Below are 50,989 nucleotides of genomic sequence, written 5' to 3' on the forward strand. Positions count from 1 at the left end.
GGTGGATTCAGGCTGTCTGAGGAGCTGGGCCGAAAAGCAATAAAAAGGACACCAAACCCTGGTTATTCAAACTGTGACTCAGATTTAAAGTATAACAGACAACACTATCATCTGTTTCACTATTTAGCACTAGTGACTATTTAGAGGCACGTAGAGGCCAACTACGTTTGTAACGTTTACCGCACCCTCAGGGCACTCATCATGTGTTATCTACCACAGGAACTTCCAAGAGGGAGCTTTTTCTACCATGGGGCCACCGGGGGGAGGCTGGTTGCCCAACCACTCCGCAGGCAGTAAATCAGGATTAGATCATGAGGCACAGAAATTAGAGTGTGTAGGCAAATGAGAGGTAATTAAACTTGTAGCAGTGGAGCAGAGAATAAAATGGTGGTATGGTTGATATCAGGAGTTCCGGGTTGGCAGAGCGAGTGACAAAGCCTGAGAGAACGAAGGAAACTGAAACATCCTGAGCTGAAGAGATCCTCTCAGGGACAGTGTGCGGGACAGTGTGCAGACGAGGAGCGATTCTTACAGAAGTGGTTAAGATTGGACATAAAAGGTTGGATCGGTGCTTTGAATTCGAATGAAATTCAACGATTTTAAACTGGGCTGGCAGGGAGCTCTTTGTGCTGATGGTGACACATGTGTCGTTGAGTAATGCACACAATTAACGAGGCCCAGCCCTCATTAGCTACCTTCACGTGGCCACACACATGAACCAGATCCAGACGGAAGCACATACATAATCAAACAACAGCACAAGTGTCGGTACTTCATTAGACTGAAGAGGTAATCACATGTTCTACCTTGTTAAAAATGCAATTAGCTTCCTTTGTCTTTTAACAGTCGTTCCCTTTCAGTACCTGACTGTTCCCGTTTAAAGTGTGAATGATTGCTGCTGCTGTCAGAAGCATTTAAAGCTGCAGCACTCAGTGTGTGTGTGTGTGTCAGTTACTTTGTTTTGTTTGCTTTGTTTTTCTGCCCTCTACTGGTCATAATTGTTTAATGCAAGTTTTATAACACTAATATTTCTGAGTGGGGAGTTAAACCCAAACATACAACAGTAATTGTTCTGACATGTTACTGATACCACAGAGGTTAATTCTTGCGTCATGTAAACAGCAGTTTGGGGGTGGTGTTACTCATACGTTGGTTGAGTGATCCCGTACCAGAGGAGGTTCACCTGCTGCTGTTCTGCTTCTTATTTCATTCAGCCGTATTTTTATTCCAGGTATTTGTTGCATTATTTGTTGCCTGTTTGATATTTTGTATTATTCCCAACAAAGAGCTGATTTATTGTGAAACACATCTGTCTTGTGTCAGTAGCAGGTTTTGGTGCCTCGTCAATAGGCGAGGTTGTTGAGCCAGTATTTCCCGGGGTGCAGTCTCCCAGATGGTGCTGTCAGTCTTTTCTCCATTCTTTCCTTATTCCCCTCACCACACAAAGAAGCACAATAAATAAATCTAAGTATATCGAATAAAAATAGCAACAGATTAAACAGAAACTATACAAGAGCGATTCAACTCAAACTCAAACTACAGGCAGCAGTGCACGAGTGCCGGGTGATCACATGGAGGTCCATTGTTTTGGTCACATCAGCGTATGCCATTCTTTGATGTTCTTCATGTTATGGGTAACAATGTAAGCTTCTTGGCATAGGAAGCAGGAACATGGTGTTGGCTTCTTGTATTTGGTGAACATAATGCAGTACAGCCACCTAGTTGTTATCGTACTGTTACTGTACTGTAAATATTCTGAGTAGTTAATATTGAGCTCTGTTGCCATGGCTGTTTCTGTCCTTTAGTTAGTTCCCTTTGTCGTATTTGGCTCTTTCCTCTCCTGAAAGGCTGCCTCAGCAGGCCTCCTTGTTCTTGTTGATTTGCTCTTCATTTCCAAGTGGTGGTCTGATCCTCAGCATGCCCTGCTTGTTGTGAAAGAGGGCTTTTATTTGTTTATTTGTTTATTTATTTATTTGTGTAAACCCACTATTGTAAGGGTAAATAACAAGGGAGTGATTTATATTGCTGTTTTTTGTTTTTTGTTCTTTGTCTTTCAGTGCGAGTGGAGACAACTGTGTGTTGTAGTTCTCACAGTATTGGTGGCAGTGAAGCACTCTGGACCGCTCCCCTAACTACCGATCCCAGGGGTGCCGTCACGGCCACCCTCACCCTATCACTGGCCCCCTACTGGCCCCTCTAAGCGAGCAGGCCCCTCCTCGTCTGTCTTCTCCATCCTCCAGTCCGTTAGGAGGCGCTAATAAAGCTGCACGCTGCTTTTGCAGCTACCAATAATTCCAAAGAGGAAGAAGAAGAGGAAGTCAGGAAGTGAGGAAGTGGTAACACTGGTAACTGGACAGTACAGCTGCTAGTATCTGCTGTCCATAACCCTCGGTTTTGTGTGGAACAGTCTTTACTATCGTGTCCAGAATGTCTAAAAATACAGTTTCCGACCGCTTTAGAAAAGTAGACGTTGACGAATACGACGAGAACAAGTTTGTGGACGAGGAAGACGGAGGAGAGAACCAGAGTGGTCCGGACGAAGCAGAGGTGGACGGTTTGCTCAGGCAATATCCTTTATTAGTAACGTTTAACTAACCGACTCTAGACTAACACGACTTCAGAAGCGGGGGAGCCAGCCGGGGGACGAGCCAGCGGGGGGACGAGCCGGCCGGGGGACGAGCCAGCCGGGGGCAACACAAGCTAATGACGGGGCTCACTGCGCAGCTCACCTAACTTACAGCTGAGGGCTAAAATATGCATTCAAGTCTCGGCTTCGTGGTATATTTTTCCATACTCAGAAGATGTCTGAAGTGTTACATCGTGTTAAACGAGTCTCCGGTGGTAATGTGTGCAGGTGGCGGAACATTTCCGCTGAATAGCTGTCAGAGAGGCGTTTCCGGGGTCCGCTGACAGGAGGGTGCGGTCGCTCACTTTTCAAGCTCTCAGTAAAAACACTCTCTTCATTTGTTGTAGTGATCATCCCGAAAGAATAACGTACAAAGAGTTGCAGTTAAAAAAAATGGTAGCACATACCAATCAGTGAAAAGTGAAACAAATATACATAAAGTGAGTGCAGTAAAAGATATACATTCCAAAAAAACAGTAGTACAAAGTGCATTACTGTATACATTAGAGCTGGAATCAGTGATCATAAGTTGCCAGTTAATTGTCGGACATAAATTAATTGGCAACTATTTTGATGGTTGATTAATCGCTTTTAGTGAGTAATTTAATTTAAAGGGGAAAAAAAGTCAAAATTCTCTGATTCCAGCTTCTTAACTGTGAACACTTTCTGGTTCTTCACTCCTCATTGACAGTAAACTGAATATCTTTAAAATGTGGACAAAACACGACATTTGAGGACGTCATCGTGGGCTTTGAGAAACACCATTTCCTGTCATTTTTTTGACCAAACAATCAGCCCACTAATTGAGAAAATAATCTGAAGACTGATCAACAATGAAAATAATTGCTAGCTGCAGCCCCAGTATAAATAATCAGAGGTGTCTGGAGAAAAGCCTGCTTATTGTTCAGAAGCTTATCGCATGCTCTTAAAAAACTGCTAAAACTGGAGATCTAAATGAAGCAGTAACAGTCCCCTGAAGTACTTGAACCATGACTGTATGTTGACAGGACAGATGTTAGTTTCTGATTTCACCTAAATTTAATAAGGAAGGTTTTCATCTTTAACATAGAAGCTGGCTTTTAACATGCAACATGTACTGCAAGTGTTGAGTTTCCATGTCAGCAGCTTGGAAGTTGAGCATGAACGTGTGAGAAGAATATTTCTGTGAGAAAAGCCCAGCAGCAGAGTGACTCTACGCTGCTGTACTGGTGGAAGCGACACTGTCGAAATGATAATGCAGCTGTTTCTTGTGAAGGTGCAGCTTACACACAGGTCTGATTTACCAGAGATCACCCTTTTTTTAATGATTACTGGTCCCTGCCTCCATTCATGGCCTTACCTTGTTAGACCGAAATCTGGGAGAAACAAAGCTGCTTCCAGGCCTTCAAAACAAATTAATAAGAACACACAAGTATCATAAATATGAAAAATATCATCGACTACATGCATGGAGTAGTGATTCCTCTCAGAGAGAGGCTAAATGAAGAGTACTCCCTCAGTCTGTGGTGGTAGTGCAGTGTTGAAAACAGCTCCTCTAGTTTCTTTGTGTTTAGTTGAAAATACAAATGCACGTGTGTATGTGTTTCCATGTGACTGTGTACTCCTTGACTGTGGTTGTGCAAGGGGAACATGAGTGGAGCTCTCCATGCCGTGCTGAAGAATCCTCCAATCAACACCAAGAATCAGAATGCCAAGGTATCAATGTTTTTCTTTCTATCTTTCTTCTCTCAGAGGGGAAATGCTGCTCCACTTTGAGTCAGGATGTTCTTGTATCTTCATCAGTTCACTTATTTGAAGCTTTAATTAGCAAACTGAAGTTTTCATGCAGGTATTTTTGGCTGGATGTATTGATGCAGTTTTTTTTTACTTTGAATAACTGGATAATATGAATAGGATGTGTCATAATGCATCCATTAGTGATCATTTTGGGTGGAAAAGGAAAGTGAAAGCAAAAGCAGCGGTGGATTTAGAGATGGGAGACCAAAGAAGTCAGACATGAGGCCTGCTGCATGCCTCGTTTCTACCTGTGAATGAAAATGTTGGTATTGGTAGTGGAAAAATAATTACTCAGTAATTCAGCAATGTGTAAAAGTATCATTAATAGTATCAGTGTTAGTAGCACTGTTAAAATGCTGTTTAAAGTCCAGACGTATTGTCAACAAAAGGTACTTTTTTTACTTTTAAGTTTTTTCAAGGTAGAGCTTGCTTGTTCTAATCCAGTTTCTACTATATCAGCAGCATTATGCTGGACAGTGTTTGGACTGTTGTCATTGCAAAGTTTAGAGACTCTGTTTTCCTCTCCAGCTCTTTACATCTTCCAGGAACTTTTGGGATTCTGGTGTATGTCTGTAATTTCAGTTTTCATGCAACAAGGTCCCAATAAAATTAGATGTATAGAGCACGTGCTGACAGAAATGATGCGTCTGCAATGTCTGTGAGTGTGAATTAGTCCTGCAGTTCTAATATGTCGAGATTTAAAGATACAGGGAGGCTTCAGCTGTGATGAAAACCAGGTCATTCATCTACGTGTTGTCCCTGTGTGTGTGTGTGTGTGTGTGTGTGTGTGTGTGTGTGTGTGTGTGTGTGTGTGTGTGTGTGTGTGTGTGTGTGTGTGTGTGTGTGTGTGTGTTTGTGTGTGTGTGTGTGTGTCTAGGAGCGAGCGGAGCAGCTGGTGGTCAAAGTGCTGAGCAGTTTTAAGAGCAGTGACATAGAGAAGGCCGTGGGCTCGCTGGACAAAGCTGGAGTGGACCTGCTGATGAAATACATCTACAGAGGCTTTGAGAAGCCCTCTGACAACAGCAGCGCTGTGCTGCTGCAGTGGCATGAAAAGGTATGTAGGCAGTCAGAGTAAAAAGAGAGTAGGTTCACAAATATAGGCTTCATGATTTCCTAAAACAGTTACTCAGTGCATCTTTTGGGGACTATTTTAAGTGGTGGATTAATCCACATTTGTTGATCTAGTGACTTGTTTGGGGCAGCAGGACAACAGTGTGTGTGTTCACACGTCACCCAATGCAACAGTGTGGCTCACTGATGTGTGTTAATGGTTTGTTAACAACAGTGGAGCTCTACGGCACACACACAATGCCTGTTGGTATAAACATTCATTGTTGAGGATGATGTTATTATGGGATTTGTTGATGAAGAAAAAGATAAAATATCTTAAAACATCATTTTACCAGTGGATGATGTTGGAGCCATTCAAAACATTAAACATTCAGTTTCTCTAAAGTTGCTTCATGGTCAGTAGCTGCCTGAGAACGTCTGTAAATAGACATGTTTTGTGTGTCTGTGTGTGTGTGTGTCTGTGTGTCTGTCTGTGTGTGTGTGTGTGTGTGTGTGTGTGTGTGTGTGTGTGTGTGTGTGTGTGTCCACGTCCACAGGCTCTGGCAGTGGGAGGAGTGGGCTCTATAGTTAGAGTCCTGACTGCCAGGAAGACCGTCTGATCGTCCCAGAACCCAGAACCCACAGAGTCCATCTGTTAAGACGATACAGTCAATAATCTGGCCAAACACGAGACCACCGGAGCTGAGTACAGGGACAAGCCTCTTCTTTTTCTGTTTTTGGACATGACTACCGTTTATTTTTCTACTGAAGCTGAGCATCTCTCTGATGCACTTCTTTCCTCTCTTTCTTTCGGTATTCACCACTTTCAGTCACCCCTCTGGGATTCAGAAGTGCTGGCAGTCAGGCAGGTAGGTGCTGGCACCTCAAAATGACTGTGCCTGCCAGCCATGCAGAGAGAACAGACCCATTTCAGACGCCTCACTTGGACACATTCTCTCCCAAACAGCTCTCCACGCTGCTTTCAAACTGCTTCACAGCTGCTCTGATGCCTCTGCTGGCTCACTGCAACGCCTCTCTCTCTGCTCCACTTCTCTCCTCCTCCTCCGTCTTCTCCGAAGCCTCTGAGTCATCCAGGTTGAGGAAATGGAAAAGATTGCTGGTGGATGGACTGTCATAGACTGATGACCTGTCCAGGCTGTTTCCCTGCCTTTTGCCCAGTGCATGCTGGGATTGGAGTTCTTTTTCCCCTTATCATTCTAACTTTGTGAACATCTTTTGTTCATTTTCTATTTTTTTTCTACTTACACATTGCTGTGTGCAACTTGGCTTTCAGGTTATGCTGCTTATATTGTTTTTTTATATATCTGAGATGAACAACAAAAATAAAGTGCTGAACCTGAACACCGACTGATTACTTTCCTGTGTTATTACTTCAGTAAATCAGTAAATTATAGTTTCATTGTAATGATAATCATTCAATTTAAGCTGCGGTCTACAATTTACTAAAGACCATAAGAAAATGTCACAGCCAAGCTATCAGCTAGGCACATTGATGGAAATAGATTTACTGAAAGCTGAAGTCTGTGCAGAGTCCGACTCAGATGCCGGGAGGATTAGTTGAGCTGCATCATTGTGTGTAGTTGGTGGCAAAACCAAGCACTTCATAGTGTCGTGACCTCAGACACGGATTCATAATGGGTTTTTCAAGAAAAACTACCTAAAACGTGACGGTGCCAGCTCTGCACGATCATTGAACCTGGAGGAGTCTTCTGAGCTGACTCATAACCTGCTGCACTTTGGTACAGAAACATTCATCTGTTTGACATTCAGTGCGACATTGTGCCCTCTCCGAAAAGGTCTGCAGTTCAGCACTGTGTGCCATACGTCTGTGAGAGGAAGAACAGCGGCCACAAACAGCTTCGTGCACTTCTGCTCCATCGGAACATCACTTTTATCGAAGGTCGCTTTTGAATGAAGCACACATTCATATTTCATTCATTTATAGCTGCTTTATTGTCATGACAGGAAAAAAAAACAGTTAAATGCTGAACAGTAAGATAAGAAGACAGCAGTGCTGCCACAATCAGTTATATCCGTGACAAAATCTTCCCTTTAGACCTGAAACCTTATGTGTGTGAATGAGTCCCATCTAGACTTTGTATCATCACATCTTGTGTCTATGTTGAACACTTTGTGCACACATCATCTGTAACCATGGTGTTGGTCCTCGTTGTGCCTCCCTCTGTGATGTTGATGGCTCAGTGCTGCACTGGATGCACACATATATCACACATAACCATAGTTCCACTGCAGTCCAGTACAGTATAATATTGAATCGCAGCACAGTCCTGCACAGGCAGTTCTTGTATTAAGTTCTTAAAGGTTCCTCTCTGGAACACACCTCTGTGCATGTAGTCATTCAAAAACTGCTACACTCACGAGAACTGAGTTCACTTCACATTAGACTGCATGATGTTTGCTTTGAGCACAACCGCAGATAGAAATCTTTTCATCTCCTGCTCTCAACTACTGTTTGTTGTCTATCCAGCTTCATTTCTCGATTAATTACAAATAACATGTATCAGTTTAATACTGAAAGGCAGGAGTGGGACATAAGAACTACAGCCTGACATGATTTTATAGCAATAGGTGATAGTGAGAGTAAGTCTACTGCCCGACTCAAGCTGCTGTGAACTCATTGTTTGTGATGTAGAGACCAGACGGTGAGCTCCATGTTGAACACACAGATTCAGGTTTATTGTCCAAACAGAAAGATGCAGTATACAGGTTCCACACACACACAGACAGCTTATCAGACGCACAGGGACTGAATGAGACACGAGGGAAGCTTCACTGAGCGCTGGCTGACACCTCTGACACACTCCGATCAGGCAGTTTAGTTTGTGTTGCTTTCTCTTTCCTAAAGCCAAACTTTAAATCCAGTCCTTGAATTGTTGATGTCCCTCGTGGGTTAATGGGCCAGCTACAATAAATGTATCAATAGGTTTCACTGAGTTGGCACATTAACAGTTAGAACAAGAACCGGATTCAAATTTCATTCTTGACCAAATAGTAGTTTGACAAAATAACCATTAATCAAAATCCACTGATCTTTTTTTAATATAGACAACTGTGCAACTGTACTCCACCTGCTGAGGCCTCCATCAGCAGGTGGAGTTTGACTCTAACACAAATCATCTGGATCATGAGGAGCAGTGCACAAGTAAGTATAAAGGGTAGTGGCAGTCTCTGGGTTTAGGAAATAGTATATTCTCACAAATATCGACTGAAGTGTCCTGAACTGAATCATAAAATAGGCTGCATCCTTTTTTCATGTAGTGAAATATTAATGTGACAACACTGTGCTCCAAATGTCAGCTCATATTGTGGATGTGAAACCCTTGGATCTTTTTGCTCACCACTGTTAACCATCAGCCCCTGCAAAGCTGCAGGTGCCAGGACTCTTGGATCAATGAATGACTTCCATTAAAACTGCACTGCTAAATATGAGACATGTAAATGACAAGAAGGGAAGACGTCTCCGGCTTTTCGTTAAATGATAAATGCTGCTTTGAACCTAAAATCATCCCGGTTTTGTAGCAGCAGTGGACTGATATGTGACCTAATATGGGCTGACAAGGTCTCACTTCAACCAACACACTCATTAATTGATCCAGTCACTCGTGATTAGTGTATTTGCCCACTAGTGATCGTTAGCAGCAGCCCCGGCAGCGGCTAGACCCCGCTTCTTAACATTAACTTGCACTCTTTGCAATACTGCTCATGACCGTAAGGAGCTTCACACATTTCTCTGCTATGGTTTAAAAAAAAAAAAAAAAAAAAAAGCCTGGTGTTTTCCTTACACAAAAATTGGTGCATGATCTTGCCCACACACAGAAAGGCCAGAAAAAGAGAGCATCATGTTTAAAACGTGTGGATGCTTCGGAGTAACAGCTGTGATTTGTCCAGTGGGGGTTCCTGTGGGCATGACAATGTACCAGATCAGATGTGGCATAACACAAGGCGGTAAAATAACAGGACCTTTATGACACAAACATGTTCGGCTTCACATTCGCTCACTCTTGCTCTCACACCCTTCAATTGTCACAAATGATCTGGGGTTTCTGATCTTCAGTTAGCTACACGGAGACCGAAACTGTATTAAAACACTGAACCCATGTGTCTGTCCTCATACAGACACACAACGAGGACAAACATGGCCTAACGTGCTCTGTGATGTCATGTCTGAGCTGTAGATGAAGACGCGTCGCTGTCCATTCTTTACATCTGAAAAACGTTTCCAGTGACCATCACCTTCCACTGGTGAGTCAGTGGTGATTAAACTGCAAAGGGGGAAGGTTTGAGGAGATGCTGAATAATGGTGTGACTGTCTATGCTGCTGCAAAAATACCCTCCCACCCCACCCGCCTCCAATCACTCACACTCCTTCCTCTCCATGTTACAAAAGACATTTATAAAAGGACAAGCCATAGAGAGCAGCCACAGATATCAGAGAACAGTTTGATCCTACAGGCAACAGATCAGGACAGCAGCCACGACATTCTCACAACGCAGGTTCCCCACGCAGTCCCAGACCAGTTATTCTGCTGTACACAAGACCCAAAGCCTGATGGTGCAGCTGGACCGTGATCATGTGGTCACACTGGAAGCATGTAGAGGGACCGGAGCTCCATCCAGTTATAGAGACCCAGTTTGACAGATTTCAGCCATTCAAACCTTTAACATTCTCTAGTTTTATTTAAAAGACTACAGAGACATGTGGGGGGAAAAGAACACAACTAAACAAAAACTACACAACTAAACAGAAAGCATTCACCTGCTTCAATCTTAGTAGCTTCAAATCACTATATAGGTGCAACTGGACATGCTTCCACTGCCTGCTGCTGGTCAGGGCTGTCAGGTTCCTCAGTGTGGACACACATTTTACAACACATGGTTCAACAGGTGCTTTCTTCAAGGCCCCTCTACACTATGTGATCACAGCATGTCACAATGTACAATCCTGACTGCGATCTGTATCACTTCTGATTCCAGAAACATTCATTGAAATATTTTACTTTGAAAAGCACCAGTCTCATTTTATATGGTTTGAACTTCCTGTCAGGCTTCCACCAGCTCATTTCAAGTACTTGCAATTCCAAAAACATTTTAGGGATCATGAATTCACACAAAAAATTCAAGTGCAAAATATTAAATATGTTCAAGCTGCTCAGTTTGTTTTCACATCCACAAATCAAAGTCGGCTCCAAGCGTAACTCAACATCATAACATCGATTTGCCGAGATTGTCACAATGAGAAATTTTTACTTGAGCATTCGACTATCTACTGAGCTTCAATCTGTCTAATTTCCTTCAATCATGTGGTCCAAGAGAGGCGAGTTCTGGAAACCCCAGACTACAGAATCAGAAAGCAGTCTGGGGTCTCTAGTTTTTTAAATGGCAAAACTTGAAATGATTTGAAATTTAAAGACGGGAATCAAATCAGATAAATTCAGATAGATGGTTTACAAAGTCAAATATTTCAGCATTGAAACTGAAGTATTCAATAGTGACTGAATTTCACTTTTAAGATTTCAGTTGCCTAGAAGATGAGAATTATGGCCTCTCCTTCCTTTACATCACGTAAGTCATATGTCACCTTACATGTGTGTGTGCAGCTGAAAAGCACACATCTGAAATCTGAAAGACTAAGAAACAAAACCTCCGCCTTGGCCATCCACGAGAGGAGAACTGAGAGGTCATCAGGACACCGACAAGGGCTTCCTCTTCTTCTCTTCTCTGAGCAGAAACTGCTGATCAGTCTCAGGAGTTCATGTTCGTGTGTCTATCCCCCGAAAAACTTTTCTTTTCTTGCAAAAATTAGGATCTATTTTCTTTTGCCGTCTATCAACTTTTTTTTGATTTGCGATACTTGAAAATGTGCATAAGAATACGTTAAAGGAAACATCTAGAGCTACTGAGCTCTTTAAGATTTCCCCATGTTTCTCTCCCAGTTGTCAACTTTTGTCAGGTAAAGACCAAAATCACACAGCATGAAGGGGCCTTTGCTGAAGACACATCGGACAATACACTTTGTTTACTTGGAAAGTAGCTCATTGCTGGTTCAGACTGTGCAGGGACCCTGGTTTTCAGAGTGTGAGAGAATCTACAACCACTGTTAGCAGTCCATTATCTCTGATTGACCTGCAGGCTGCTGTACTGATCTGCTACTTTCTACAGAGAGAAAGATAGAAAGAGATACAGAGAAAGAGACAGAGAATATAAAACAAGGGTTTTTCTTTTTACAAGAGTCCTTTAGAGGGTTTCACCAACCCCTCTCATCTCCTTCAGACACACACATTCCTCTCCTCTCGTCTGTGTGTGCGCAGGTGTAGCCAAGTCCATGTGTTCCTACTGGTGTGTGTGTGTGTGTACGTGTTAGTGTGTGTGTATGTGTTGGTGTGTGCGTGTATGTGTGTGTTTTTATGTGTGACTACTTGTGTTCTTTAGTAGGAGCAAAGTAGAGCTCCATGGGTTTGTTCACCTTCCAGTACTTTTCGCTGACCAGCTCCAGGGAGAAGGAACCGTTCAGAACCTGTGGAAAGAGTTGGAGAGATGAAAGATCCACGAGGGTTTCCCGCTCTGACCCTGATCACTGCCTACAATTGACCTCCTCGCTCCTTTCGCCTGCACTAGCAGAGTTCCTCTTTCTTAAAGGATAACATACCTAAAGTGAGACCTTTTATAAATCAAGAAGATGCTGAAACTGATTCATACCTTTATTTCAAGCCGATTAGATGACCATAACTCTCGAAAAAAAAAAAAACACTAAGAGACTTCAGCTGATTCAAACTCTGCAGCTCGACTATTAACTAAGAGCAGAGAGCACATCAGTCCAGTTTTAGCTGCTCTGCACTGGCTTCCTGTAACATTCACAATTGATTTTAAGGTCCTCCTCCTTGTATACAAAGCCCTTAATGGACATTGCTCACTCCCTGGTTCACTATTTGCCTTCAAGAACACTTCCATCATTTGCTGCTGGTTTGTTGAAAGAAAGATCTTACTCCCCAAAGCTCTGGAAACACTGCCTATAGATATCAGGGAGGCAGCTAGCTGAATATTTTTTAAAACAAAGCCAAAAACGTCTCTCTTCACTTCAGCCTTTAGCTCACTGTGACTTCCTGATGCAGACTGAAACTACGTCACTCTGCCTCAGACTGCTGCACTTCTCTTAAAATGCTGCATTTTACTTGATTTTATGCATTCCATGTACTCTATTTTTAACTTCATTTTTTCTATTATTATCAGTGGGTTTTATTCTCCATCTCACTTTTCATTCATTTTCTATCCCTCTTGTCATGTTCACTCTGTCTTTTTTTACATGAAGCACTTGGTGCATGTGATTTCTTTGTTGTAAAGCACTTTGCGCTGCAATTTTTGTATGAAAGTCGCTATACAAATAAAGTTTATTTTTATTATTACTATGTCAGTTCAACACATTTGTATAATACTTTGCAACCAAGAGATGTTAGACAGTGGTGAGGGGAAACACTCGTCTGTACATATAAGTTACTTACACACAAAAGTGGAGTTAGTGTTGAGAAATCACATGAAGTAAGTGCAGCTGTGAGTGCTGTTTTTGGTGTATCGATGATCACTGTGTGTGTGTGTGTACTCACAGTGAACTGGTTCCCAGCAGTAGGTATGTAGATGGTGTACTGTTTCTCTGAAGCTGCCTCCACATTAACAGGACTGGCCTCTGCATTTCTTCTCAGCTCCTCCAGAGCCAGCCTGACAGCCAGGTACTTAGACAGGTGATCCACTGTAGCGTTACCGGACGTCTTGATGTAGCGAGGGACAAACTCCACGCTGCAGACACGTGCATGAACACAAATGTGCATTAATGAGCGAGTGGGCACAGTTGACGAGTACATGCACATGTACATGAGTATGTACATGTGCTTGGGTGCTCAAGACTTTAGTCCAACATGGGCTATGTTTCAAAATTCAGAGGGAGATCAGTGAATGCAACATCCACGGCTAAAGACTTTGGTTCCTTCTTGTCTTACAAAAGTTCAAACACAACAGCATGTGCTTATAATACACAGCAGTTGTAGAATGGCTACTTTCTGTGTACCTTTATCCAAATAAATATTCCCACATTGGCTTTAAAATGTAGCTGCTATCCTTTACTTATCACATTTAGTCTAACCATCATTAAAACAAAGTTTGGCTGTAGTTAGGTTGGTTTATTATATACACAAGTTAATATTTAGTTAGGGTGTATTGTTCAACTGCTTAGCCACTGCAATGACAATGTTCTTTATGTTGGCTGTTTCCAAATGTAGGAACAGTTACAGCACTGGCATATTTTCATTCATTTCACTGTCGACTTTTTATAGGTAATGAAAAAGAAATCTAAACGATACCACGGCTACAAGACAGTGGACAGATTTGGTTTTATGATATTTGAAATGTCCTCTGCACCTTGGCTTCCCCTTAACAACCAAAAGCAGTTTAGTCCTCTCCTGCTTCTTATTGGTAAGAACAGTATGAGGCTCAATTTGAGCTGTATGCGGGTGACACTACCTGTTGTGACTGTCATCCTTCTCCATCAGGGTGGGATGTGGCCTGAACACCAGCTCTATTTCGCTGGCACCACCATCAATCACAGAGTCCCCGCCCCCGTTCTCAGCAGCGTTATCCATGTCCAAGCCGCTGTCATCACTTGTCTTGGTGCGCTTAATACTTGGACCTGCCTCCTGGGGGAAAATGGTCAAACACACAGGATTTGTATGATGACAAAACACGCCTGAAAGAGAAGTGTGCTTTTGAAGATCCTAATTCAAGCAGTGTGCTTCTCTACAATTACTCAATTTCTCATATTACACTGGTTTAGCACAACACAATACTAACTGGGCTCCACAATCAAGCCATGACACCCATATGACTAAATATTTTCACCAGTCACATCATTATACCTGATTCCCAGCAGCATCCCTAAGGTTTGGCATTTCCTTTGCTTGTCGCATTGGAACACAAAACACATTCATGTTTGATAATGTCTTAAGCACCATAACATACCTGGTTGCTGTGGACAGAAGCGTTGCTACAGTGGGAAGAGTCTCCATTGTCCTCCGCTCCGCTACCGTTCTCCACTGTGTGTCTCTTACCGCGCTGCAGTCTGACAAAAACAAAAGCAAATTCAACGTGTTAGAGCAGACAGTGCTTTAAGTGTATTTGCAGTATTTGTGCGTGCTGAGATTGTGTTTACCTGGTCATAGCCTGTATCTTCAGCCCCTCTTCTATGCTGTGGGACAGGGCTTGCTGGTTGTTGTGTTTGCTAATACGGGCCAACACTCTCTCCTGGTGTGCTTCATACTCGTCACGGCTGGGATAAATCTTGCCTGAAATGGGAAAAATGAACATGAAGCAAAAATCTAGGACATTTTACACCTCCCTTAACCCCTGTGTGGTTACTTACTAATCAGAGCATCAAAATTAGGGTCTGGACGCAGCGACCTCTTGGACACCAGCTTTTTACGACAGGTAGGACACTCTTTATTACTGTAAAGACAGGGAGACAGACATTTTCATCATCAAAAGCTAAAATAATTGTGCCAATACAACATCCTATTATTAATGCAACACATTTCAAAACCATAATTCCTGTCTGAACTTCTGAAAAACTAAATACGAGTCAAACCAGAATATTCACTGGTGATTCAGGCTGCATGTGTAACCAGGCCACGGCCCACTGGTTGAGAATGGCTGCTCTAACAGCACTGATGGGCCTAAGAGCGACACTGGTGGTCAGCTACACGGTTATTTATTTTTATATTCTAACATGCTCAAGAATATACATAAATATATAGTGAAGTTCAAATGCATAACTTCAGTGACCAGTAAAATCTGAATATGACCACACCAATCACAACACATCAGGTAGAGACAAACCTGCTTTGCCACTGTTCGCAAGCTGATGTTCCCTCAGACACAGAAAATGGACTTGGTTTTTGAAACCAAAAAGTGAGACAACCATGCGCCACTAAAAGCTCCAAAGTGTGTGGTGAGGTAATATGACCCTGAATATTATCAGGATTAAATCCGGATTCATAATGGCAGGCAGTGATGCTGAGCCGAAAGCACATTGTAGTGAAAGTGGTGAAATCCTGCCACAACCCAGTCCATTGTTTCTCCTTTATTTTAATTGTGTTGGGGGTTTTTTTCTCATTTATTTAGGTAGGCAGTCATCAGAATTTTTAACAATCAGAACAGACCTGAAGTTACAGGGACAGGTCTTATATTTTCAATCACTGGCCATGTGGACCACCGAGCCCGTAAAATTGGGTGGCATTTTTGGTGGCTTAAATGTAAACCTTAGTATAGACAATTCAGAAAAGATAATTTAACAAACACAGTTTCACAATCAGTACTCTGGGGCCCGTTTAATACCGGGTTCAGTGCCATGAGTCTGCCTCCCTCCCAGCATTGTGCCTGAGCCAGTAATGTCAGCAAAAATAAATGGGAAAAAAAAGGACATAACGCAGTACAAAACCTATAATGCATAACTCCAACTATAGCCTTGTTTATCATAATGTTTCCAGTTTCTTCTGTAAGGATCACATTAGGGGTGTGAGTAGGCTTTGTAAATCCATACTTCAGTAGCGCCGACATCAGCAGCTAGCCTTTGACGAGTACTAGTCACAATTTTCGTAGTTTGCTGAATCTCAATAATACACGCAGTCTCACTCTCAAGAGAACTAAATTCATTTAAATGCAAGTGAAGGGGGACAAAATCCACAGTCTTTGTTCTGTGAAAACATCCCTAAACATCCCAGCTACAGCTAGTAATTTGTACATTAACAGGACTTTGGATTTTATCTCACCATTTACAATGAAAGTGCTTTAACTTTGGGGTCGGAATGGACAGGATGAACAATTAAAGGGTCCAACAATGCTTCTAATGTGCATTTGGGCATGGGAGCATTGTTTTAAGACATACATGAAAAAAAAACTATCCTATAAACACTGATGCTGTACCAAACAGGTATTTTTGTACATACTATAAGCTCCAGTACATCACCATCAACTTACAGCTCATATTAGAAAGCTGAATAGCACCGCACGGGCAGAAGGGGCTCTTTTGCTTTCAACTCAGTGGTAAAACTCACCCAGATCTCAAAGCTGTGATGATACAATCAGCGCAGAAGCGGTGCAGACATTCTTTGGTTGTCATTGTGTTCTTCAACATGTCCAGACAGATAGGACACATAAGTTCACTGTGCAAGGACCTTGGCGACACTGCTATCTCCAGTCCATCTGTTATAGCCTCCTGTGCCAGTACGAAACACATCGAGATGACTTTTAGTACACACAAAGATACATCTATTTGTGGAGTGGTACATGACTGACACAGATAGAGCTCACAGGTCTGATTCATGTTTTTATGTCCTAAAAATCTCATAACCACAGCAACAGAATAGTCATCATTTTGGATATTACACATCTTGGTTTTCTATTTTCAGGAGCATGGGGGAGCTGACTTTGTAGCTCATAGCTGTGTGATGAAATGAACTGATGATGATGTGCTTTAGAAATACGTACGTCTACCAGATGCAAATATCGACATGTTCTGTGATTGATAAAACTCTGTTTAGAAACAAACATGTGCAAAATGATTTTGATAAGAGACTTTTCTAAATGAAGTGATGTGGTATGAATTGTTACCTGTGGTGTTCTCTGTAGCTCATACAGACTCAGCTCCCAGGTCTTACTGAGGGGTTGAACCCCATTGGTCTGAACTGTCTGAGTCATCACTGCAACACTGAAACACAAAAACAAAATTACATTTTCTTGGAAATTTGGGATGCCATGATGACTTGGTGATGATTACGAGTGAGAATTGTTGGCTGCAAATAAATGTGCTGCACTGTTAGTGCTTCTCTGCAACGGGCATGCCATGTGGTATCAATCACGATAATATCTGTATAATTTTTGATATGATTTTAAAAACTCATGTTGTGATAATGGCAATATTGATGATGTAATGACATCATACTGTTACGCACAGCAACAACAAGCATGGCTGAAAGAGAAAGTTGCATTGCTATCAGCTGTGAAAGGTGGAGGAGTTCGCTTCAAAAAGGGGAGCAACTTCAGAGGTCTGGAAGTGGTTTGGTTGCAAAGGATCAGATGTACAACAAACCACAGTAACATGTAAGAAGTGCAAGAGGCCTGTAACAACAAAAGGGGCAATACAACAAACTTATTTCACCACTTCAAGCAGAAGCACCCAGTTGAGTACAAGGAGAGCCAAAAATCCCATGAGGAGAGCTCAACCTTTATGGTGAGTTCAAAACCAAGCAGACGAACTATACTGGCTCAGCATAGCATCGCTCAAGCTTTGGCAAGATGTTCTCTGTATTTTATCATACTGTCAAGAATATCATTTTCACAGAAATACTCTAAATATTGTGATGTTATTTTAGGGCATACCTTGAAAGAAAAAAACATTTTTCTTTCAACATTTTTTTCACACAACAAACACACAATTTTCCTCTTGTTCACACACATGTACCATTGGTGGCAGAGCTCCCATGCCAAGGCACTGGCCATCAGCAGGAACTGGGTTTTAGTGTCTCGTTCAAGGACATGTAAACATCTGACTGGAGGAAAAGAACCACCAACCCTGCAATTAATGGGCAACCCCCTCTGCCTTCTGAATTTAGCTGCACCTGAATAACTTGATTAAATGATTATTTGAAAGGTGTGAGCACTGGTTTAATCTAAAAATCCATCTGAATAGTTGCCCTATTTTAATACATCAGACAATTTTTTTCTAAATTTTACTTCAGTCGCTGCTCATTTCAACAATTTTGCTTTGTCTTGTGCATTTCATAGACAAAGAAGCTTAGGAAATTAAACTTGAACAACACAGCAGCTTCCATTCCATAAAATTGTACCAAGCACGTCTTCAATGACAAAGACAAACAAGAGTTCGGCCTGGAGTGACAATTCAATCCATTTCTACAGCTGGTGATATAAGGTCAGAGAGCTTTAGCTGCTACAAACAAATCTAGGACCACACTTGTGTGTGTATTTGTAGCCACAGGCTTACGGCTTTGTCAAACAAGATAATCATAAATCACACACAGACTACAGGCTAGTATTCTCACAAAGTTATCTAAACGTCATTGTGCATCAACAACACTTTGAGTGCAATTAATAGGCATATGCATAAATGAACATGCTGTGACATAAATACAAACTGACAAACTTTTCAAATCAATATAATTCACAACATTATTTTACTTCTCATCCAGATTTGATTTTCAACTGTTCACATATAGTATACCTAAAACTTGGTGGTATTTTGCTTTGAATGAAATAGAAATCACTTCATTTGTTTTTAGAGTAGTAGCATGTATGGATGGGGAGAGAGAAGTTTACACCAAGCTGTTTCAAGAACTTCGTATTTCAGAGATGGACACTACACACAGTGACTGAGAAGACTCTCGAGGTCTGAACACCTTAACTTTACAATGCTGTTCGTCAGCATTTGTGTCCTACACATATTTCATGTCTTGTTGAAAAAGACTACTTTATCACCCAATTAAATTTACCTAGATTTAAACCTTGCATAAAATACTTAATTGTTTTATTGTAATTGTCATGTTTTCAGTAACACATTTGTTTATTAATTGTGGGAAAAGAAAAATAACAATTACATGACCAGAAGAAATATTCTTGCTCCCAAACATTTCCTAGCAGGCTACTCAAAATGTTGGGAAATCCTTGTTAAATGCATGAAGCCTGCACTGGAATACATCATACATGTATGTATTTATGTCACTGTGTCTAACCCCTGTAGGTCTGGAATATTAAAGGTGATTGCTAAAACTAAATAAATGCTAAGAGACAGCACCATTTGAGAGACTGGGGATTTTAATATTGACACTATGCCTACTTATTAAAGACATCAATTTGTAAGTTTGTGTTTCAAAAATCTAATTTTCAACATTTCTTAACAATGTTGCAACATTACACTGTCACAACCCAGGAATAAATACTGATCTTGAGTCCCAACTGACAAAAGAAGAGGAGAGAACATGCATGCATGAAGTTCATTTTCCATATGACAGAGCTGCAGTCTGGGCATGTAGGAATCGCATGTGTCTTCAATAATCCAAATATCTCAAGTTAGTTCAACTGACAATTCAAAGTATTGTGTTTGCATCCTGTCAATGCCTCCTGAGACCTTCGGGTGGTGCATAGATTGAATTCACGACCGAAATATCTTCGGGTCAACCAGGGATAACTGGGCCTGACAGGCTACTTTTGCTACATTCCTGCCTAATAGTCGTTAAAAAAAGAAAAACCCAGAAACCTGAGTGTCAAAATTTCTAATCTATGCTCAGATTCATACTCGAGTTGTGTGGCCATGCTGCCATACATGTGACAGACGTGGTGAAAGTGGGGGTGGTCCAGATCAAACACACTGGGTGGTTGCAGGCAAATTGATCTTTACTCAAAGGCTTTAAAAAAAAACAAAATTAACAACGGAGACACGGAGCTTGGGTCGTCTTAACTACAATTTACACATTCTCTGTATCGTAATCACCAATTCATGTCAATAAACAAAACCCAATAGGTTATAATTACTGACTTAAATTAGATACACGTTCTTAACGGCTGTTGGCTTTTATATAACTTTAATTTTACTAGCTAGCACACGATAAGGTGTAGCTATGCATTTGATTCACTCCATCTTATTGTTACTTACTAATCAATTGCAGTTAATAGACAGACACCGCACACAGATTACAAATCTGTGGGGTTCGGCTAATGCTAACTAGCCACCACCGAAGCTAGCTATTCTTCGTAACGCTAACATTAGAGGCAAATAAGCTTAATATACAGCATGTATGTAGCCGGCAGAAGACAAAGAAGAAACGTCAGGTCCTTCGTTTGAAGTCACATATTACAGCCAACGACAAAAAAAGCTAATATATAAAATATTGCGAGGGAGTCGTGAATGTAATTTGTCGCTGTGACAGAGGGAAAAACAACAACAGAGAAAGAGCCGACGCACCAGTCTCTTGAGGTAAGCTAAATGCTTTAGGAACCTTATTTCAAATATTTAAACCGTAGCAAGCTCGTATGTGGACGGTCGTAATATACGACCACAGAAAAATACAATCAATTTATTCCTAGCCTGCATTAATAATTATTGTTTCTGTACTTACATTTTCAGTTGCGGGTACGAACCGATCCAGCCAGCGCGTTTAGGCGAAGGCAATATGGCGGATGCACAAGAAGCGGTGTAGTCTGGGAAGTTGAGGCGCTATGCCAGGGAGGCCAGGGGTCCCGAATCAAAAAGAAATGGAGGTGCATGGTAAGTGAAAGCAACGGGCAGCATGTCTTTGAAACAACTTTCAGTATATAAATATATTATTTGAGAAAAAAAATGTTAGCCTAACCATGCAATCCCATTGCAAACACAACAGTCAGATCCTGATGTGAAGCCTAACTTCAAATGGGCAAAAGTAGGCTATGCATAGGAAGATGTTTCTGTGACTGAAATGAGCTGATCAAAAAGAAGAGATGGTATCGAGAAGTGCTCGTTGAATAGAATTCCTAACATTTTAGGCTACATATTGAGCCTCCTCCCTCCCTCTCTCTTCTCTTTTACATCCCCCCTTAAGAATCACAGATCAGGGCTTCCCTTCATTCAAGCTCGGTTCATGCTGATCATCTAATATCTACTGTGATGTAGTTTTACATTTTTACCACTAGAAGACGTCAGAGCTTTACTGTTCGAAATCTATTGGAAATGCATCATTATTGTAGGTCCTGAGAACCAATTAGGTAAGCAATTAATTTGTCGATTTGCAGGTCAAAAGACAACTAAACCTGGCAGTGCGGAAGCCCTTTGGAAGTTTACGTTATTTCACTTCACTGTTTAAATGACCATATTTCAGTGTAAAGCAGGCTCTAATTACTGTACAAATTGGCAGTTATTGCAAATACTGTGCAATCAGCGTTAAAGAGCTGTGCATTTAAACAGCATAATATGGTGTCCTCTCTCAGCTGTATGGTGTTACAGTGATGGCCTGAGACAGGGCACCATTCACAGATAAAGGATCAAACGTTCAGATTAAATTGAGCCTTTTGGAGACAGATATTTCTGAGGCTTTAAGGGACACATGCATTGTACAAAGATTTGCACAAGCAGTCGTGGGTTCTGCAAGAATTTGAAAATGATAAAGCTGCAATCATGCTAAGTAATAGAATGACTAAGTTCATAAAGTAATGAGACTGTGTGGACAATGACTAACAATATTGGTGAATGGCTAAACAAAACTGCAAGTTGGAAAAAACATTTTTGGAAACTGACCAGGAGGCTGAAGTTCAGCTGGACTGGAGACTGAGCCGTGTCACAAACTGACACCTGTACCTCCCTCCCTCCTTCCTTCATTCCAGCTATCAGACTGGATCACTCCAGCATCATTTAATGTAGCACTGTGCTGACGTTTTCACATCACAACAACACATACACATACTTTTTGCACTGCTCCATTATTTATGTCATCATTCACTAATATCCATAACTTCTGTGGCACTTATCTTGTGCAATATTGTTTATTTTTACAGTGCTGTACATTTTTATTGTACAATAGCCCGTGTAAGACACTGTATTTCATTATTCATATTTTTCTCATGTGCAACTGAAAAATTGAACCATTCTTCACAAGGCAATATTTTTATACTCTTTTGTATGCAATGCACAGCCTCTATAGTTGTTTTTATTTTAAATGCTTTTATTGTCTATTTGTGCTACTTTTTCTTTTTTCTATCTCTCCTTTTTATTCTTGCTGTTGTGAATTTCCCCAGCGCAGGATCAATAAAGTCTTATCTCATCTTTTCTCATAAATGCTACTGGACTCTTCATTGATAAGATTCTTCTCCTCCATGCGCCAATAGTACATGATGTGGTTGATTTTTTTTATGATAACTGTAGACGTGTATTTCACACTATAAAAATCAATCAGTCAACTTTCAAGAAAACATTTGTAAAATATCAATTAAATTATTTCTTTTCTTTTCTCTTTAGCGGCCTAATTTGTGGTGCAGAATGTTTGCCTTCAGTAGGCTATGTTTCATTAATTGTTGGTGTTCTCATAGCTCAGACTGTCCTAATAGTCCACAGCACAACTTGAATAATTATTTTAATTATATTATTTAAAAAAGCACAATCCCAAAACAACCGTAACAAAAGCGAACAAACAAAGGAAAACCCTAAAACAAAGCCTCGCCTCCACCTCATGCGGATGTGAACAACCAAATGTGAGCGGGGATGATTTGCGTAGCGCGCGTGCACACGCGTGTGAGCGCGAGCGCGACCAGAAGGCGTAGCTGCATCAAAAGGGGGTCGAAGTGGGAGGAGGAAGGAGGGCAGAAGGAGAGGAGTGAGGAGGGGAGCGGAGGTAAGGGGAGGGGAAGTGTTGTCGGTCCGTGACATGAATGAACCATGTTCGGTAACGGAGGCTTCGCTCTCCCGGTCTGCTCCTTCCTCCTGCTGCACCTCCCGGTCCTCCCGCTGCCGAACAACTGGCCCGTTAAGGTAAATAGCTCGCGGAATGGCTGTTAGTTCACCTCTCAAAGCTGTGTGCATTTGCAGAATGGTCAGAAGTTATAAACGGGGACTGGATAGTCTGTCACTTTGATTCTGCCTTGCGTATCGTCAAGCGCACTGTCTAGTTTTCACCTTAAATTAATTCTTGGAGCCGCTTTTCAATTCGGCTAAGATACAATTAACCCTGCAGCGGTACTGTGTGAATTAAAGTTCAGTCCCTAGAGTAGTTCGGGCTTCGAAAAACCATTTAAGCACAGTGTGATAGTGTGTGTGAAGGTAAGCTAGCTGTTACCAAATGCGGGAATGTCACTGTTCCCTTCGGCGAACCTCCGAGAAAAGTTGATCCTTTCTTGACTGAGCGCCAGTGGGATGCTTGACGCACGTTGCGTCAAAGAGTGGACACTAACGGCGGCTGTCTAACATGTGTTTACATGAGGTGATAGACAAGGCAGCAGTGAAATGACAGAAATTGTGTGAATTGTGAATAGTGTTTGGTGGACCCTGTCTCCAAACCAGTTATAACGTTGAAGAACGAGCTTCCCACTACTCTGCTTTTTCCCCAAACAAACCCCACCGACCTGAGCTGATGTCCGGTTTATAACCAGGCTGAAATACTTCAGAGGGGGGGGGGGGGGGTTCAGTGTTTGGACTAACACATTGCTCACCCCCACTCTTCTAGCCTGGCTCTACTAGCAGCTTTGTTGAACTTGACCACCTCGTCCACTGGCTGTAACAGAAGCAGTGCTCGCTGCTTTATTCACATTTTATCACTTAGACAGATGCTTGTAAATGCAAATCATGTGAACAACAGATTAAAGAGCCAGTTAAGAGCCTCGTGTGTTATATTTGTGTGTTCTTCTCACACACACCTTTCACATTATGTGATGGATGTTTTTGCAAAGGCATGTGTCTGTCCCTCCTGTTGTCTTCACTCTCATCACTCTCTTTTAAAAGTGTATAATATCATCTGAACAGCCACACACTGAGGAGACTCCTTGAGCACTTTTCAGCAATCCTGGCCAGCATTTTTATTTTTTTACAGTGATAGTTTTGTTCCACATTCAATACTTCACTGTCTTGTTGACTTTATCCTCACTAATCCCCCCAAAGGCAGCGTTTTAAACTGCACAGCTCTTTGTTGCAGGGAAAATCAATTTGTCATTCTTCTTGTGGCCGAGTGATTCAGTCCTTCAGTCCGTCAAATGAACACTAGCTATCAGGAATCAGCCATGTGGCTCCAGTCTCTGCCTTAACATTGCAGAATTGCATCATTGACTGACCATACTCTGTACGCTGTGGACTAAATGACCAGCTAGCTGACTGACAAACTGAGGGATTGATCTGCTGCCTGACCAAAAGGCTCACACAGTCTGATTGTTCGCCTGAGTAAAGAAGACAACATGGTGACAGCCAGCAGCCAGCCAGCCTATCAGGCTGAAACTCTAAACAGATGCGTTACCAAAGGCTATGCAAACAATTGTTTGCAGACACTTTTTCCTCAGCTGTGGTAACCACCAGCACTCCCAGCTCTTCTAAAGCACAAACACTGCCTGGTTTCTATGCGCATGAATGAGCTGAACATTAATGCCCCAGAGATAGCAGATAAAATGTCCCATTTTTGTCTGGTTAGCACTCGTTTATCATTCACTCCACTCATTCCTGCCAGTTAAAAAAAAAAAAAAAAAACTAGCGAATTTAAAAGAGGTCTGGGTTTCTGGATGTAAAGATGAGTTTTGTGGATGAACTTGATTGCACATAAAATTGATGGCAACAGTAAAAAAAGGAAGATTGTGTAGAGCACACAACAACTGGCATGACATCTGAAATGCTTTTTTGGCAAGGGCTTTTGAAAGACATTGTCTTCCAACAGTGCCTTTAGCGCTCTTTGCACATTATTACACACAAACGTAATGCACCATAGCAACAGTGAGGTAATGCTTACTATTTAAAGGTTTGAATTTATGGTGGTAACATTGCTTAGTTTGACAGCGCAGACATTATTTTTCCTATCAAGGAGTGGAGGGATGAATGGTTAATTCAGCTGCATGGACACTTTATGCAGGTGTGCACTGAATAGAGCTTTTGAGGCATATTGGGCACGAGACCAGGCATGCTATGTAATAATGTATGCTCATATTCAAATGTGTTCATATTTGTGAAAAATCAGTCTATAATAAGCCCAGTGTCTACAATCAAAGAATATAGCTTCTAAAGGACATTGAACATATCCTCTCAGTATTTCTACACGTATATGCAACAATATCCACGTATCTGTTGTGAGATAATATTGACTTACGGACCATGCTGATATTGGCTTGGCTGTACTCCATACCCCCCCTCTTGTTCTGAAGCCTGCTGCTGGATTTAAAGTCAAATCTTGTGTTTGAACTTTGCAACATTGGTGATAATTGATTCATAAACAATGTGATCATTATGTTGATTTCTATTATAAATGCAGACAGAGTGGATAGGCTGCCCAACAGCTGTTGTGAAATTTCATAGAAATTGTTTCTATGATAGACTAACAGGTTTTCTTATGAGAGGTTCCTTTGCCATACCATCTCATATCATCATACTTCAATCTCAAACCCCAAAACCTCTCTGAGGGAAGAGGTGTAAGCATGCTTTTTGCACATAGACCTCTTTTGCATGGGATGTTTCCACTCCAACAGCCTATTCACACAGGTAATCTCCAGGCTTTATTTGGTCACTGAACCATGAGTATTTGCTGGCACTTTTGCAATGTGTCATCCCGCCAAACATTAATTCTGTCTTTTATTTTCTACGTCTGACAAATTTGATTTGTGTGGTAAAGTAATGTGATTACTGTCCATTTGAGATCACAAATCACACAAATATCCAAACACACACACAAACACACTCGCTATAGCGGTGTGTGTGTGTCTGTTTATGTTTTGAATTAGCCAGAGGGTAATCTGACAGAGTAAGGAGCCTGTGTGGGCTTGTTAAGGACCCTGTTGAGACAACACAGTAGTGGGACTTTGAGTCTTGATATGTGTGTGTGCGTGTGTGTGTGAGTGTGTGTGTGCGTGTGTCGGTTGAGGGATTAAAAAAATACCACCTAACTGAATGTTGACTTGAAGCAAATCACATCCTTCTGATACATGATGAACTAAATTTCCACCTCTCGCTCAATGTAAGGCAGCTTTGTCAATGATCGTTTTTATGTTAGCGTACTTTCATGTCCAAATAGTGTCTAAAACATAGTTTCTTGCTTAAGATTTACACCTGGATATACAAATATGCTTCCAAAAAATGCTAATGCTTGCTGTTGTTAAATTTCAGCACAGATTCTAGTGATTAACCTTCTGTACATACTCACACTGAGGAAGATAGAGATGTTTAACTGATGACACAAGCTTTACAGTCAGGAACACATTTTTGTGACCAACACCTTAGTGAACTAATTTATATTGATCGCCAAATGTGTTGGGCAAGTCTAGATTTTTCTTGTTTTTCACTAAACAAACTAAAAAAAGAAATAATTAATGTCATTGTTCTCCTTATTAAAATGGAAAAAACAACAGAGTACATCAAACAATCTACTGTGTGCAATAACAGTTGTTCATAATTGTGCTTTTTAAATGTTTTTTTTACATATAAATATATATATATATGAATCCAATACATGATAGTATTGTAAATTATCTAACTGAGCTTGTTTTTGGTGAAATGCTCTGAGTGTATTAATTCCTTTCTAATGAGCAAATATACAACCACAACACACCTCAAAACCAAGAGGACTGGGCCTTGTGTTACAGAGTGCGTCATTTTAAAATGTAAACTGGATTTAATGGATTTATTGCCTAGCTCTGCAGATGGGTAGTTACATACAGGTGAAATAGTGCACCTATGTTATTTAGTTGTTAGTTAATCACATTTTCTTCTTACCATGCTGAAAAGAAATAGATGTGGTTTCTGTCAACCCCAGTCTTAGACTGTTCCAGAACTTAACTGACATAGAAATGGAATATTTATTTGACCTCATGTGCAGGTTCAGTAGAATGTGTTACTGCTGAACTCACATGTGGTCACTAATCACTACACCTGTGACACAAGCTAACTCCAAAGTTTTTAGTTCATTAGTTTGTATGTGCCAGTGAATTAAAGGTTCAACTAGTGTTTGATTTTGAGATATCCAACAGTGCGTCCAGCCCATCTCATGGGTGCTCACACAGTAAATGTGTCCTATGTTCATGTGTATGTGTCTGTGTGTGTGGTGTGTGTCTGCCAGGACAGAAGTGAAGGGAGGGTGGAGCAGCGTAACATCCATCTACAATCACAGAGCTTTGGAAGTCAGAATGTCAAAGAGACGAGCAACAAGGTACTGTAGTCACACGCTGCAGACTTGAAGATTGTCATTCAGCCAGGCCATGATAAGTGCTTTATAAAGGCAACTGTAGCAGCTATTAAGACAAGCTGCAGTCCCTTTATGTTACACACAAAACAAAAATCTGTTCTTTATGGTGGCTTGCACAGGATGTGTTGAGGAGTCTCACGGCCTGAGGGACAAGGCTGACTAGTTTAATTTGTGTCCTACAAGTGCCTATAAGACCTACAAGCACCACCAATTACATGCTTCTGCATAGGTTTAGGTGATAGTTGGTTAACATTTAAGACAACACACAGCGGCTACATATCTATTGCTCTCAATTTAAGCCCACACATTGGTGCTTACAAGATCTTATCATTGCACGTTTTTTATCACCCGACTCATGATGGCTGATTAGTATTCAGCATGATTTTGATATTTTGATATTTCTTTCTAACTCTAGCTCCCAAACCGACCCAATGGAAATTACATTCTTGATTGGCTTGTCTTTTTCTGACTGCTGTACTATGTGTATTTTCTCCCAGGAGGAGGTGTTTCAGTGGTGGGGGGAGTGGTCCAGTTGGTCGTCTTGTTCCAGGAGCTGTGGAGGAGGAGTGAGGAGTCAGGAGAGACACTGTCTCATACAGAGGTAGTGTGTTAAAATTATAATAATTGAATATTATGTATGTGTTTATTATAATATTTTGGAGGGCTACATTGAAACTGGGTGCAAGCTTAGATGCAAATGCATTCTCAGGGTACAAGTGCATGTGAATGTGACCAACTAATTGAAGCACCAGTGGTAGTTCAAACCAGGCACAGCTGATATCATTATAAGTAAGAGGAGTGAAGAATCAGCAGGTGGAGATAGGACGAACCGCAACAATGATTAATCACAGGAGCTTCATTCATCCCCTCAAAAAGCAGCAGGAGTGGACCAGGAGGTGTGAGGCTGAGAAATAAAAGCACTGTGAAGACTCAAAACTCAAATATACACCATGCCAGATAATAAATCACCCCAAATACCCTGTCAGTTGTAGACAATGCTCTTTTCTGAGCTGAATTTATGTTTCATTTAAGTTTAGTTTGTGAGCATAGTGGTAGGCCTGCCTGTGTATTGAGCAACATTTCCTTACTATCTGCCTTTTTATTTTAATTTTTTTTATTCATGCGATTAAAAAGGCTATGTTATGGTTATGTTTTCCTGTACAGTGCCACCTCTGAAAACACTGCAAGATGTGACTGGATGTGGGTTTTGGACTTTTGCTTAAAATAGAAATGCCATCCTGAGCTCCATCAAAGCTGTCAGGACAGCTGCTATCCTAAATGATTTCATTGTTGAACTTGGAATCTGTGTGTAGCAGCTTATTTGTCTGGTGTGTAGAAGAGCGCTGGACCTCCATTCCTGGTAGATCCTGACCAAGCCTGTCACCATGTAGATTTAAATAATTGAAGTTACTGCTGCATGACATCATTAATAAGACTCTGACTTATGTGGTTGTTACAGACTGCCTGAACCACATTAAAATGTGTGTTTTCAGGAGTAAAACTGTACAACCAACCGAAACAGACAACCCTGACTGACAGTACATGTTATTATCTTGTTATTTAACTTTATTTGCCACTAACAACAGCTCACGTTTGTAATAGGAGGTGGTCAAAGGTGGAATTTTATGTCAAAATGAGCACCAACGAAGCATTGTGCCATCTTTTCTGAATAAACTGGTCCTCAGTTCCACCCACCTCAGCGTAGGTGGGTTTGTTTGGAGCCAGGAAATTACTAAACACGCGCAAGTGGACTATCCGCCCATTGCACTGCACTGCAGTGGAGTTTGTGCAACTGCTGGCTTTGTGCTGGCAGGAAAACAGGGCCCCGAGCTTTCTCCAGAATGCAAGATGCAATTTGATGCTTAAAAGAAAAACCAGCTCGGGTATTTGATGCATTGTCATGTCTTGTGCTCATAGTCTATGTATAGACACAAAGGAAGCATAAGTAAAGCTATGGACGCAGCAGTAACACACTGTGAGTGGAGACAGTGGGAAGTTAGGGAGAGCGTTGACAGAATGTGTGTGTTCGTAGCCAATAGCCATCTTGTTACCTTTGACCTCCCCCTGTCAGACTTGCGGAAGTTTCTGTCAACAAAGATTAACGCCACTCTGCCCTCACTGTTGGCCTTCTCTCTCCCCCTCCTCCCCCCTTTCTTTCTCCTGTCTTTGTTCCTCTCCTTCCCATTTTCTCCTCCTATATCTGCCCCCTTTACTCTTCTTTCCATTTTCTACCCCTTTACACTATTCTCCACTGCTTTTTTCTACACCCTTCTCCTCCTCTTTCTCCCTACCCATTCACCTCCTCCCCCTTTGCCTCTCCTCCTGCTTTTTCTCTTTCTCTCTCCCCTTCCTCTCTTGTCCTTCCCTCATCACCTTCTACCAATTAGATGTGACACTCTCACATAGTGACCTCCCGCTCACCTCTTCCTGCTGTCTCTCCTACTTTACCGTCTAAACAGTGTAGGAGGATGGGCTGGAGAAAGAGAGACAGAGATAGACAGAGGAGGTGTGTGTGTGGTGGTTGGGGGTGGGGGTGGGGGGTGGGGGGGGGGGGGGGGGGGGGGGTGCAGTTAACATGGTAATGAAAGACAGATGCATTAACTCCATGTTGAACTTCTGTAGGTTCTTCCCAACACACACTCTTACTCTTCTGTTGAAAAACACATTCAAATTGGTACAGCCAGCCAGCGGTGATCACATTTCATGTTTCCTCTCAATACATCAACGTATGTGCATACTAGTTTTCTTAATAACCAAAGTAGAAAACTTAACACAGGAGCAATAGCAGGTATACGTTTTTACCGCGGCGAATGTGAATTTTACGATTCAGCAGACTGATGGTACCACACCTGCATCATCACATCCACTGCTGTTTATCATTCATTTTGCTCATTTTGTAAGGTGAGTGAACACAAACTGTGTTCTGGAAAACCATCTTTGACTTTTCTGTCCAGCTGAAAAATATGCAAAAAAACAAACTTTAATAATAATGATAGTTTTTCTGTACCAAAACAATGAGCTTGAAGAGCTTAATAATGCCATAAACTTCATTTGCGGTGGGTTCTTCATTGCAAGTGATACCTTTCATGTTGCATATTTCCATTTGACCCATTGTCAAAAAAAAATTGATTAGTGCATCTTAAAGTATGTATTTGTGTTCAACCTTGTGAGGATATGTACGTTGGAGCTGTGGAGTCTACAGGATGCTGTATGGTGTGCGTGATGTAGACATAACAGTAAACTTCTGAAGGTCTGAGTGGCAGCATCTTTTTTTACATGAAGCTAACTCGAGGAGGTACTTAACAGTGGCAAAAAGCAGCCGTTAGTGAAAGAGGTGCCTCTCATTTGGAAAAATGAACTGCTCTCTGAAGTGGAGGAACGTTCACCTCAACAAAAAGAGGGCGGAGTTAAGAGCTGAAATGGCAAAACATTGAGCAAGTTAGTTTGTTAGCAAGTCGACAGTATATAAGATGAGAGTCAGTAATGGGGATAACATTAGCATTACTCAGTATGAAGCACTTTGACTGTGTTGTGTGAATTTGTGCCAAGTGTCTGAGAAGTGTATAAGTACTGTTTGCTCACAGTGGCAGCTGCTCCAGCTACTCATTACGGAAACAAGCTCACTTTTCATTATGAGCACGAAACGTTGTGGATGGAAACATTTCTCCCTGTTCTTTTCTTCACCCCGCTGAGCTCTGGCTCTTCCACTGATTTGCAGTGAAATTATTGCTATGATGGATTAATTTACAGCTTGACAAAGTTTCCTGTGGACCGCACCTTACAGGACAAAATATCAATCCTGTCATTGCCTACTCATGCTACGCCAGATGGAGTTGACAGTCCATGTAATACACTGCATTAACCATATTATGTTCTCTGTCCTGTATTGTATCCTGTCTCTGTCTCAGGCTGTCCACCACACAGAATGTAAACAGCTCATATTGTGTCGGCTCTCCTAAACAGTACCAGCTCTGTCCAAACCAGGTATGATACTACACCGATACTGATACTGGACTAATTAATTCTCTATTGAATCCTCAACTTTAGAATACAGAGGTTAACTGGAAGAAATCTGTAACACACTAAAACCATCTTTAAGCTGCAAGTATCCTTTCCTGTGTGTGTTGTGTTTTTCAGTCCTGTCCCAGCCCCAGTGTTAGCTTCAAGCAGCACCAGTGTTCCCAGTTCAACTCTAAAGCCTTTGGAAGAAGATACTACCAGTGGATACCTCTTTACCCAGGTACTGTATAATCAATTCATCAGTCGTTCGTCTGCATGTCTGCCTGTTTGTCTGCTCAGACACCCATCTTTGACACAGTCAAATGAAACCACAATGCCCTGGTGTGACCCCTCTCCACACTCTCCCAGCTGTCTAAACTGAGCATTAATATTCACAACTATTTTGAATAAATGAACATAAGTTGTTGCAAAAGTGTCAATGGGGTGTCCTCTGATAATTGTTGAGTGTGGTTGCTTATGTGAAGTATTTAAGTCTTACTGAGTCCAACAAATGTGAAAGCTTGAGTCCTCCACCTTCAGTTAAAGCTGCACTACAATTTAAATACCAAATGATAACCACATGTAATTCATTGAATTTTGTACACCTTATTACATAGAAATCTTATATTGTTATGTCAATAAAGTAAACATTTTTTTAAATATATAATTTCCTGTGTAGCTGATTACATCAGCATCTCCAATAAGCCATGTGACCTGCAGTGTACAACCATCAGTGGTGAACGACAGCTGCTAGTTCCTGCCCATGATGGCACCTTCTGCCGCGACACCAAATACCATGGAGTCTGTATAGAGGGATTATGTCAGGTACCCCAACAAGAAAATTGTGATTTCTTCATTTTCTTCTCTAGAAATTACAAATATGTATTAAATGTCATTTAAAGCAAATGTTTTTTGTTAAAGATAACAATTTACTAAGAGTTTTCATGTCTCTTCTCCTGCAGCCTGTAGGCTGTGATGGGGAACTGTACAGCAGCAAGACAGTAGACAGATGTGGAGTATGTGGAGGCAATGGGACGTCCTGCCAGCGCATCTCTGGATCATACAGGAAGGCACTCACACAGTTAGGTAACACACACACAAACACACATGTAGACAGATGTGCATGCAAGTATAATTTATGTACGATCAAATCTTTTATCATCAAATCTTATCAGCTGTTGAATTTGATTTCACTTATACAGCTATACTACATATGTTGGATCTATGTTCTTTATTAAAGGAAACAGATATAGAGGCCTTTAGGAGCTCTCTCTCCAAATTTCACTGTAATTAATTAATAATTAGTTTATGACATGTTTCTTGCAGACTGCCTTGTCTCATAACCCTGAAACTGGTGGGAAGACTATGTTATAGTTTTACAATTACAACTGCAAATTACACTTTTACTGTTGTGTGTAAATGCAGTTCTTTTGGCTGACTCTTAAAGCATCAGTTCACTGAAATAGTCTTAATTTTGTCAGCTATTTTTAGATTTACTCTTTTTTTTTTATCTTTTTAGACATTTTAGTCTCATCTTAGTCAAAAGAAACTATGAACTTTCTAGTTTAAGATGGAGAATGACCATTTTAATTAAAGTGTTAATTGTTTTAAATTAGTGCAACGCCTGTTCAAAACATGCAGGCCTGCATGGTCGCAGAGCCCCCACTGTTCTAGATGCAGCAGTTCCAGACACACAGTTTTAGACATATGCATACACCACCATTTTTTTTTTTTTACATTTAAAATTTTATTTTTTCCCAAAACATGTACCACACCTTAATTTGTGATAGTAATAATCATTATTGTTTATTCTGTTTCTTTGTCTGATACAATTTAAATGACTGAATACTGGCCAAAGACACAAAAGGTTATGTAGAAGATTTTATGTATTAAAAATGTCAAAATATTCAATTAAAAAAAATTATGTTAGACTAACTTTAGCATTACATGTGGATACTGAAAGAGAAGCTTTACACGGGCAATACTGACAACAAGGTCATACAGTAGGAGTGGAGAAGCTAGCCTACTTGTGCAGCCATCAAGGTGTGGAAAATCTGTAAAAAGTGATGTGAATCTAGCTGGACTAACAAGCAATGTTTTGGTCCTGTTTGCATTCAGATGTTGGACATCTTTGCACATCCAGTGACTTCTGACAAGCATGTCTCTAATTTAACAAGCTCGGAGGAATCGTTGACTGTGGAAGATAGATTTGTGTATCATCAACATAACTGATACATTATGTTTTTTGAAGATTTGAGGGGCAGCAAGTAAACACAAACTAAGAGTGTCCCAAATAATGATTCCTGTGGAACATCGTATTTGACCTTAGAGCTGGAAGACATCATGTTATTGTATGCAGCACGTTGTGTTCTGTCACTCAGGTAGAAAGTGCCAGGCCCTTGAGACCAGTAAGGTTCTCAAGACATTGTAGGAGGATTCATGATCCACAGTGTCAAAGCGGTACTTAAATCTAACAGCTTGACAGAAAAAGATCAGAGTCTATTGATAGTATTAGGCCATGGGTTGCCTTCGTTAGTGCAGTTTCGGTCAAGTGTTTGGGTCTGAAACCAGACTGAAACTCACCAAGAAGGTCATTACTGGGTAGATGGACAGAGAGTTGGCTGGCGACCACCCTTTCTAACAGTTTGGACATGAAGGGGAGATTTGAGATCAGTCTATAATTGCTGGTAGTTTGTGGGTCTTTTTAATGAGGTTGTAACCACAGCTGTTTTAAAAGCAGTGGGAACGATACCAGAACTGAGGGATTTCTTGATGATGTTGAGAGGAGGGTTTCCTATTACAGTGCACAGGTCTTTATGAGGTTTCCAGGATCAAGGACACACGTGGTTGGTTTGAAACTAGTGACAATTTGGGAGAGAGTGTCTGAATTAACTTAATTAAACTAGAAAAGGTGGCTGGTATGAGAAAGAAGGAGAGGGTGGGAGGCATCAGAGGAGAGAAACACTGCCTTACCAGTAATATTGTTCCCGATTAGCTCAATCTTTTCAGTGAAATGGTTAAAAACCTCAGCTGTAAACCTGGAAACTGGTGTGGATGAGGATGTTTTCTTGAACTTATTTATGGAATGAAATAAAAATCTATGATAATGCCATTTCTTTTTGACCAAGTGCTGCTGTTGCAATCATGTGGTTTTCACATCACCTTCTGGCTGTGGCTGAACTCAAACAGCCATATTCTGATAAGACACTGCAGTACAGATATGTACTTCACAGGAAAAGAAATGTGCAACCATCCAATGACAAGAAGCAGATGTGGATTATTTTTAAATTCAGATTTTCACCTTGTACCTTATTGTTGTGTCAGCAATATTCTATGAAGATTTAGTCAGTACTTTTATTGTATTTCAACCCATGTAGAACACTTTGGTTTGATTTGTCCAGGTTTTGACTTTCATGTCAGTTGTGAATACAATTTATCAAAAGAAGACATTTGACTTTTTTAGAAAATAGTTTCAGTTGAACTGTCACACTAAAATCTATTTTTTGTTTAATTCAGTATACAGTTGTATTACAATGCCTCCTGATGAGAGTTCACAACGGCAGCCATGCCAGTGTTTAAAGTAGGTGTTTTCTTCATCAGGCTATGTGTTCATCACCAACATCCCAGCTGGAGCCTCCGACATTCAGATCATAGAGAGGCATAAGACTGAGAACATCCTGGGTGAGAACCTACATCTTTTTAAGGTCAATAAATTGAATATGAAATCAACACGTAATTTGGTCATTGGTCTTTCTAAAGCTAGAACCAATAACTATATTGTAGTTACCACTATCTTAAAAATTATTAATATTATGTTTTTTGGGTTCCTGCCCTGTTTTGAATTTCACTGCCTTAGTCCCTCCCCCTGATGTTTCCCCTCCTATCTAGCCCTATCCGATGAAGCTGGTCATTTCTTCTTCAATGGAAACACTGTCTTTGACAATCCCCAAAACTTCCGTGTGGCAGGAACAGTGTTTAAATACAGACGTCCAAGCAATGTTTTCTCTGATGGGCTGGAGTATATCATTGCCCAGGGGCCCACACTGCAGGGCCTCAATGTTATGGTAGTACACACACACACACACACACACACACACACACAGAATGGAACACATTATTTGTGTCTCATTTTACTGTGATAAAGGGTAGTAGTTAATCTGTGATTTTCTCTTTGGACATGAAGTACTACAACCTGAACGGGAAGCTCCCACACATCACCTACGAGTACACCATCCCCTCCCCATCTCATGACAGCACGCCTGCAGAGGGCATCACCACAGGACCCAACCACTCACATGTTAACCTCACCTATAACGAGGTAAATGAGGATGTCAGAGGGGATCGTCTTAGAGCGACGAATCACAGCAGAGGGAGTGTGACATCTGTCCATCACTACAGCGCCCAGCTGGGAGCTGATGACCAGTCAGATGTCCAGCTGCAAGAAGAAGAAGAAGAGGAGGAGGAGGAGGTAGTAGTGTGGGAGATCAGGACACCCAGTCCTCCACCACCAGCTGCCATGTTGGTCTACAGACCGGCTGATGTCACCAGTCATGTATTCAGCCATAATGATGTTGAGGAGCAGGGACCTCCAGTGCCATCTGGCTACCGTGAGTCAGAGATTGATCTGTCTTCTAATAATTCAGATTTTTGCTTTTTTCAATTGATAAAATGGTTGTGCATAGAACCTGCCAGCGTTTCAGTGCTTAAATGATTAGTCAGTTAATTAGTCAGCTGACAGGCGTTGCTGTTAACTACTTTCTATAATTACATGAAACAGGCAGCAGGTAGATGTCTGTTTGTCAGTCTTTCCATCTGTACAACACTTCCAGAGCTCTCTCTAGACAATGGAGACACTGTTTCCAAATAACCTCAAACATATCTGTACTGCAGTTTCTTATTACTTATTGGCTAATATATAAGCCAACATGATATATCTATGATAAGCTTATATGGCCCCTGTATCATCAAGCTGATTTATCAGTTTGACCCCTGGCTGTTTACACTGGAAACTGACCTTTAAATGAGCAAAATTGTTCTGTCTGGCCTCGTAGTGTTGAGGGCTTATCTGTTATTAAAGTACTGTGTCAGTCAGTGCCTCTATTTGTTTTTCTGTTTATTAAGGAAGTTCCTCCAACTCCATTGACGAGCCTTCCACTGCTGATGACAACGCTCTCCTGCTCTCTTTCCCAGGTACGAAAGACAAGTGAAGCTTTTTCCCCAGTTGAGTGTTAAATACTTTTAGGAAAATAATACATAGACCTAAAACGCTTGTGGTTTTGTTTGTTATTCTGTGATAACCAGGGCAAATGAGATGAGACATTTTACCAGTTATCTAGATTCTAACTTCTCACTAACTGTGTCAGACTTCTCACTGCTAACTGGTGGAGGATAAGCCTCATTATGGCAAATCCTCCACACAGAGGGACTGGATAGGATGGGAAGAGGCTGAAAGGACACCATCCAAGCATATAGACTCAGCAGATCGTAGCAACTCCTGTGTGCTGCTCTGTAGCTGTACCCTGACTCCTGACCTCCATGTGAAGAAAAGAAACTATAAAAATTATATTTACAGTTTTTCTCAATCGCTTTGGTGCTTTTCTCACATCACTCTTAAAATTTGCACAACAGTTAGTGACAAGACAGCACTATACAGTTTAATATCACTTTTATTATATTGTGGTTGTAACTTGAGTTGGCAACCTGGAACCCATTTATCTTATTTTGTTTACTTGAATTACCTTTTACAATTTACCACATGTGGAGCCTGAGTGTCAAATTTATTCATCTGACTCCTGATGACCCTGTCTGTTGTCTGTTGTCTGTTGTCTTTTCCACTGTGTGCAAGTTGTTAATACAAGAAAAAGAAATCTTATAAAAAAAAGACAGCACTATACAGTACTTGTACTGTAACCATTGAAAACAACAGATAAGTTACACATTGCTGTAGTTTGGAGTGAATACGTATGTTTCACATTTTTACTGTATATGTGCTTTGCAATTCTACAGCATTGTGCTGAAGAAGAAAGAAAGAAGAAAAATTCACTGAAGTCACTTATTTAGAGCAAACAGAAGAAACACTGTTTTGGTAGAGCTGTGCACAAATGTGAACAATATAACAGTACATATTGTAACTGAACATGGTTAAATCATTCTGGCACATCCAGACGTTCCTGTCTGTCTGGACACAGAATTGTTAATTTAGGAGACATTTCCAGGAAAAACTGATAAAGAAAGGTATAAAGTTTGCTTGACAGAATTTGATAACTAGTTCAACAACTTTGTATGTAATGACTCAAGCAATAAAATGAAGACTATTAGTTTAGTAGTAAAGCAATTGCTTTAGAAGAAGGAGAAATTGCTACTATGATGTGCACAAATGACTAAATGTTGTGGAGGTTGAAGCTATGAGAATTTTCATTCTGATCTGAGAAAAGCAACAAAGCAACTGAGAAAAACAGAAAACTAAAATATTAGTTTAGTTAAACAAGTACTACAAAAGAAAATCCACATATTTCTTTAATTGTAACAAAAATTTTGTAATATAAGTATGCTTAGCTTAATCTAAATAATATCATTCATTATCTCGCTGATAATAATAATCTTTTTCACTGGTATGTATCAGTTAATGTAAAAAATGTCACACAATATTCATTTGTTCATGCCCACTTGCAGGCAGTCAGAGTGTTCATCCCGCAGCCCTGCCAGAAGCCGCCCCCTATCTGCTGCTGGAGGATCTACATAACAACCAGACACACTCAAACATACACTTCCTCACACAGTCAAACACACACTCTGTGAAGCACACACCCGCTGATCCACACTCACCGGCAGACACACATGTGGAAACGTCGTCTGCCGCAGAACTGGACACGGACCCACAGTTGGAAATACACTCAGACGTGCTCTCAGTCACCGACACACACTCCGCTGCACACACAGAAACAGAAAGTGGCGCACACTCTGACACACACGCTGCCATCTTGGTACAGCTGCAACAGGTGTCTGCAGTCCAGGCAGCCAACACAGAGAGGTATGAGGGAACAGCTGTCATACAGATATTTGCTTGAAGGTCACTGTCATGCTATAAGATTTAATTTACCACATATTTATGCCAACAGCTGGAATCTTTAGTGCTTGTTGTGTTATACTGTCATTATCCTGATCATCATTCATTTACTCTGTGCTTGTTATGTATACAGAGAAATACTTCATGTAAATGATATATTCATATAATATATACTAGATATTTCATGTTGTATCCAAACCACAGAGGTTTGCCTGCAGGTCTCGTTGTTTCCATTTTCATTCCTTTTCTTCTGTGAGAGTAACAACTGTTAAATTTATGGGTTTTTATAAAATAGGGAACTGGAAAATATCAGATGTACCTGTCTGTCTCTGTTTCTGTCTTTCTCTAGCAATGACTTTGATGTGGGTCTGGACCCAGATATCAGTCTGGCAGACATGTATCGCTGGAAGGTTTCTGCTTATGCTCCATGCAGCTCAACCTGTACAACAGGTAGACACATGCACAACATATGATAACAGCCAGAGGTATTCTAGTTTTTCTGTTCTCCCACGCCTGATTAGCTGGTACTGTAGGTTAACACTGCACATCAGGACATGCCACTTAACACTACCAGTTAACTCTCACTGGTGAAACTGACCTAAGTAGGTTAAACTGATTACTAATGTTAGAAAATATAGGACAATTTTAACACATCTCTCTCTTTTTTCTTTGGTAAATGTCCCCTTTATTTTGTATGATAATGCACAATGAGGTGTCCTAACATAGAAGCAAGAACAACTAGAGCATTTTGTACCACACATGGTTTGGATGTTGTTCATCTTAGTCAGCACTCTGTGTACTCCCCATTAACTCTGTGTGTGTGTGTGCACTGCCAGGCATCACCACGAGCTACGCCCTTTGTGTACGCTATGACGGTACTGAGGTCGATGACAGTTACTGTGACTCTCTGACCAGACCTGAGCCCACACATGAGTTCTGCACTGGAAAGGAATGTCCTCCCAGGTACTGATTTAACTTACTGACTTTGATTTGCCGGTGGCAACGAAGTGATGATTTTCTTGTGTGATCAGATGAGATATGTGGAGATGAAGTCATCTGCTAAGTTTAAGATGTTGTATACCCACATGATCATATGTTTGAATCTTCTAGATCTTAAACACAGTGCTGTTTTGCCTAAATAAAGTAAAACCAAACAGATGAATCAGTATAAATCAAAGTTTGGGGATTTTTGTCGAAAAATTAATAAATTAAGATTATGTATCCCAAACCAAAGGTCCTGAATTTTGTCATTTTGTGAAGTTTTATATGCTGTTAGTGAGTCGTGCAGACCCAGAGTGTGAAGCATTTTCATTAATCTGCTATGTTTATTTTTAAGAAAGCATTTCTAGAACATTTTTTGACATTGACGATCCCCAGTGGTAGCAAGAAAAATGCTAGCAGGCAGAAATGCATAGGCAGAAGGAATGACATCTCATCTGTGACTGAAAGGTTTCACTCACCAGATACACTGAAACTGTATTACAATTTCACCGATGACCTTACCAACCGCACCATCTCACCACTTTCTCCTCAGATGGGAGACCAGTGGTTGGAGTGAGTGCTCTCGAACCTGTGGCGAGGGCGTTCAGTACCGTACTGTGCGCTGCTGGAAGATGCTGTCGCCTGGTCTTGACTCCTCTGTCTACGATTCACTGTGTCTGTCACATGACCTTCACAAGCCAGCCAATAGAAAGGTCTGCCTTGGCCAGAGCTGCGGACCCCAGTGGGAGGTGTCTGAGTGGTCAGAGGTAATAGTTAGTATTTTTGTAGTAACAAAATTCAGATTTTGATACCATCTAGAAGATTGATGTATTTACTTCTAAAATATGTGTGGTCAAAGCAGCAAAGCTTCAACAGCTTCATCAGTATCAGAATATTTCCATATAATTTCACATACCGAAATTTGCATTGAGCAGTCCTCATCAACAAAAACAAACAAAAAACCTTAAAAATATTGGTGAAACTTTTTTTCAGGAACTAAAATAAAATCTTTTTTATTTTTACAATGAAACTAAACTGGAATTTCAAATCTGATACCTAATACTGAAAATGAAAACAATAAAATCCCTGCTCCTTCTGGAGGGTCCAAGTGCTGTCAGGCCAACTGAGACGTTTAATCCCTCCCCCACATGCTGGGTCAGCCCTGGGGTGTCTTCCCATGTGCGTGTTCCCAGGATGTCCACAAAGGGAGGCAGCTAGGAGGCATCCTCACGAGGTGTCTGCACTGTCTCAGCTGCTTTCTCTCAACTGTAAGGCGCAGTAATGTGAAACTGAGGCTCTGCAGAGCTGCAGAACACCACACCTCATTGTAGCTTATGGTGATAGGTGAAAGGTTGAAAGGAAGACTTCATGGCAAGCCAAGAGAGCCTAGTCTAACTCAGACGAAACTTTCAAACAGAGAGGCATGAAATATTACTGATAGAAAAAAGGAAACACATAAGCAAAAGTGTTCTGATGATGATAAGTCACCTCTGACTGGACTGCTCATGTATTCCTCATGTGCAGCTACACTATCAATAACAGGTGGCTGTCCAATCATTCCTCCTGAGGTAAGAGTCACTAACGTGGATAGCTGTGTGTTTGTCTCTGTGTGTGTTAGTGTTCAGCACGTTGTGGCTCTCGGGGTGTCCGTAGTCGGGAGGTTCGTTGCTCCATGGAAATGAGGCTATGTAACAAGTCATCTCAGCCAATAGAAAGTCAGGAATGTGAAGGCCCGCCCTGTGACAGAAGATGGACAGTTTCTGACTGGGGACCTGTAGGTTTAACAACACACACACAGCTTCAGCATGGCAGCACACATCAGACCAGACATTTTAACACTTCTCATTCAGCAGTTCTTGAATTGATGAGAACTGTAGTTTCAGTTGTACATTTCATTTAAAAATACCTGTGTATGTGGCAGTGCTCAGGTGTGTGTGGCGAGGGACGGATGGTGCGTGCAGTGATGTGCCGATCATCAGGTGGGGTCGTGATGTCAGAGGAGCAGTGTGACCAATTACTGCGCCCGCTGGCCATCTATCCCTGCGGTGACAGGGATTGCGCCCCCCACTGGGTTGAGCAGGAATGGCAACAGGTAAACATTTGAAGATCCAGTCCATAACTTAAACAGGTCTTTCATGAGTCAATGTGTGCAACCTTGACACTCACACGTAAAATATGCATGTGTGTGTGTGTATATAAAGCGATATATACATAAATCATTACTGTGTGCGTGTCCTTGTGTTTGTCGTGTATGTGTGTGCCAGTGTAATGCCACATGTGGCCGCGGTGTGCGTCAGCGTCAGGTGGTGTGCGCTGGACTAGAAGGTGGGGTGTTCAAAGAGTTTCCAGACAGCAGCTGTGACCAAACCAACAAACCAGAGACCAGCTCCTCCTGCTTCCAGAGACCCTGTTCCAAATGGTTCACCACATCCTGGTCTCAGGTAGCCGTCTGTTTGTCTGTGTGCCTGCCTACAGGTGATCAGCCAGCCAGTCTACAACTATCGTGATCTCAAGACAGGGCCGACTAATCGTTAAAATCCTGCGCCTTCATAAATTGTGTCTTTGTGTGATATCCATACTTTTTATTCAGTCTTGTTTTGTAGGTCTAGCTGTATTTGAACTGTCTGTAGGTCAGATTATCAACAATATGCAGAGAAAAATGAAAAGTCCTGTCCCCTCATGCCCCCTCAGTGCAGCAAGACCTGTGGGACCGGCGTCCAGGTTCGAGAAGTGAAGTGTTACCAGGGGGAGGAGCTGGTAACCAGGGGCCACAGCTGCAACTCTGCCCTCAAGCCTGAAGCCAGACAGAGCTGTGAAATCCAGAGCTGTCCAACGGAGGCGCCAGGTACAAAAACAAACACACTGCGTGCATTTACTGTAGCTGATGCAATATTTCAGCACACTTTCAGCTCCATCAGCGGAGGATGAATTCACTCGTAAATGCGTCACTGTGACAAAGTGTTTTCCTGCTGTGCCCTAATGAATTCAGTGGAGCATTTAGACTCTTTCCTCCCTCAGCATATTTCAAACAGTTTGTGTGTTTCGTGTGTTTATCCAGCAGCAGCCCCGGCAGCATCGGTGGCAGTAGATGACGCCTGTCAAGACAAACCAACAGCCAACTGTGCCCTGGTCCTAAAGGTGAAACTGTGTTCCCACTGGTACTACAGAAAGGCCTGCTGCCAGTCCTGTAAGGCACCAAGACCCTGAAGTCTTAACTGTAACCTCTCACCTCAACCCCTTAACACAAACCACTGGTACCAAAGGTCACATTACATTTATATTGGTGCTACATAAAAGCCTGCTGCTAGCAATGTAAGGCCTTCCGACACTCATTTTAACCATGTAGCTCTTCCTCCTGTCACTGATGTCAAAGGTCAACCTGTGGTCGCTGTCTTTACCTACTTCCTGTCAGTGTTACCCCTTTAATCTTGTTTCCTCGCCCCTCAAATTGCTCCTTAAAGTAAGTCTGTCTTTGTATATGGTAGCACCATCACGACTAAAGATAACCAGTGAGAGTTACTCCCAGTGCTTCCCCAAACATCATTAAAATAGCTCTTGCAGACAGTACTTTTCCTGCTCTGTAGCAATATTTTACAACTGGAAGATTGTCTAAAAGCATAAAACAGCTCTGAACCACGTTCCTGACACAACGTACAAGGCTTAAGTCTTTCTGTCGGAGGCCCCGACCATTAAACCAGTGTGCTACTAAATCTCTTCTCTGACAGCCTCCTCCCCTGCAATGTGAAGAGACTAACTTTAGGACATACAGGGCTTTCTGTTCATCGCTTTCCTCAACTACAACATAGAAGGCGCAAGCCGGTCTATTGATAAATGTCCTTCCTCTGTTCCTCTTTATTCCCATCCTTCTCATTATCACACTCACCATTTAAAGGGGTAAAAACCCTCAAGAACCCTCCCTCCATCCCATCACTGCAAGTCACTTAATTAAGTAATCCCATTTCAGGGATGTTCCCTATAGTAAATATCTATAATCTATCCATTCCCTCACTTCTTATGGTGCTATGTTCCACTAAAGACGGTGTATCCAAAGCACATGAGAGCCCTAAGGCAGCTTGTTACTGTGGCAGCAGACAAGGACAGACTGGACCAGGGAACAAAAGCGACTGAGCCCCCTCAGCCTTGGTCCAGTCCTGTTATACAAATGTACTACTGGTGCCATGCTGATATGCAACTATGCTTGTTTTTCCTCCATTCAGAACAGGAATTTACACAGTACAGAGCAGAGACAACACAGCCTGCTGCCCTAGACTGACTGCTGTAACAGGGTTACTACCAGCTTTACTGCTGTCACTTGCTTCTTTGTCAGCACAGTACCAAAACACTCCTTACTTCTTCATTGTGACCATCTGATCCATGTCGCAGCTCCATTCTGCCTACAAAACAGTGAACTGCAGCTTTTCTCCTAAACAGGAAGCCTTTTAATACACGTAGCGGGCACTTGGCTGTAGCAACTGAAACCGAGCTCATTGCCACTTACATCCAGACTACTACAAGACAGGCAACAGTTGATGGTAATTAAAGTAAATGCATACAGAAGCAGACTAAAGAGGTTAAACTTGACTTTTGTTTTTGATTGCATTCAAATTTAACACTGAAATATAATAGCAGTAACAGTTCTATTACTATCTACCATAGCTGGACCACCATCAACAAAAGTGCACTCACTGAGACAAACAAGTCAAACAAACAGAAATGTTCAGGGGCTAAATCAGCCCAGTGTTTTATGCATTTAGTGTTGCACTCCTATAACATTGGCAAACGTGATTTGGATGTGTTATGCTACTAGCGGCTAATGTAGCCTGGAGCCTCTCACCTGAAGCAGAGAGGAGTGAACTTCTTACCCCCAGATTGTTTTCATTTTCAAATTTGTGGTCTTCAGCAACCAACCACCACTCAACGACTCAAGTGACATCACTTGAGAACATTTATCAGACTTCACACAGATCTCCCCTCTGGAGACACGAGAGGCTTTCTACTTCACAACATGCAGCAGCGTCTGTGATGAAACAGAAGCATCATACACTGGAACAACTGCCAAGTGCTTTGACTGTAGGCAGCATTTCTCTTTGGGTTATGCACAACTAATGATACCATGAGGAAAACCCAGGTGACTCTTAGATACATGCTAGATTAGCTTGCAGACTATCAAGTGTCTGACTAAACCTAGAGAGAGATCTATGTTTTAAATGGAGACAGAAAGATAGAACAGGTATTTGTCTTCTCATGAGCCTCGGGGAAATCTGACCCAAGCATATATCTAAAGATGCTGGAATGTTCTTTTAAGTTGATGCGATTTTCCTTACGACAGATCCAGGGTGCCTCTGAGGAATTTTCCTCTTGGAGGAATTTGAATTGTTAGAAGCTGGAAATGTAGAAGTCAATGCGAGTGCTGTGAAAAGTAGCGTGTGCAGGTGCAGTAACCTCTGAGCACCCTGCTCTACTCCTGTAGACATTTCACATGTGACAGTTTAACAGGGAACTAAATGAAAATAAGTCACTGGAGGTGCTGCAAGCAGAAGAACAGTCCAAAAAGCGGAAGAGCATGAGTGTGGTAGCATACCAGCATGGCAGCCAGTGATCTATCCATTACACTGTGTACACATGACTGTCACTGTCAGTCTCACTGTTGTTTACCTGTTGTTGCCCACAGAGCTGCTGTTGTTGTTTTTGCTCATTGTATCACACATAAAGAATAAAAGATCAGCTGTTTTTGACAAGCATCTGTGTCTGGCTCCTGATTGCCGCTGCTCGATCACAAACACTGCACTAACCCCGGCGTGTAGCACAGGAAACATGCACCACACGCAGTGAACGACGATTTCTCCAGGAAGCAGTTTTAAGAGTATGGAGGGAGAAGATTGAATATCAAGGTAAAGACCTGAAAACCAAGCAACTGACAGAAGTAGAGGTGAAACGCTTATACTTCAATGGATGCCAGCTTAACAATGGTAATTCAAGCTGGGGGTGTATGGGAAGCAAATAGTGGAGATACACATCTATATGTTCTTTAACAGAGGGGCAGTGTGGGTGCTAATTACACTATCATCTGAAACATGACCTGCTTCCTCTGCTGTGTCATAATTGACCCTTGTGTTGTTTAGAAGACTCGCCCCTCTTACCAAACACAATTAGCATTGTCATGGTTACAAGAGGTGGGATCCCAGTGGGTGACTCCTTGGAGAGGCCAAATCACACACATGAACACACACCAATTACTCATCCGAGCTGGTCTGGACAACACACTCTGCACGTCGCGCTCCAGAGAAGGACCTTGAGGTTGATTTCTTTTCATTTCATTTTGCAATGTTGAGAAACAAAGCTGCCATTTAATTATATAGCAAGAGAGGATCCCTGATAAACCTGTGTGTGTGTGTGTGCGTGTGTGTGTGTCTGCAGGCATAGACCACCAGCTCCAGAAACAAGGTAAGTACTTGCACCTGGACTAAACAGATCAGCTGATCTTGAGATGTTCGTGGAGTAGGTGATCACTGGGACTCACTGCAACACTTCACCTGTGCTGTGAAATATTCTACAACATCTATGAAATTTAAATCAACCTCGACTAAAGTTAACACTCAAGTTAGTCTAAATACAACTCAAAGCTAAACTCACTCACAGTGTGTCTGCTCTACTCACAGATTATTTCTAGATTTATTTCCAGATGTTTCTAATAGATTGTAAACTGCAGCCTGTTTATACCAAAAGTGTCTCAACATTTGAATGATGATGAAAATTGTGTAAAGTGAATCCAGCAGATTCCAAACAAACAGGAAAGAAGTTAGCTTGTGTTAGCATTTGCTCGGGCAGTTAATGAACCTGTGATCATCAGATCTGCACTGAAACTTTTAGTTGCTATGGAGATCGTGTTAGATTTCTGAATGTCTTTCCGACCGTCCAGGCAGCCGGTGGCTCACTTCAGTGTGCTGTGAGAAATCTGTTTGCAACGTTGAGAGTGAACACAGATCAAAGCTTGGATGGGAAGTCTGACGCCTGGGTGTGATGTCTCTTCTACTCAAGAAGCTACTAAATTTATATTATTATTAGTTCAGTTGGATTTTGTGACAACCGAGCTCCTGAATGAATCAGAGGTTTAAAAACTGTTCAATATTTTCAAAGGTGGTTCTATAATCAGTAGGCATCAAACACTGGCCATGCTGTTGCATCATATTCACATTTTATTAGTCCAATATTGTTGCAACCATTTTGCACATTGAGATGATGTTTTTAATTCATGGTTTTCCTGAAGCAGCCTTCGTGTCAGCTATCTACCTGATGTAGCTTGAGTGCAGTCTGACAGCTTTTTCTCAGTGGTAGCTTCGCTGTACCATTAAGGTCAACGGTGTCAGTATTCTGTATTTTTCTTCTTTTCCCATGAAAATACCAGAACCAACAACACTAGCAAGTATTTTTTTAGTGTGTATCCAAAGTCTGATATATCCTGTTTGCACTGGGCAGTGGTAGAAGAACTGAAGTAAAAGTACCAGCACAGCCATGTAAAAATACTTCATTACAAGTACAAGTCCTGCAGTCAAAATCCAATTTAAGTAAAAGCACAGAGGTATTACTAACAAAATGTACTTAAAGTAAAGAGTACCAGAGTACTAGTAAATAAATGCTCCTGTGACTGATATCATGACATATGACCATTAGATTTGTAACAGTGATGCATAGATGTGTGAGCAGCATTTGACTGTCGTGGTTGGTGGAGGTGGAGCGAGTTTAGTCTGAACTACTTTAAATACACTGAGATAGTTTGGGGTCACATGCCACAGGCCTGGGAACAGCTGGGTTAATCTTTAACAATGCATTGTGTTTTCTAAGCCTCTCATGTAGTTTTTATGTGTGAATTTGAATCAGTAAGTAGTTAGAAACAGGACTAACACTTTGCTGGCTTTGGTCTTTTCATGACATTTATCTTGACAGAGGAAAAATGTAGAACAATCCCAGATTTGCCTTTTAACTGTTTCCAGCATAGATTAAAGCTTTACTGCACTTTCAGAGCCAGACTGGGAACTCTGGGGCTGTCTTTCTGTCACTGAGGGGTCTCCAACAGTCTCATTCCACCTACGTCACTTGCATGTCACGGTGGGAACTGCGGGGACTTTTGCTCCATCCATACAGCAGCTCCACTCTGTGTATGTTTCAGATGCCTCACAAAGCCAGGATGATGCTCTTAGCAGTGGTGCTTGTGTGGTGTGTGGAGGAGTGTGTGTGTTTCCCTAACGGCTCGGTGGCGTCCTCCTGTGGCAACATGATGCCTGTACATCCGCCCTTCACGGCCTCCACCAGCAGCCCGCCGTTCACACTGTCTACATCCAGTGCCACCTACATGCCCGGTGGAGTCATTACAGGTACCCCTGCAGGAACCTTCCTGAGTCTGTGCAGAGCATGACATCACTGTACTGAGTGACCTGCTCTGCATGAAGCTGGTGTATTTAAAGTCTGATGGCTGTGCGTCCTGTTTGCATGTTCTCCTGGGTTTCCTCCAGGTTCCATCATTGTCTTCCACAGTAGTAGCGTCGCTGAAGTGACACTCTGCATTGTCCACAGGTGTGAATGTGTTTTTATGTCTGCATGTGTGAGACCTGCCATAGATCAGTGGGCGGTGCAGTGTGGACCCTCAAAGCATGCAGGTGTAGGCTACAGCCCTCGTGACCCTTAACTGAACACGCAGTACAGGAATAAAAAGATGTAATATTCTAGTTTTCATTTCTTTTCTTTTTGTTCTGGGGTATTATAGATTTACTTCTACTCTTATTTTATTTTCCTGTCTATGAAATACAGAATGTGTGGATACTCAATGAGCCCTCCAGCACTGACAAAGTAAAAATGTGATCAGCTTCCCAGGTGTCAGGTGCCTAATCCATAGTGATCTTGAAATGTAATCTTTCCATATGCATGGACAAGAAAACCTCGCTCCTCATGAAAAGCTTTAAGAATTGTGCCAGTAGACTTTGTATATCAAATCTGCCCCTTTAATACATGTTTCATTTCCAATGTTACTATATGTTTTCTAATATGAAAGGTTATTGTCTCATATAAAGAAAGCAGTATTTCTATAATTACATGATATTTATAAAAAAGTGCATTAAAAATATTGTCATTATCAAACTATTTATTGTTTAATTGATTGATACTACATTTATTGTATGTGATAATGTAAAACTGAACTGATTCTAAAGAGACGCTTCTATCAAATTCCACACAATCATGTTAATGTTTTTTACTGGTTTGTGATGAAGAGTTTTGGAGAGTCTAAACATAGCTTCAGAAGCCTTTCCATGCACCAGCTACCACATGAATTTTGCCTTTGAAGCAGCTGAAAAAAAGCTGATTAAAATATGCTTTCAATCAAATTGAATCAATTTCAAAAAAAGAAGAAAATGGGAGCAAATGAAAAACATAAAATGTGCATTTTGGTTGTGCCAATAGATATAAGAAACGTGCATTTACAAATTAAAAGTGTAAACGGTTCAGTTTGCATACAACCTTTTTGCTGATTTATACTCAACAACATCTCTGCATACATACTGTCTTATGTTGTGTTGTCACTTTACCTGCAGTTAAAATCAGCTGACTTCTGACAAAAGCCACATCCCACTGCACATATATGATACTGATGATCCTTCTCTTCAGCTAATGCTAAAGTCAATGCATCTGAACATGAGGGTAGTTTGAAGTCTGTGATCCTCAGAGGTCAGAGGATTGGTTTTTCATACACTGTGCAGATAGTCTTTACAGCTACCGTCCATGCAAAGATTTCTATCACTGGGGAGAACTTGAAATCCTGAGGCCACGGTCCCCCAGCAGGGCCTCTCACATGACAGCACAGTGTACGGTTTGGTTCTGGCTCATTCTGGCTGACCCTTGTTAGAAGCCTCCCTCTGGCTCTCCCCATCCTCCCCTGCAATTCTCCCCCACCCTTCCATCCCAGGGGTGGTGTTGTGTGACAGTTCACAGGTCAAAGGTCATGTTTAGAGGAGCATACTTTGACCTCAGTGTCACCTCAGACTCCCATCTCCCTCTCCTCTCTCCTGGAGTCTCAGTCAGTGAACACACATCTGTAGCTAGGCTCTCATGTACAATTTAAAACGGCCTGCAGAGAAATACTGAATTTCTGAATTTTCGTCCCTTTGCTTCATGATAACACGTGTCTTTGTGTGATATCCACCTTCTCAGCGCTGCTCCTGCATTCACTCTGTGTCATGTTAACTTGATTCCCTCCCTCCTCCTTGCAGTGACGGTGGAGGTGGTGAAGAACAGCTCCACAGAGTTCCAGGGTTTCTTGCTCCAGGCCAGGAGCAGGGAGGGAAACGGTAAAACCGAATCATGTCTGACTCTTTCACTGTTTTTTCATTTAGAAGAAAATAGGTACTGTGAAAATTAGAGCACTAAATGAAATTAAAATTAAATTTGTTTTAGTTTCACAGTAAATAGTTAACACTCTTTTCCTGTGCCATGAAATGAAGGCGAACAGCCATCAGGAGAAAGGTGGTATTTGCTGGCTTTTGTATTGTGATGAGTTGCGAAGTGTTTGTGGTTGCAGCAGCTGTGTGGATGGAGCTCTTTGTGCTCTGCTTCCAGCTCTGCTGTGGCCTGTAGGGAAGTTCACCAACATCGACACCACCCAGTTCACTGCACTGCACTGCAAAAACATGGAGGCATGTGTGACTGCTACATTTCAGCTGTTTCTGTGATGACTAATAATGACAACATAATAATAATAGAGTCACACTCAATTCAATTGTGCGTGCGTGCGTGCGTGTGTGTGTGTGTACGTGTCCATTGCAGAACTCATCTGTAAGTCAGGCTTCAGGAGTCAAGAGGAAGAAAGTCCAGCTGACCTGGGAGGCACCTAGCAACAGTAACTATGGAGATATCTACTTCAGGTAGACAAAGCTGTATTCACATACTATTTCCTCCCCTTACCCGAATCTGGCTGTAACTTCCTTATACCAGAGTCGGAACAGCCAGCATGTGAAGCGTTTCCTGAGCCGTCGGGCTTCTAATCCCAAACATGTGCAGTCCAGTTCTCTTCAACCAGCATCACATCCATCACAGCACAAACAGATCCAAATAACTGCTCTGATCTGACTGTAGAATACTTGCTGACCAATCGTATCTCTTGTCTTTGTTGTTGTTGTGGACATGACAGCGCCAGCCTGGTCCAGGACTACACAACTTTCTGGGTTCAGCTGAACAGCAGCACTCTGACACTGGACAGCAGAGGAGGCTCTGCAGCTCCAGTGAGTACTGACTGACTGACCGACCGACTGACGGACTGACTGACTGACTGACAGACGGACAGGCTGACTGACTGACTGATTGACTGATGGACTGACTGACTGATTAACTGACTGACTGACTGACTGACTGACTGACCGACTGACCGACCGACTGAGCGACCGACTGACTGTCCTTCCTGTCTTTCCTGGTGTCAGCTCTGGTTATGGAGCTGCACTGATGCTGACATGTTTGTGTCTCTCTTTT

General features: G+C 41.6%; 3 protein-coding genes across 5 annotated transcripts; 2 read left to right on the forward strand and 1 right to left on the reverse strand.

The window, feature by feature from the left end:
• Window positions 1–2,315: 2,315 nt before the first annotated feature.
• Window positions 2,316–6,820, forward strand: LOC121614805 (actin-related protein 2/3 complex subunit 5-A-like). Its single transcript, XM_041948889.1, has 4 exons — window positions 2,316–2,567; window positions 4,249–4,321; window positions 5,280–5,456; window positions 6,010–6,820. Exons 1-4 carry the CDS (start codon window positions 2,428–2,430, stop codon window positions 6,070–6,072), a joined length of 453 nt encoding a protein of 150 aa, XP_041804823.1. The 5' UTR covers window positions 2,316–2,427; the 3' UTR covers window positions 6,073–6,820.
• A 3,327-nt stretch (window positions 6,821–10,147) lies between these two features.
• On the reverse strand, window positions 10,148–20,709 carry rnf2 (ring finger protein 2). The gene is made up of 9 exons (XM_041949976.1): window positions 20,662–20,709; window positions 17,144–17,240; window positions 16,588–16,748; window positions 14,898–14,980; window positions 14,688–14,820; window positions 14,498–14,597; window positions 14,003–14,175; window positions 13,093–13,282; window positions 10,148–12,008 (listed from the first exon to the last, which is right to left on the reverse strand). The coding sequence occupies exons 2-9, from the start codon at window positions 17,228–17,230 to the stop codon at window positions 11,907–11,909; spliced, it is 1,029 nt and encodes a 342-aa protein (XP_041805910.1). The 5' UTR covers window positions 17,231–17,240; window positions 20,662–20,709; the 3' UTR covers window positions 10,148–11,906.
• A 2,209-nt stretch (window positions 20,710–22,918) lies between these two features.
• si:ch211-267e7.3 (ADAMTS-like protein 2) lies at window positions 22,919–45,209 on the forward strand. 3 transcript variants are annotated; one of them, XM_041949034.1, is made up of 20 exons: window positions 22,919–23,039; window positions 27,312–27,396; window positions 27,930–28,033; window positions 31,341–31,416; window positions 31,570–31,672; window positions 32,111–32,256; window positions 32,394–32,517; window positions 35,032–35,112; window positions 35,320–35,495; window positions 35,615–36,038; window positions 36,553–36,621; window positions 38,104–38,461; window positions 38,847–38,947; window positions 39,334–39,460; window positions 40,032–40,245; window positions 41,097–41,252; window positions 41,400–41,570; window positions 41,743–41,919; window positions 42,170–42,323; window positions 42,537–45,209. In XM_041949034.1, the coding sequence occupies exons 1-20, from the start codon at window positions 22,936–22,938 to the stop codon at window positions 42,683–42,685; spliced, it is 3,099 nt and encodes a 1,032-aa protein (XP_041804968.1). In that variant the 5' UTR covers window positions 22,919–22,935; the 3' UTR covers window positions 42,686–45,209. The 3 variants fall into 3 exon arrangements, with proteins under 3 accessions (XP_041804968.1, XP_041804969.1, XP_041804970.1); XM_041949035.1 differs by having other exon boundaries at window positions 42,540–45,209; XM_041949036.1 differs by lacking the exons at window positions 41,743–41,919; window positions 42,170–42,323; window positions 42,537–45,209 and having other exon boundaries at window positions 41,407–41,561.
• The last annotated feature ends 5,780 nt before the right edge of the window (window positions 45,210–50,989 follow it).

Source organism: Chelmon rostratus, chromosome 12 (assembly GCF_017976325.1).
Source record: "Chelmon rostratus isolate fCheRos1 chromosome 12, fCheRos1.pri, whole genome shotgun sequence".
In the NCBI taxonomy this organism is placed as follows: domain Eukaryota; kingdom Metazoa; phylum Chordata; class Actinopteri; order Chaetodontiformes; family Chaetodontidae; genus Chelmon; species Chelmon rostratus.

Coding starts and splice junctions, on each gene's coding strand:
- LOC121614805 (XM_041948889.1), top strand. CDS start 2,428: ATGTCTAAAAATACAGTTTCCGACCGCTTTAGAAAAGTAGACGTTGAC. Junction 2,568..4,248: donor GTGGACGGTTTGCTCAGGCA/ATATCCTTTATT, acceptor GTGGTTGTGCAA/GGGGAACATGAGTGGAGCTC. Junction 5,457..6,009: donor TGCTGCAGTGGCATGAAAAG/GTATGTAGGCAG, acceptor CCACGTCCACAG/GCTCTGGCAGTGGGAGGAGT.
- rnf2 (XM_041949976.1), bottom strand. CDS start 17,230: ATGACTCAGACAGTTCAGACCAATGGGGTTCAACCCCTCAGTAAGACC. Junction 13,283..14,002: donor AAGGATGACAGTCACAACAG/GTAGTGTCACCC, acceptor ACGTGTCTGCAG/CGTGGAGTTTGTCCCTCGCT. Junction 12,009..13,092: donor CTGCTGGGAACCAGTTCACT/GTGAGTACACAC, acceptor CTCTTTCCACAG/GTTCTGAACGGTTCCTTCTC.
- si:ch211-267e7.3 (XM_041949034.1), top strand. CDS start 22,936: ATGAATGAACCATGTTCGGTAACGGAGGCTTCGCTCTCCCGGTCTGCT. Junction 36,622..38,103: donor TCTCCTGCTCTCTTTCCCAG/GTACGAAAGACA, acceptor GCCCACTTGCAG/GCAGTCAGAGTGTTCATCCC. Junction 38,948..39,333: donor CAGCTCAACCTGTACAACAG/GTAGACACATGC, acceptor GTGCACTGCCAG/GCATCACCACGAGCTACGCC.